This window comes from Drosophila erecta, unplaced genomic scaffold (assembly GCF_003286155.1).
Source record: "Drosophila erecta strain 14021-0224.00,06,07 unplaced genomic scaffold, DereRS2 tig00000305-arrow-arrow-pilon, whole genome shotgun sequence".
In the NCBI taxonomy this organism is placed as follows: Eukaryota; Metazoa; Arthropoda; class Insecta; order Diptera; family Drosophilidae; genus Drosophila; species Drosophila erecta.
The window spans coordinates 107,585-179,673 of NW_020825220.1; the positions used below are offsets into that span (position 1 = coordinate 107,585).

A 72,089-nucleotide genomic window follows, 5' to 3' on the forward strand; every position below is an offset into this window, starting at 1 on the left:
ATCAGCAAGAGTTGTCATTTGCCGAAGGAGCTGCGAGAGCTTCTTGTTCCCAAGGCCAAGCTCCAGTAAAGCGCGCTGCAACTGTCTGTCCGGTGATTCCGTAAATCGCTTGATTTGCTCGTATTTGTTTACTTCCGAGGATTGCGCCAGAACATCAGATACTTCAGTCATTCAGCATCAAAAGCACTGATTAAATGGTAATGCGGCTGCATTAAAATTGCGCTTCGATCTTCACAAACCATAACCGCTCATTTTGCTTCCAAAATGGCGGTAGCCTGATGGCGCCAACCGACTCGACGACAAGGATAACGGAGCCTGCGCTGTTTCCGCGTTGAATTTCACCAGAGTCAGGCGAAGTTGGCGGTGCAGGCGCAGAAACTCCGGTATTCAGCATTTTGTATATTGCGGGGACACCAATATGGTAACTTATGTAGTTAACGCTTTGTTTAATTAAGAGATACAATGGAAAGTTAATTTGATGCCGTAAGCTTGTTGCGCGGCAAGGCTGAAGTCCAGAGTGGCCAGTCTGACGATATCGTCCTCCAGGAAACATCTTGGCGTTAGTACTTGTTTACGCCGTGTTGCCATACTGGGCTTTAGTCTGGGCGCCACAAATTCATCCATTTGGATTGAAAATTTTTAATCCTTACAATGTTATTTCCTGTTATTACAATTTTGTTTGTTAGTGCAATCTTTATTAATGGCTTTTTCTGATAGATTCCATGTACTAAATTCGGTTCTATGTAATTGATTTGAAAATTTTAATCAGTCTTAGTGTATTTACACTGAGTTTCTTCCTGTTTGATTAATCCAGCTATACATTTGTCGAATATTACTAACTCTGTATCCTTATTGTATACTTGATTATTGTAAATATAAAATTTATCAAATATTTGCTCAGTTAGAATGTAACCGTGTTCATCTGGATAAGGAACTACTTGAATGATTGGAACTTTTGTGATTTTTGTAATTAGAAATTTTAAGCCAAGTTGATATTTTCATCTTTATCATTTTTTCTGAGTTTACTTGTTTCAAGTAATCATGTTTTAATAGTTTCGGATTAAAGATTCCTAGCCTAGTTAACTGCATTCCCAATTCGATATCCTCACAGAATATATGAATTGTTGTAAATTGAATATTAATATCTCGATCTGTTGGTTATTTTCTTTCTCTGCTCTGAACTTGTTAATAATGTCAATAACCATTTTTACGTCGTGGTTTTTCACGGAGTTTTCTGAAAGGTTATTCATTTTTTCTTCCAACTCATACCTATCGTTCTGGTCAAAGGTGCCAAATAAATATTTATACGCTGTTCCTACTACATTTAAAAGACCTCTTTTACTACGTTTAATAATTCTTAGTCTATTGATTTTCCGTATTAGTTTCTCAACTAAATATTGAATTTGGGGTACATTTGGGAAAACTTTTGCTTCTTCTACTAGATTCTCAAATGCCAGCAATGTCTTCGTTATATTTATGCTTAAATAATAATATTCGTAGCTTATCGGAATTTCTATTGTTCCTATTTGGAAGCTAAGGTATACATTCTTGGCACTGAGTGGGTTTACTCCTATATATTACTGGATTGGACCATGGTGATAAGGGGTATCATACAGATCGCTTAACTCTCTTCGGGTTATCTGGAATTATCGTATTTACTCTTATTAATTTTCCTCTGCTTTTTAAATGTTGTCTTATAGTGTACGATTTTCCTACCCCGATTTGTCTCTTCAAAATGTTTTTCAGCCCATTGTTCAATTTGTCTTGAATGTCAACTGTCAACTGTTTTGTCAACTGTTTTCTTGAATGGGTTGGTTACCTTGCTTTTTACAAGTGGGGCTTGTCTATATCTCGTGTTAATTGCAAAATCATATCTCTTCTAATTAAGTCTGTTGATTTTGTTGATTTTATTTTCCTGGACATTAAGGTCTGGGCTTTCTGCATTCAAAAATATATCTACCGGAGTTCTTTTGGTAGTGTTATATTTAGTTTTGTGATTGTAGACAAATAGGATTGTCTAAAATTTTAAACATCTATCTTCTATATTTTGTTCGCTGCCAATGATTCTTAATTTCTCGTTTACGGTCTTATGCAACCTCTCTATATCGGGCACTCCGTTTTTACTTGTAGTGACGGATATGTTTACGCCTTCAGATCTTAACCAATTCTGGAGAGCTATTCACATGAATGCTGAGTCTTTGTCCGCTTTCCTCTTTACCCTCTTTACCTCTAACAAATCTCTACTTTTCACCTTAATGATTGATGCAAATTTCGAATAGACGTCTTTGCATGATAGAAATATTTGATTTCCGGTGAGATAGATATATATGACGTATTTTTTTTTTTTTTTTTCTTAAAGCTTTATTGAGGCGTACGGGGAAATCTGGGAACCCCTTTATGTCCTTTTTCTCTATTGATTCAGCCCATTTGGGCGCGCCGGCTAACTATAGTCTAGTTAGCTTTATCAATTTAACAAAATTTTAACAATAACAAAACAATCACAGATAACAAATAATTTATGATAAGGGTCAGCTTCTGCTGGCCCTAGTCAATTGAGATCGGGAAATGAGATCCCTCGGTTGCCTTCTGTTGAGCCTCCTTGGTGAGCGAGATCTTTTAGAGCGCTGGCAATTCGATTTCTGTGGCGCTCCAGCCTGTCATGGTATCGACTCGAGTGCTGGTTTATCTCGTCAAATACCGTCGCGAGTTTGAGGTCTCTGTGCTGGGTGGTGTTTTGCACAAACCACTCGCAGCCGGTGATGAGTCTTGCGACCTTATTTTGGATAGCCTGGATCCTTTTGATTTGGCTGTCACATGCCAAGCCCCAGATTTGGCACCCGTACTTCCAGTTTGGTGCTATGATCTGTTTGCAAATTGTCAGTTTGTTGGAGAGTGACAGTTCACTGCGCGAGCAGAGTAGCCAGTAGTGCTTCGCCACCTTAGCACGTTAGCGTGTTCTGATGGCAGTCACATGCTTGGCAAATGTCAGTCTGCGGTCCAGCAGCACTCCAAGGTACTTTGCTGCGTTCGGCTGTGGTACGGGGGCGCCCTCGATATGGACGGTCGGTGGCGTTCTCCGCTTTAGAGTAAAGCTAGGTTGGTGGATTTACTGCTATTGATGCCGATGTTCCAACGCTTTGCCCATACTGAGAACCGATCTGCAAAGTCTTGGATACCATCGGTTGCGTGTTGCTCGCATCGGGACCTGTAGGTGACGCACACGTCATAGGTAAGTGTGGTCAACATAGATTTCCTATATAGGCTTACATCTGGCTGCGGCATATCGTGGCTATACAGGCAGTAAAGCAGGGGGCCGAGGACACTACCTTGTGGAACTCCAGCTACCACATTATGTTCGGTGGAAAGTGCTGAATGGAAACGATTTCAGCAACCCAAAATATGGAGCAGGTAGCGTCTGTTTGATTTTTAGTTGGAGTCCGATGTGCCACACTCGATCAAACGCTTCTCGAATATCCAAGAAGAGGCTGTTGCAATATTCCTTATTGTCGTAGGCAGTCAACATTTGCTCGACGACCCGATGGAGCTGCTCAGGGTTAATTCCCTGGGCTTCCATGATCGTTACAATCCGGGCAGCAATCAGTCTCTCAAACACCTTCGAAATTGAAGGGAGAAGACTGATAGGCCGATAGGAGGCGGGCTCACTTTCTGGCTTGCCAGGTTTGTGGATCATGGAGATTATCCCGAGCTTCCACTGATGAGGGAAGTATTGCAACCTCACGATAGCATTAAAAATCAACGCTATGTAGAGGATCGCATGACTGGGCAGTGCCTTCAATGTGGCGTTGCAGATAACGTCCTGTCTTGGTGCTCTGTTGTTACTCTGGTTAGCAATGACATCGGCTATCTCGCAAGGTTCAAACGTCGTGATTGGTGCATCCATTTGAAGCGCTTGGTTCAACTGCTCCTGAGTTTCTTCAACCTGTTGCAGGCTGGCAAGATTGAATGCTTGAAATCGCTCGGCGAGGTGCGCAGGGAATACCTCCACTTGTTCCAAGTCGGTCCGACACCATGTCCCGTTATTATAGGCTAATGGCGCCTTCCTCGTGCAACGCCTTTTGATAGCACGCGTGGCCTTCCAGAGTGAATGCGTCGCTTCACTTTCGACTCCAGTGTTGGAAAGCCTTTCGTTGAACCATTCGGATTTGTGCAACACCAACGCGCAACGGAGCCTACTCAGCGCTCGATTCCATTCCATCTTGTCTAGCGGGTGGCGAGACCTCATCCACCTAGTGCGTAAACGCCTCTTCTCAGCTATGACTAGCAGGATCTCCCTGGTTATTGGGATTCGATCTGCCGCGGGCTGCCGAGATATGCTGCGAGTTACCAGTCTAGCTGCTATTTTTATGTTGTTGGTGAACAGAGCAATTGCATCATAAACGTCCTGTTCGGAGCTTAAGGCAGTGTTTAGGGGCAGAGTGGACTCCAGCTGCGATTGGAATACCTCCAGGTTAGTGCGTCTAGTGATTATCCGCTCCATTTTAGGGTAGCATATTGCCCGCGCATCCAGCGTAATTACCAGAGGCAGGTGGTCGGAGCTTAGCTCAACAACCGCACTTATGCTGGCGTGGATGCCCAGCACACCCTTTGTCAGCGCAAAATCAATGTAGCCTGGAGAGCCTCTACTGCCGTATGGGTATCTTGTTGGTCCTCCTGTTGCTAGCGAGTTCACCTCCGAGTTTAGGACGAGATTCGCTAGTACAAAGCCTCTTTGGTTGCTCCTTTCCGCACCCTAGAGCCAGTGGGACGCATTCCAATAGCCCGCATCGATGAATCTAATCCGAAACTCTTCCAGAATGACCTTGAATTCGTCTGTAGTCCATGCAAATCTCGGGGGGCAGTAAACCGCTCCAAAGCTTATAGGGCCAAGTGCTGTTTTGATAGCTGCCGGCGCAAGTTGTACCTTGTTAGTTGCTATAGGTTAGCGGGAAGTGGGCAAGGCTAGATTTGATCATGATGGCTGCCCGCCTTTGGCATTGCCCTCACTCGGATCATTGGCAGTGTAGGCTACATAGCCAAATAACTTGGGTATCTCTGCCCCCTTACAGTGCGTCTCACTGAGCAGTAAAACATCGATTTCGTGACGTCGAACGAAGCACTCAACTTCAGGCAACTTTGTGGGTACGCCGTTGGCGTTCCACACTAGGATGCGCAGCGGCATCATTATGGGGCTTGCTGCACATGGACGGCAGTGAGCAGATTAAGAATCTGCCCCTGCTGCTGTGTCTGTTGTTGCTGCTGCTTTAGCAACATCATCATAATCTCCATCTGTTTTTCTTGGGACGCTCGGAGGGAGTTGATGCTATCACTCAGCAACTTGAGGATGGCTTCGATGTTTTTGTTGGTGTCCATCGGATGCTGTAGTGGCTCTCTCGTCTCTCTCTGCGCTTGCGAAGTGGTTCTATTACCACTCTCATATGGCATAGAGTCTTCACTGCTAGGATCGCTTTGTTATTGGCCGCAGCGGCAATATTGATGAAAAATATATTGACTGTCTTATTTGTGGGAGTGCCAGGCTCGCTGCGCTTTAGGGGCGTATGTACATCAAGCACCTTGTGACCAACTTTTTCAATCTCTTCTTTGATCTGGCTGGACAGTGTACTATGGTGCAGACCTTTTATGCAGACTCTATACGGTCTGTCCTGAAAACAGTGGAACTCGTATTGCTCGTCCTCAAGCCAGCTGACGATACTTCGAAACGTGCTTGCATCCGCAGCGTAAAGTCGCATGACGCCACCCAGAGATGCTCTAGCTTCGACCACTCTTTTAATGCCCAACATCAGCAAATTGACGTTGTTAACGCCTTCAAGCACAATTGGTGGTGGTTTTGGTTGCGCATTGCTAATTGCAGCCGTCTGCTGCGCAGCAATAGCAGCTTGGCAGCTAGTGCTGGGCTGCTCGTTACTTACAAGGTCAGCTTCTAAATTAGCTGGCGTGTCCGCGAGGAGTCCGAAACGATTTGATCGGCCATTGTATATAGTTTCGGAGTTGTCATCCTTCTTGCCAGGGTTATGTTTTTTCCTCTCTGGATTTGGAGAAGCGCCTGGTGTTAGCTTGCGCTTAATGGTTCGGAAACGGGTGTGCATCCCAGCTGGTGATCCATTGGCGCTTGAGACAGAACCAATAGTCGAGGTCAGAGTCGTGTCAGCTTCGGCTGTTCCGTTCATCGTCTCGGGTAGATTGACGGCTTTTTTAAGCGCCTCGCCAAGAATCTCTTTGTACTTTTTTTTATTCATTCGAGCGCCCGCTTGGCCGCTGAGATAGAAATATATCACGTATTTTCCTCTTACGTTAAATATTTCCGGAGGTGTTTCAAATGTCAATTTCGTATTTCTGTGTTCTGTTTTCGCTGTATTCGCACTCGATAATGATGTTCTGGATTAATTGTTGACTATCTGGGAAATAGTTATAATTCTTCTTTAAACCAGTTAGTTGTTTTTTCTATTCCTGGATGCAAAACTTATTTATGCCTTTTCAATATTAAGTCTTTAAATTCGGCGTAGGTTAAGATATCTATTAGCTTTTTGGTACATCGTAGCAATTTGGTGAAACTGCTAGGGCTTATGATTTCAGTGTATGCCCTCTGGAAAATCAGAAAATCTTCGTTATTAGGGAAGTAAATTGCGCTGTTCTTGGTGCACAAATATTCCTTAATGATGTTTTGGGCGACTTCAACTGTCATTTCTTTATAGATTATCTTGTTTTTTAACTTTTGAAAATAATTGCTTACATCGGTTGTATCGCTGTTTCCCTTTTCTAGTTTTAGTTGTCTAGAGAAATAATTAAGTGGTCTTTCAGATATTGATATGTAATTTAAATTATCTTCACTCGCACTGTGGACTGTTGCGTTTGCACTATCTGCTACTTCAACTAGCATCATGGCGTCCAGGGCGTCCGCTACATGGTTAGGAAGATATAGGCCCGGAAGATATTTAATTTTGTAATCGAATTCGGTCAATTTTACGTTCCATCTTTGTAACTTCATGTTTGGCTCTTTAATGTTATTAAGCCATACTAAAGGCTTAAGATCACTTAATATTTTAAATGGTCTACCGAATAAATATGACCTGAAATATTTTGTTGCCCAAACGATAGCTAACAATTCTTTCTCGATTGTAGCGTAATTAATCTCATGCTCATTTAGTGTTCTACTGTTCAACAGATGGGCTTATGATTTTGAGATAGCACAGCACCAATAGCTAAATTACTTGCATCAGTTGTCAGAGAAAATCGCTTTGAGAAATCTGGATATATCAGTTATTATCTGAAGTTATTAAAACTTCTAACCTTTCGAATGATTCAATGTAGTCTTTACTTTTGGTATCGATTACTGCACCTTTCATTATTTTAAGGGTCATAGGTTTAACGACCTTCGCAAAGTTAGGAATGAACTTGCGGTAGAACCCACATAATCCCAAAAATTATTGTATATCGTTTTGTGTCTTAAGTAATTGAAAATTTTTAATTTCATTAGTTTTATTTGGATTGGGTTTGATGCCGCTTGTGGTTACAATGTGTCCTAGGAATTCGGTCCAAAGTCCAAAGACTTTCCTTAGAGATAGAATGTGTTCCTCTAATGAAGTCGAGTAAATTATAATATCATCCAGCTATACTAAGCAGTCTTTGTAAATTAAATCTTCCAGAAGATTGTTCATACATCTCTGAAATGTTGCAGGGGCATTTTTCAGACCAAAAGGCACGCGTGTATATTCGTAATGCCCGTGTTTGGTTGAAAAAGCTTTTTTCGCAATGGAATTTTTATCCATTTGGATTCGGTAAAAACCCTTGGCTAGATCAATCGTTGTAAATATTGTCCGAGTTTATCCCATTCTATGAATGGGGGATTTGTCGTTGACAGTTATTTCATTGATTCCTATAGTCACTACTAACCTAAAATTCTGTTTCCCAGAGGCCGGAGTCTGCCTTCTTAGGGACCACCCAAATAGGAGAACAATAGGGTGACTTCGATTTGCGAATTATACCTTGTTAGTTTAATTAATTTGTTTGTTGACTTCTTGGTCAACGCTTTTGGGGTATTTATAAGGCTTTCGGTATACTGGATCCTCGACGGACATGTGGTTGAGGTGTGTTACATCATTATCCACTGCGTCACTAACAACTTTTGCACTGAGGCATTTTTGAAATGCGGTCTCCTTCTTGAAGTATTGGTTTAAGGTACTTAGGTGCGGTCTTAACCTTTTCCTTTTTTTAATTGATTTCCTCCACTGGAGCAAAATCAATTTTTGGTTTTGAGTCAAGGCATTTCTCAGTTGCGGTCTTGCTATTTTGTTTCTTTGGATCAATTTTCTGCACTGGAGCAGAATTGACCTTTTGTTTTGTGTCGAAGCATTTTGGTGCGGTATCGCCCTTCTTTTCTTCATAAAAAAAACTAAAGGTTCTTGAACCTAATGTTACCAGCTCGTTTTCGTAATCTATTTTTGCTTTAGTATCTTCTAGATGCTTTCGACCTAACAGGAAATCATAATTGTCGGAAAATTTATAGATATAGAATTTTTGAACGGACGGACATACCGAGGAAGGCTTTATCATTATACTTTTCTTTAGTTTTACTGTCAGATCTTCTTCTTCTTTTAAATTTTCAAAATTTTCTCTTATGATGTTGATTGAAAACCCTGTGTCGATCATTCCTTTGTAAATTTCGTTATGGTACCCTATTCGCACATTGGGACTGGTTCGTCCTCCTGTTGCATTTGAGTGTCAATTTTGATGGCAATTTGATCAAAATTTACTTCCGCTCTGACTCTCGCGTTGTCTCTTTGTAGGCCTCTGATTATTTGAAGTCGAAGGTTGGGAATTTAAGAAATTATTAAGAGGATTATTCTGTTGACCTTGTCTTCTATACGTATAATTGTTTCCCTTTGACTACCTGGTATTGGAAGAGTGATATACTGACTTTGATTCGAACTAGGCTGTTTTGGATTAGTGGGTCGTGTATTATTGTGGTGTGTTCCAGAATAATGTGTGCTGAAATTATGATATCTGTTGTTGTGATGTCTTTGGATACTGTTGTTCTAATAACTTTGATTGTTATTTTGGCTATGATTTCCCCTGTTCCTATGTCTGTTTCCTTCTGATTTGTTAGAACGTCGATTTTCTGGACTAGCATCCTAGATTCATTGTAACTTTTTTTTAATTTACGGATAGTATCAATACCCACGGAATTAAAAAATTTTAAATTAAATTTTATTTCCGACCGCACGGGTTTTTATTTTAATACGGATTGTCTCCGACCACACGGGATTTTGTTTTAGAATGCTACTTGCACGTAGATTCTTTTGCGGATCACAAATAGTTTTAGAATCACTGCTTAATTCGCCAGGCTAGGATAGCTAGTCGTATAGCGTATCCTTTCAATTGCCCAGTACCGTATTAAAGGACTATTTTAACTTGTAGATCCTACCGACTGCGGCAATTACACGTTCATAATATCCGTATGTCAAAAAAATATATTTTTATTTGACCAAAATATTACAATTGCTTGTGAAGAACACCGCGATCAATTTGTTTTAGGTCTCAAACTGAACTCGAATTATTGATTATCTTTGATTGACGTTCAAGCCTCGGTTTCGAGCTTTCCCAATATGGACTTTGGACTATTGGTTCTGAAGAGATAAAGAGAGGGCTTTGGAGTTGCTGACTTTAAGTTATCATCGCTTTTCTCTTAGGTTCTGGTACTCTTGAGATTATTTTAATTATGTTTCTTTGAGTCGAAATCTTTTGTTTTGGATTAACGAGTCCGAGCTCTGAACGTGCGAATGTGACAATGGGACGAGGGCTTGTGCAATAGTTTAATTAAAACAATGGATGTTTAGTCTACCAGAAGGGGGCTTGCCTTATCAAGAGTTTTCAATTACATCCTTTGTTCGATTTTGGGGTTTTTCCACTTGACCTCGGTTCTGGGATTTGGGTAACAATTTTATTCTTATCTATTGGCTGAGCACATAAAGGGTAGTATGGGGTATGCTGATTTACAATTGTGAAGTGTAGGGTAGTTTTGGGTATGCTTGTTGTATGTGTACTGCTGTGTTGTAATAAGTAGGCATGTACTTAATTCTAAGGGACTTATGGATATGTCACTCCCCCAACCTTTGTTTTTGGCCTGTCCTCAGGTCACAAAATTTTGATTATTTGGGTATAACATAATATGGTTTGATTGAATTGCGTTGTTTTCGGATTGAATATTATCATTAGTTACTGGGTGCGGATGTTCTTCTTCTGCTTTACAATATTTTACCATTATTTTCATAGGTATATTTTTAAACTTATATTTTAAGTACAAAATCAGGCTTATTTATAATTGTAATTACAAAAGTTGTCACACATTTCATTTGGAATACATTGTAGTATTTTACACGTGAATTTATTATTTCCTTGGTTTGCAAATACTCTATGGGCTCTAATTTTGTAAAATTATTTGTGGTATAAATGGTTTGTGTAAAATCTGTAAAATTATTTGAAATTATAAGTTCGTCAATTTGCATGGTATTTTTAATTTTGACAATGTTATTTCCTTATTTTACAATTTTGTTTTATTACAATCTTGGTTGATTGTTGTTTCAGGAATATTCCATTTTAAAATTATGTTTATCTATGTAATTTGTTTGGAAATTTTTATGTGTTTTAGTGTATTTGTAATGCATTTGTCGTGGATTATTTTTCCTGTGTCTTTGTGATAGACCTGATTGTTGAATACGTAAACCTTATCAAATATATGCTCGGTTATAATATTATTATGTTCGTCTGGGTACGGGACTATCTGGAGTGACGGAACTTTTTTTATATGGCTAGGAACATGGAAAATAATCAAAATTTCTTTTGCATCTGTTCTAAACCATGTGGAAGTTTGATTTTCAAAATTTTCTCCGAATTTATCTGTTCTAGATAGTCATGTTTTAGTAACTTTGGATTGAAGATCCCCAGTCTAGCAAACTGCATTCCCAATTCGATGTCCTCTATGTATTCAGTGAACTGTTGTAAATTGAAAATTAATATGGAAATCTGTTGGTCTCTCTCTTTTTTTTGCTTCCAGCTTATTAATAACGTTTATTCCGCTATTGATTACATTTATAATCATATCTAAATCGTGTTTTTGTATGGAGTTGTCTGACAAGTTACTAATCTTTCCCTCTAACTCGTCTTTGTCGTCTTGGTCTAGGGTGCCAAATAAATATTTGTAAACATTTCCTACTACGTTTGCAAGACCTCTTTTCTTTCTTTAAAAAATTCTTAACCCGTTGATTTCTCTTCTTAATTTTTCTGCTAAGTATCGTACTTGGGGTACACTGGAGAAATTCTTTGCACTTCTAACCGGTCATCCAACATTAGCATGGTATTTGTTGTATAAATTAATTTCCGTTTAATTAAAAACTCAGAAACTTTATTTCGTTGTGGTTTTATTCAACTCCAAATTGTGACTGATCAGAAAATATCTTAAAATACCCTAAGCTAGCTGTGGGTGTTAAGCAGCGACGCGGCAGAGCTCTGCAGATCTGGTTTGAACTGACCATGATCTGCAATGTCAGCAATTTGTCGTTAAGGGCCGAAAGTGCGGACGCAAGACAAACTGCGGACTCTGTTAATGGCATTTGCGACGTTTTGAACGGATGTTTAGTTTATTGAACTGAACAGTGTATTACAATGTTGCAGTTCTTCAGTTGGTTCGGCGGATGTTTAGTTTATTGAACTAAAGCAATGTTGCAATATTTTCTTTAAATAGTGTTTTGTATTATTAGCTGTAATTTTATTATTTATTGATTCGTCGTTGGCTGTTTATATTGTTTTGTATTAACTAAAGTTAAATTTTTTTGGGCTGTGATATTGTATTCATCGGGATTGTATTATTTAATTTTTGGGGAGCTTTTTCTTGTATTTATAGAATAACTTTTTATTTTGGTCGACAAAGGAATTTTGCAGTAGAAATAATGATGATTATGATGCAAATAAGGGTGAGAATGGCTATGCGATTAGCCGTAGAGTGCGTCGCCAATTCGTTTAGATGCTTTGTATTTTTAATATGGAGAGTTTCTAATGCTTTTAAGGATAGGACTAGTAGTCGCTCGGCTAATTTTGGAGTCATTTGTATTAGTGGTATCCCCGGCTTCATAATTGTTGTTTCTTTATTATTAAATTCTTTGCCCTTTATGTAAATTTTGTCATTCCAAAAGTGCACTAAGTATGTGCCCATTAAATGTTGAGTTATATTATTATTGGTTATATTGCCATTTAAATTATTAAGTAGAATTATGCTCTTGTCGATTTCTTCTATTTCTTCGATAACGCGGAACAGTTACTAAAGTCACACAGCGATTCCTTTCCCTGAACTAGCATAAAAATACATTTTGTGTTACTTAGGTTTACAATATTGCCCTTATTACAAATTTTTAGATTATTAGATAATTTACAATTTGTTGGTATTTTTAACATTTGTTCTTTATATTGGAATATTTCGCTAGTTTCTATGATTTTCTAATGATTTTTAATTACAGGCTTGATTAAAAGGTTTTGATATGTTGTTGTTTCTAGTTCTGGGATTTTGACAATATAAATAATTGATGTTTTATTGTGGAGGACCGAGACATCGACAAATTCTAACATTACTTCAACGGACAAGGAAGTTAAGTTGCCTTTATGGAATATATTACGGACTTCTGCAATTTCTATTTCATTTAAAAGTATATTATTTATTATATAAGTTTATATTATTTAGATTTGCCCATTGAATGGCGTATTTGACATTTACTTTTTCTTCTTTCATTAATCTAACCTGATTCTGTAAACTTGTCACTATTTCATTATTAAAAGAATCGTAACGTTTTATTGAATTTGCCAACATATTATATTTGAAACTTTAGTTAAATTGTTTATCCTGTTCTGTAGTTCGTTATTTATAATTATTTGTTTTATTACACAACCAAGTTTTTTGGCGGGTATGGGCCGATCCCTTCATGATCGGATTGATACCCGCAGTCGGACGACAGCTGGTAAATGTGATTGGTCTTTATAGATTTTTTTTATTTTATTTATACTACTTTTTTTTAGACTGAACGGACTTAGGTTTAATTTCTAGGAGTTTTTTTTCTGACCTTTTTTAGTATTATAATGTATAAAAAAAATTATTAGTCGCTTTTGGTATTACTTTTATGAACAACTCTTCCGGCATCGGTGACAATAGTTGTATTTCTGTTTTCTTTCACTATTTCTTTTTTAAATCGGGCGGCTAATTTTGAGCTCAATCTGATATTTTGTTTGACAAATATTACTTGCCCTGGTTTGTAGGTTATTATTTCTTTTCGTTCGTTATTATGGTTTTGTAAATCTGTCATTTGTTTAAGTTTTTCTATGTTATTTTGTCTGCTTTTTTCATATTGTTCAGGGTCAGTGGTCAAGTGTCTGCCAAAAAACACATCAAGTGGTCGTTGTTTTGTTACGGAGTGTATTGAGTAATTATATTCATAAACGGATATGTCTAATAGTTCTTCAAATGTTCGGTGAACTTGTTTTGCTTTTAAACATCTCATGGTTTCGGCAAGAGTGGAATGGAATCTTTCTATTTGTCCGTTAACTGAACTTTTATAGGGAGAAGCTCTGTGTATATTTCGATGCCTAATTGATCTTTTATCATGAAGGTAATGCTAGCTGAGTTAAATGATTTTTCATTATCCATTACTATAAATTTGGGTACGCCGTAGTAAAACAAAATGTCGTGCAAAGGTTTTTTTATGACTTTTGCACAAGCTAATTTGGAAAATTTATCGATTGCTGTAAGGACTAATTTTTTTTCTGTCGAGAATATGTTAATATGAATTGTGTGACCCGGATATTCCGGAATTGGCGTTTCTGCTATTTCTGGATTAGGTGGGTGCCTATCATATTTCACTTCTTTGCATACTTGACATTGTTTTTTGAGAGTAGCTATTTTTTGTTTCATTTTAGGGAAATAATATTATTGGGCTATTTGAATTTTATTCTCCTGAGCGTTTCTGTGAGCTCTATTATGGGTTTGTAGTATTTTTTCGTTTTATCTGGCTTCTGAATGTAGGTAATTTACTTTAGTTTGTGTGAATCTAATTTTAAAGGATTGGAAATGTTGTGGATATAGTTTTTGAATCTGTCCCATTATGTCTTCTGTCGTATAAATTCCATTTATAACTGTTGGGTTTAAGTATTTTTGTAGTATCTTGTAGGTCATCGTCAGAAAATGTTGGTTGTGAAGTTATATGTCTGTGGAATGTGGGGAATGGGAGTATAAATTTGTAGTCAGGTGGATGTTTATGAATGAATATTTTGTTTTTAAATTCGTTAATCGGGACCTCGATACTAGGGATGAGATTTTGGTTTGAGCTTTGAGCGCTATGTTGTGTTGAGGTGATTGAATTTATTTGATTTCTATTAGGGGCCCTGGAGAGGGCATCTGCCACTACTTTTTCCTTTCCTGGTTTATAAAGAAGTTGTTTGTTATATTCGTCAAGGTATGTCTTCTATCTCCTAATTGCTCTACCTCCTTTCCAATTACAGTCGTTCGTAAGTGGTTCATGGTCTGTATAGATTTTCACCTTTGACCCTCCATACAAATAACCTTTGAATGTTTTTACTGTCCAACATATGGCTAACATTTCCTTTTTGGCTGTTTCATAATTTTCTTCTGTTTCGGATAGGGTTCTAGATATGAATGATATTGGTCTATCGTTTTGGGAAAGTTCTTTATTAAAGTCGGGATATTGTAAAATGACATCGTCGGATATTAGGGTACTTTTGATTTTTTCAAACGCCTCCATGGCTTCACTGTTGAGTTGGATTTGTTTTCTAGCTGAAGCTGATTTGGAAATACGACCGTCTTCTCCTCTGAGCAATGTTGTGAGCGGTCTAGCTAGCGATGCGTGACCCATTATAAATCTTCTATAGTAACTCGCTAATCCAAGAAATGCTCTTAGTTCTTTAACTGTTTTTGGTTGGGGATAGTTGGCTATTGCTGCTACTTTTGTTGGATTTGTTTCTACTCCTTTATCGGATATAACAAATCCCAGGAACTCTACTTTATTTTTAAAAAAATTCGCATTTATCTAGTTGACATTTTATATAAGCTTCATTAGCTGCAGTATCAAAAATTAAGTCAAGGTTTTTACAGTGTGTTTCTTCGTCCTGGCTAAAAACTATTATGTCGTCAATGTAAATGTAACAGATTTTACCTATGTTCTCTAAGGATATCGTCGAGGGCGCGTTGGAATATAGAGGGTGCGTTTTTTAGTCCAAAAGGTAGTCTAGTAAATTCGTATTTTCCGTTATTTATGGAAAATGCTGTTTCTTCTATGTCGCTCTCTTTTAACTGTATTTGGTGAAATCCACTCTTGAGGTCAAGAACGGAATACAATTTGTTATTGCCTAGTTGTGCTAATACTGTGTTGATATCTGGTATGGGGTATTTGTCTGCTATTGTAATGCTATTTAATTTTCGGTAGTCAATTAACATTCTGTATTTTTTTATATTTGAGGCGTCTAGTTTTTTTGGTACAATCCACACTGGTGAATTGTAGGGGGAACGGGACGGACGAATTATTTCATTTTCTAAAAGTTCATTGATTTGTTTGTTGACTTCGTCTTTTAAAGCAAATGGGAATGGGTACAATTTCGAATAAGCCGGAGTATCTGTGTCTGTGCGGATTTCTGCTTTGACTCTAGTGGTGTAGGTCAGTTTTTCGTTGGGCTCAGCAAAAAGGTTGGGGTATTTTTTTACAAGTTGGCTTAAGTTTGTTTTTTGAGATTCTGTCAGGTGTTCTGTTCTTGGGATTATTACGTTCACGGATTCAAATTTCTTTTCTTGTATTGGGACACTCATACCATTTTTTAGTAACATTAGTTTGCTTTTGATGTCGATTACAGCACCTAATTCTTTTAGGCTGTCGCTTCCCAGTATAGCGTCAAACGTCTTTAGTGTAGGTAGTAGGAAAAACTTGACTATAGTGTTTGTGTCGTTGCCTGTGCTTGTTTGAATGTTTAAATTTCTTTGCCTTTTGTTAGCGTCGTTTTGTTTTGTATTCAATGTTGGCGGTCTTTTTCCTGCTTCTATCTGAGGGGGCCTATTCATATAATTTATTTGTCTTGTTTGAATACTTCTGTCAATGTCCATAGGTTCTGGTTTTGGTTGTGGCTTGGCAGCCAATGGCCGTGGTAATGGCTGTGGTATTGGTTGGTGCATTAGAAATTGTGGGTTAGTATTTTGTGCGGTCTGGGGGAAGAATGGTCTTGTTGTTGGCTGTTCAAAGTAATTGTTAGATCTGATCGTGGCATAAGGATTTCTTGGTGGAACCATCGGTCTTTGTTGAAAATTTTGGTTTTGATGAAGATGTGGTGGTAGATTTCTATGTGCGATAGGCTGTCCCTTAATCGTCGCGTGATTAGTTCGATATGCTTGATTTTCTAATTTCAAGCACAAATGGAGGGCTGAAGGTAGGTCAGTGGGCTCTTTGATGCCCAGAAGTCGTGGCAAATCTCCACGAAGTCGAACAAAGGTGTCTAGTGCTTTATCCCTATACAGCTTGGTCATAAGTTTTATTTAAAATCAGGGATAAATGTTTATATACTGCTTGGTGGAATTCTTCAACAATTTGATTTGCGGCTTGGGTTATTATAGTCATTTGATATTCAAGTGTACCCAAATCACTCTTGTCGGCGTAGTGTAGTGTAAGACATTTGGAAATAGCATTCCAGTTAAGGGGGACATTGTATGATTCGAGGGCTATGTCTGCGTTACCGGTAATTTTTTACTATGTCAGGAATCTTATCAAGATCAGCTAAATTTGCTCGGAATTGTGGTAAAATTTCTTGGTTTTCTGCACTTGTAAAGTCATGTGTTGGATTCTGGGCTTTAAGTAGTAAAGTTGGAAATTGTTCGGCTAAAACTTGACTAATGATAGTTTGTAATTGTTCTTGCTCCATGTTTCTATTTTGTTGAAATAATTCTTGGCGTGAATTTTCTTCGATTAGCTGCTGTTCTATATTCCCTACTGATGGTATAACTGGCTGCTCTGAGTTGAGAACGGGTGGCCTGATAAGGTTATTTGGATTAGCCATGCGAGTGAAATTTGTCAGGGAGTTTGTCGATGTTAGGGAATTTTTGATATTTGATTTCACTATTACGTTTATCGATAAAAATGAAGTTTGATTTAGTGTTTAAATTTGTTTAAAATTAGAGTGTGTTTTCGGGTCATTGGTTTATATTTGACTTAAAGTTATTATGAAAGTTTAGTGCGAAAAGGAATTTGTTTTAAAAATTTTACCTTTTAAATATTTTGTTCAATGGTAAGGTTTGTTGAAAAATTGTTGCATTTAAGTTATTGAAAAGAATGCAATGAAAACCAACAGTTGGTTTTACCCTTTTACCTTGGAGGGTCCTTTGTTCAGGATTCGCAAGATTGGGTTTTGTTATACCACTCGTTGAAAAGATTTTTTTTATTTATTCAGTTGTAGACTGAGTGGTGGAGTTTATTTAGTTATCCCTTTACGCCTTTTTATTTCGTTAATATATTTTTTAGAAAGATTATTTTTATCTAGTTATTGTTTCCTTGTAGCACTTACTTTCACTTTGTTTTTGCTTAAACTTTATTTTGCTTTGTTTTTCACTTAGAACTTTTCGATTATTGTGTTTGTTTTACTTATTCACTAGCTTACATTATTTGAATGATGCGGCTACTCCTCCTGATGGTCCGGATGTTATCCTGTTCGCTTCCTACTTGGGATCCTGCGACGCACACAAAATGTCCTGCGGGCGTACCTGACAGGACTTGTAGACCACCGATAAATCAGCACAATTTATTTTTGTGTTGGTGCACGGAAAGTGGTTTGTGTGGTGCACGAAAAGTGGTTTCATGTGGTGCGCAGATAAACAATCTAAATCCAGAAAGTAGAAAATCACAGATAAGACTAAATATGTTTGTTGTTTAGGAATTTTAATATATTTTTAAAAGAAGTACGTTTATTTTTTTGTTAAGTGTTTTTGGGCGTATAAAATGTTAATTTGTTAGTAAAATTTATTAGAATTTAAACATTTCCAATCTGTTTCAAATATGCGCATTTGCAGATAATAACCTTAAGCTCTTCATTTACTCCCTATTTTTTTTTAATATTAATGTGAAGAATACAAAATTTAATAAGTAAACTATAGACCAAGTCATGGGTAATTGTAATTAGAAACTGGTGCGCATAGTGTTTAAAAATAATTCCCAACTTGTTATGGCTTATATTTCACTATACGTTCCCTCTAACAGCCTATAAACTAGTGGACAGGAAGTTCCGTGAATTCAGTTAATAAATGTGTTCAATTTTGTGTTGGTGCTCGAAAAGTGGTTTCATATGTTGCGCAGATAAACAATCTACATATAGAATGTAGAAAATCACAGATAAGACTAAATATGTTCGTTGTTTAGGAATTTTATTATACTTTTGAAAGAAGTACGTTTATATTTTTGTTAAGTGTTTTTGGGCGTATAAAATGTTAACTTGTTAGTAAAATTTAATAGAATTTAAACATTTCCAATCTGTTTAAAACATGCGCATTTGCAGCTAATAACCTTAAGCCGCTCATTTAGTCCCTATTTTTTTTTAATATTAATGTGAAGAATACAAAATTTAATAAGTAAACTCTAGACCAAGTCATCAGTTATTGTAATTAGAAACTGGTGCCCATAGTGTTTAAAAATAATTCCCAACTTGTTATGGCTTATATTTCACTATACGTTCCTCTAACAGCCTATAAACTAGTGGACAGGAAGTTCCGTGAATTCAGTTAATAAATGTGTTCATTTTTGTGTTGGTGCTCGAAAAGTGGTTTCATGTGGTGCGCAGATAAACAATCTACATCCAGAAAGTAGAAAATCACAGATAAGACTAAATATGTTTGTTGTTTAGGAATTTTAATATATTTTTGAAAGAAGTACGTTTATATTTTTGTTAAGTGTTTTTTGGCTTATAAAATGTTTATTTGTTAGTAAAATTTAATAGAATTTAAACATTTCCAATCTGTTTAAAATATGCGCATTTGCAGCTAATAACCTTAAGCCGCTCATTTAGTTCCTATTTTTTTTTAATATTAATGTGAAGAATACAAAATTTAATAAGTAAACTCTAGACCAAGTCATGGGTAATTGTAATTAGAAACTGGTGCGCATAGTGTTTAAAAATAATACCCAACTTGTTATGGCTTATATTTCACTATACGTTCCGTCTAACAGCCTATAAACTAGTGGACAGGAAGATCCCTGAATTTAGTTAATAAATGTGTTCATTTTTGTGTTGGTGCTCGAAAAGTGGTTTCATGTGGTGCGCAGATAAACAATCTACATCCAGAAAGTAGAAAATCTAAACTCTAAACTCTAGACCAAGTCATCGGTAATTGTAATTAGAAACTGGTGCCCATAGGGTTTAAAAATAATTCCCAACTTGTAATGGCTAATATATCACCATACGTTCCCTCTAATAGCCTATAAACTAGTGGACAGGAAGTTCCGTGAATTCAGTTAATAAATGTGTTCATTTTTGTGTTGGTGCACGAAAAGTGGTTTGTGTTAATGCACGAAAAGTGGTTTCATGTGGTGCGCAGATAAACAATCTACATCCAGAAAGTAGAAAATCACAGATAAGACTAAATGTGTTTGTTGTTTAAGAATTTTAATATATTTTTGAAAGAAGTACGTTTATATTTTTGTTAATCTATATTTATATATATATATATATATTTTGTAATCTATATATATAATCTATATTTTTGTTAATCTATCACGTATTTTTCCCTCGCGTTCAATATTTCCGGTGTTGTTTCATATGTCAGTTTTGTGTCTCTATGCTCTGTTTTCGCTATGTTACAAACCTCACATTCGTTGATAATATTTTGGATTAGCTTTTGACTATCCGCGTAATAGTATTCTTCTTTAAACCAATTAATGGTTCTATCTATACCGGGATGTAATACTTCTTTATGCTTCTAAAGGATTAAATCTTTTAATTCGGAGTATGTTAATAATATATATCAATTAACTTCCTCAACTTCCTCATCAGTTTCGTAAAATTGTTAGGGCTTATGATTTCAGTGAATGCCCTCTGGAAAATCAGAAAGTCTTCATCATTAGGGAAGCAAATTACGCTTTTCTTTATGCACACACATTCCTTAATGAGAGACTTGGCGAGTTCGAGTGTCATTTCTTTATAGATTATTTTAATCTTTAATTTTTTGAAGTTGTTGTGTCACTGTCGTGATTATTTGGATTAGGTTTAATGCCATCTGTTGTGACGATGTGACCCAGGAATTCAGTTTCTTTTTTCATGAATTCACATTTGTCTAGCTGCAGTTTCAAATTGGCGTCTCTCAACTTCTGAAAGACTTTCTTTAAAAAAATTTAAAATGTGTTCCTCCAATGAACTGGAGTAAATAAATATATAATCCAAAAAAACTAAACAATTCTTGAAGATCAAGTCTTCCAAGAGATTATTCATGCATCTTTGAAATGTTGCTGGAGCATTTTTCAACCCAAAGGGCATACGTGTGTATTTAATATAAACCACCACAAAAAAAAAAAAAAATAAAAAAAAGGCGTGGTCACTGTAGCCCATCTAACATTGGTGTGAGAATTTTTAAAATAAAAAAGAAAAATTAAAAAAATAAAACCCCGGTATCAATCTAACGATTGAGTTAAAGGAAAAATCAACAATCAACAAATTATGATTCTACCGAGGTACATTTGAATCAGGCTTTGGGCCAGATTCGCCACAACCCAACTTTTGACGGCTCCACAAGAGAACTGGTAACATTTGTGAGACGTGTGGATTTCGTGATTTCTATACCCGACAACAGACAAGAGGCAACATAGTGTACTCTACAGTGCCATCGAGATGCAGCTGTCCCGACACGCACAAGAAGTGTCCCAGCTACAACAGTGCAACACTTGGGCTGAACTACGATCAGTCCTCATTGATGAATTCAAAACCCAAATCCCACACGAAGAGCTGCCAAAAAAATTTTTTACAACACGTACTGGAGTGGTAGTATTCGTAAGCTTGTAGGAGAACTAGAAAATAAGATGTTTGAAATTTCAAGTAAATTATCACTATAAGACAAATTTACAAATACAACTCTTTATGCCGCCGCAATGGGTAATACTATAAAAGATGTAATTTATAAAAGAATTCCAGACAGAATGTTCATGACCTTAGCAAGATATGACATTACAACAACATTATTAAGACAAGTAGCGCAAAGGGAAGGTCTTTTCGATACAATTGTATTAAATAAAGAAAAAGCTAAATCAAACAGTCCACCTACATCACAAAGCAGTAGTAAAAATAATGATTCTCAAAAGAATAAAGGAAATAATAATGACCAAGGTACAAAACCTTATCATATTCAAGCAAAGTCAAAATCAAAATAATTATGCAAATAATAATTCAAAAAAAGTTGAAAATAACCAAGCGGCATACAGTGAGTTCAAACAAAAGTTAGACCAAGGTAGAGCGCAAAAATGGACACTACTAAAAATTTTCATCAACTTGCCTCGGGATCGGACAGAAGTAGAAGAACCTATCCATTCATACAAATAACTATGAACGATATAAAACTCAAATGTTTGATTGACACAGGCTCATCAAAAAATTTGATGAGTAAAAATTTTTTCAATTTTCCGATTAACTCAAAAGCTCCATTGGATGTACACACAATAAACGGTCAAATTATTTTAAAATCAAAAATTGCATTAAAACCTAGTAAACTATGTCCGACAAAGCAAACATTTTATTTACATAAATTCTCAGAAAAATACGATATTTTGTTAGGCAGGGAATATTTGGAAGATTCCAAAGCAACTATATGCTATACATCCAATACAGTTACTTTAAATAAATACACATTTAAATTGCGACTTGAAGATATTAATGAAGAAGAAGAAACACCTAAAGAGAGTTTAAAAGAAAACCTATTATATTCTTCAAATATTGAGTATGTCAATTATGTAATTGACAACGAACTCAATGAAACAAATGAATTTCGACTTGATCATCTAAACGATGAAGAGAGGAAAGCCCTCACCAGTGTCTTATACGAGTATAGTGACATACAGTACAAAGAAGGTGAAAATTTGACCTTCACAAGTACAACTAAACATTTCATAACAACTAAACGCGAAGACCCAATTTACAGACGTCCATACAAATACCTACAAAGCTTCGACGAAGAAGTCGAAAACCAAATGAAAGACATGATGCAAAAAGGCATCATAAGAAAGTCGAATTCTCCGTATTGCTTTCCGGTTTGGCTAGTACCCAAAAAGCCAGATGCATCGGGAAAATCGAAATTTCGCATAGTCATTGACTATCGCAACCTCAACGAAATAACCGTTGATGGCAAATACCCAATACCGGAAATGGATGAAATATTTGACAAGCTTGGAAATTGCCAATACTTTACAACCATTGACCTCGCAAAAGGTTTTCATCAAATACAAATGAATGAAAATTCCATAGCGAAGACAGCTTTTTCCACCAAAAATGGTCATTTTGAATTTACTCGAATGCCATTTGGTTTAAAAAATGCACCCGCTACTTTTCAACGTTGCATGAATAATCTCTTAGCAGATTTAATATACAAAAACTGTCTCGTATATATGGATAACATAATTGTGTATTCCACTTCATTGGAAGAGCACATAGTGTCTTTGCGAAAGGTATTTTTAAAACTCAGAGAAGCAAATTTAAAATTACAGCTAGAGAAATGCGAATTCCTTAAAAAAGAAACTGAATTCCAAGGGCACATAATTACAACAGATGGTATTAAACCAAATCCCACAAAAATTAAAGCCGTAGTGAATTTCCCCATTCCAAAGACCACTAAAGAAATAAAATCATTTCTTGGTCTTTGCGGTTTTTACCGCAAATTTATTCCAAACTTCGCTAAAATAGCAAAACAATTACGACTTTACGACTAAAAAAGGCTCAATAATAAATATCAAAGACTCAGACTATTACTTAGCTTTTGAAAAATTAAGTGTTAATAACGTCCGATTCCATATTAATACACCCAGACTTTAAAAAGTCTTTCACTAACTACTGATGCCAGTAATTTTGCTATAGGCGCGGTATTATCGCAAGAGCATAAACCTATATGCTATGCGAGCAGAACTCTGAACGAACATGAAATTAATTATTCCACAATAGAAAAGGAACTCCTTGCTATTGTTTGGGCCACTAAATATTTCAGGTCCTCTTTATTTGGCAGAAAATTCAAGATCTATAGTGATCACAGGCCATTGGTTTGGCTTGATTCAATTAAAGAGCCAAACATTAAAACTTCAGAGATGGAAAATCAAATTAAATGAATTTGATTACCAAATGACACATGTCCATGCCAAAGAATTAATTAAAGAATATTTATTTACCAAAAGAAGCGTAATTTTCTTTCATAACGAAATTGATTTCCTTACATTTCAAAACGCTTACATAGAAATTGTCAGTCCGAATAACATAACTAAGGTTATGAAATCAAACATTAATTTAAAAGATATTGAAACATATTGAGAATTTAAAGAAATATTTATAAAAAGCCACAGAAAACTTTTACACCCAGGAATAGAGAAACAAACTAACCTTTTCAAAGAAAAATATTATTACCCAGACCATTATTACCAAGATACCAGAACATTATTAATGAATGCGAAGTATGTAACATATCCAAAACAGAACAGAGAAAAACATCAATAATAAAACATTCCTGTCATGCATTGACATTTATTCCAAATATGCCGCCTTGATTGAAGTCAGCAGTAGAGACTGGCTTGAAGCAATGAAATGGGAAATCCGTCCGAAATAAAAGCCGATAAAGATTCAGCTTTTATATGTTCCGCGTTACACTTATGGCTTAGGTCCGAAAATGTGAATATAAATATCACAACAAGTAAAAATGGAATTTCTGACATTGAAAGATTCCATAATGCAGTCAATGAAAAGTTAAGAATCATTAATAGTCAGTCCGACCCAGAAAATAAGATAACACAATTTGAAACTATTCTCTATGTAATATATATAATCATAAAACCAAACACAACACAACTGGTAGGATACCATCTGATATTTTCATTTATGCAGGAACACCTGTATATGACACCCAAAAGGAGAAACAATCAAAAATAGATAAGTTGAATAATGATAAACATAGCCATGAAGTAGACACTTGATATAAACAAGCACCATTGGTAATAGGTAAAACCACTAACACAATTAAGAAAACAAGACGTATAGAACAAACAGATGATAAACAAATAGATAAACGAAGAAACAAATAGAGGAAGAAAAATTGAACATTATAAATCTAAATTTAAAAAACAAAAGAAAATTAATAACAGTAAATACAATTCCAGCTCAACTGCCGAAAATCAAGTGGGGTCCGATTAAACAGTTATTCATAATAACACTTATAATATGTTTCGTCCGTGCCGTCCGTGCCGTCCGTGGTCAAAACCTAGAGGTGAACCCAAACAAGCTTAAAATGGATATACATTTAAAAAGAGGATCAATTATTAATATACCTATAAACTACGAATATCACTATTTGTCCGTAAACTTAACAAAAACCGAACAAACTTTTGCAAATTAGTTAAACAAGCTGAAGAATATGGTAATATAGCCCAAATTCAATATTTAACTGAAAAGTTAAACAGAGAGATGAATGGAATAGGAATAATAAACCGCAATAAACGTGGTTTAATTAATATTATAGGTACCGCATATAAATACCTTTTTGGCACTTTAGATCAAAATGATAAAGAAGAATTAGAACAAAAAATAAACGATCTTTCTCAACAGTATTCAAATTAATGAATTGAATGAAGTAATAGAAGTAGTCAATAAAAGCAATCAAACATTTAAGCGCAATAAGTGAATGTGACAGAAGACTAGAACTTTTAATATTTAATTTACAACACTTTACCGAATACATTGAAGATATAGAACTTGGTATGCAATTAACAAGACTTGGTATTTTGAATCCCAAATTATTAAAACATGATCCATTATCACATGTAAATTCCAAAAAATTGTTAAATATAAAAAATCAGAGGAAAATTAAATACTTATTATTTCCCATATTCCTAGAGACATTATAAAAACTGCACTTTTTAACATTGTACCAAATCCGGACAAAGATAATAATATACTTATAGAAAATGTAAATGATAAATATTATATTCAATATAATCAAGTTTATAAACAAAACTCAAGAAAACCAATAATAACCAAATGTATTACAGGAATATTAAATCAAATACCAACAGAATGTAGATATTCAATAACACATAGCAATATTGGAAATTATGTAGAGCCAAACATAATTTTAACTTGGAAATGATCAAAAATTGCATTAAATCAAAACTGTATAACAGAGAAATTATAATAGAAGGAGATAATATAATAAAAGCTTTTAATTGTTCTGTTCAAATAGAAAACATATTAATTACAAACACAACAATAGACTACACACAAACGGTTTATATCAATAACAATGTAACAAAATTAGAACCATTATCATATCTACATGCTAAAGAAATATAAAAAGATCACTGATACATACAACAGATTAAAAGACACGACATATGTAATGCTCAACCACATAACATATATCTACACAACATATACCAGCCACTTTATATATTCTCTTACTTAGCAACAATAGAACATAGAACCAAGACAATAACGAACTTGGTGACAATAACGAATTCGGCCGATGTAAACAATTTAATATAAATATCCGCAGTCTTATTCGTTATTCCCACTAGAAGGGTGAAAACTGCTTACACAGCTTAAAGGGTCAAAACTTTCCACGTAGCTCAAACTCGGCTGATCTGTATCTATGCGCAATCCCCTCAAGAGAGCGCTTAATTAACGTAAACATAAATGAGAGGAGTAATGAAGGAGTAAATAAGCTCAGCCAAGGGTTTGCTCAGCGTCCGCTTTGCAAATTAGATTTAGATTTTATTCATACTTCAATTGTGTAAGACGTGAATTTGTCTCCGACGTTCGCTTAAGTTTTTGATTAATAAAAATATTCTTTTTATAAACCAACAAACCGAAGTTATAATTATATATATATATGTATAACAAGATATATAGTTGAGTTCTAGTGGAAGTACGAACGAGAAATTTCAACATATTCTGGAATATCGGTATAAATTGTAAAACAAATAATAACATGAAAAAAAATTTATTTCTCCAAAAGTTCGGGCGAGATCGAGGGGTTTATACGGAGAGACGGACGGACATGGCCAGTTTGACTCTGCTATTGATCCTGATCAAGAATATATATACTTTATATGGTCGGAAATGCATCCTTCTGCCTGTTACATAATTTTCAACGTATCAGCTTCCAGAGACATAGGCGCAGTGCAGGCTTGTTCCCAAATGTTGCCACGACCACTGTAATGGCGAAAAACTGTCACGCCAAACTTTTGAAGAATTAATATTGGTTATGTAAGTTTCTTGTGCTATACTGTTATACTGTAACTGCTACGCCCACACATTTTAAAAATGTGATATTTTTAATTTTTTTTTTTTCCATTTTTTAGATTTTCTAAACAACTTTTTGTCACGCCCACTCTAACGTCCACAAACTACCCCAAACTGTCACCCCCGAACTTGTGGAAAACTATATTATTTTTCCACTAGCTGAGTAACGGGTATCTGATAGCCGGGGAGCTCGACTACAGCATTCTCATGCGATCAAAGGCTCTTTACAGACGAGATTTTTGGTCGACAGGGCGTTCGACGCGAAGTGTTAAATGCGCAGCAACGAGTTCAAAGTGCTCTTTTTTTTAATGCAACTTGGTTATGCGAAATTAAAGCGTGGCGGTTACAAAACCAGATAAGTCTTGGACAATTATTTTTTCTGATGTTTTCCCCAGACATGATAATAGGGAGATAGGTCGGTAGCTGTTAATTTTAGAAGTGGGCTTTTGATATTGGCATAATTGTGGCTAATCCCATGGCATTCCAGGGTTAAAGAAAAATGTCACTAAAATTTAAATTAAATCTAAAAAGGAGCGGACGTAAAGCTTTGGTTAGGTGGGATGTAAACATTAATAGTGAAACTGCAGAATGAAGCAAAGCAATCTAGATTTTATTTTATGGTAAGTGTATAGATTGTTTCTCTTTATAAACACACCAATACCTTGTTTGGCTGTGTTGTTTTGTGGGAGATTGTGGAAATACCTGGTATATTCTGTGTGGCAGATAAAATTTGTAAAATTATATGGGAGGGTGGGTCTCCTCCAAATATACAAAATCTGGTGCGTGGTTTTTTAGAAACAGAGTCAGTTGCCATGATTTACCATAAATTGGTTTTATTGTTATATATATTTTAATGTGTATAAGTTTATATAAATGTAAGAATAGAGAGGATTGCGACTAAGAGTCCGGAATCATCGTTGCAGTTTGCACAAAAAAGTCTTGTACAAGGAACGGGAATGTGTGGAACGTGACTGCACGATACACAGGCGGCTGGTTTCTTGCAATGCTTTGATGTGCGTCTAGTAAAAAATTGCTGGGGTGTGCTGTGCCATCGATCTTTTTGTTAAACTTGAAACGATGTGAACATATTGAGATTTTATTTATTCAACAATTTTATTTTCTGGGATGTTTATTAAGTATGGAGTATTTGGAGTTTGTATTTGATGTTGCAATTACCGTGTACGGAGGTAACTTTGGTGAATTTATCGCCAACTTCTCAGATATGATATCATTGCTTATGTACTTAAGAGCTCTGTTGGCAGCAAAGTACGAAAACTCTGATATAGTTTTGATGGTCTTTTGATGAGGCTACTAAAATTCTCAGGTGTTTAGGTTGCGTTTCTGGAAGTTAGGGATTTTTAACTGGCAGTTTTTGACTAGGTCTCTTTATCCCCTAAATTGGCAAAATTCCAGACAAAATGAAAAATTGTGTTGCCGTAATGCGGAAAATTATTGCACGTCGTCCTCTTAAATTGGCTCATTATTTTTTAAAAATGTTTGTAAAGAACTCCCAAACGATACGCCGTATGTTTAGAAATTACAGTGTGAACACCTGTGGATATCGATATCGATAAGAAACTTTAAAACAAACTATGTAAAACAAACGCGATCAGCTTGCTGCAACCGATGTGTAGTTTGAAACATTAATTTATCTTTAATTGTCACATAGGCGCTTTATTTGTATTAACGAGAAACAACAAAATGTGATTTACTTTAATTCTGTATGGCAACTAATCAAAAAAGTCAGATAAAAACCATTTGCAGCCATCATCCATTTAATTTATTTAAATCATTGTGATTTGTGATCATAAGTAATGCCCAGCGCCATCGATAGCGACCAAAAACCATCGTAGGTGGCTATGAATTATTTATTAATTAGGAAAAATTCTCTTGAGTGTATTCTAACTAAAGTAGAGGAAGTGTTCCAAAAGAGTATACCACAGTCCCGGTTCAATGAGTATTTAATTGTTTATTTTATTTAACTACAATAGGTCTATAAATTCCAGTATCAGTAGACTTTTTGATTTATCCTGGTAGAGAAAAGGCAAACATGTGCAATATATGTATGTACATATACATACATACACACATTGCAGATAATGGAGAAAAAAGTAAATGGAAAAGAATAGAAAACAAAGCGAAATAATAATAATAATTAATTAATAATACGAAATAATTTAACGCATAATTTTATTAAAATTAAATTTTAACGAAACGCTGACAATCTTGACGATTCAAAATTGAAAGCAACTGAACAGAAACGCAATAGAACAACAGAAATGCTATGTACTTCTTTGTCTTTTCGTCATTTGCTATTCATATGTAAGTACCGCTTGTTTAAAATGTAATTGCCTTTTTACTATGGTGATCAAAACTATAATGTCAGGCAATGTAAGAAAACATACATATTGTATGTAAGCATACACACTTTTAGAGGAAATATTTCATGTATAGAAAAAGTATACATCAAATATGCCTTATATGTTATACATTTATATATATATATACTATGTATGTGTATGTATTTTGTAGTAGTATTATTTATATATAATCCTTACATTATTAATATATTATATATTATAATCATATTTATATTCAGAATTAATTATTATTCTTAATTATACTAATAAGAGGACATTGTGAAATTAAAATACATATATGCATTTGAGAAAGATGTTAGTTCGGCCTTTACCAGAATATGCATGATTGTAAAAATATGAGCAATCGGCAAATTTTGAGTTTCTTATTTTCCCTAACATATCCAAAAGAGTACCTATGTACTACATCTAATTGCATTATAGAAGTCTACTATACGAAGACTTCAATGCAATGCCTATATCAAGTTTCTCTATTGTGGAAGAAAGAAATTGTTTCGTTATTCTATGGAAAAATAAGCACTCTATAATACTTACATATTTTCCCTGACACGTTCCCGAATTTGCGACTGGGAATTATAGCGTATACATACATTGTATATGTTTTCTCATACATATGTATGTAAAAAAGACGTTTGGCTCTCACGGTATAAATGGGAAAGCATCACAGAGAAAACTAATTAAACAAACATGAAATCGACATTTATACGTTATTCCTAGCAAACTATGTTTGTTAAAAAGTATGTACGTAACAGTTAGAGAGGGAGCTATCGATTCTAAAAAAAATGTATAATTTAAATTTAAAAAATGGCAACTTTTTTAAGCGCCTTATCATAAATCTTTATTTCAATTCCTTCATTAATTTGTACTATTTCTGTATAGAAATTAAAACAAAACAAGATAAAAAGCTATAGTCGAGTTCCCCGACTATCAGATTCCCGTTACTCAGCTAGTGGAAGTGCTTTTCGGAAGAAAAAATCGGTAAAAAAAAATTTTAATTTTTTTAAGTGTGTAGCGTGACAGTTTTGTGCGGTAGAGTGGGCGTGGCAAAACGATTTTTGTCAAATCGATACAAATTTACAAAACTAATACAAAAATGAATAAATATCAAAACATTTTTCAAAAGTGTAGGCGTGACAGGTTTGGGCGGTTTGTGGGCGTTAGAGTAGGCGTGGAAACATCATTTAACAAACTTGCGCTTCGTCATCGACTCTTGATCCTGATCAAGAAAATACATACATTATATGGTCGGAAACGCTTCCTTCTGCTTGTTACATACTATTCAACGAATCTAGTATACCTTTTTACTCTACGAGTAACGGGTATAAATAGACGTATTTGTTCGTAAATACGTCTTTGTGTTTTTATTGAGGTGTATTGGTTATTTGCTCAGCCGTAAACTGGGTTTTTGCATCTCTGATCTAAAACCTGTTTGTCAATTTATTCATCAATTTGGATGACTGAAGTAGTGACGAAGCGCATCGGGCGCATAATATATATACATGAATATATTAATATCGGCTGCAGTTGTCTAATAATACCAAGTTAAAGTGTAAAAAAATAATTTAAAAAAGGGATGATGGTAGGGTTAACATTTATTAAGAGATTATTGTTCAAAATTAGCGTTGATGATCATTTACTAAAATCCGATGCTCCGTTAAAAAGATGTCTTAAAAAAAAGATTTTGGGTATTATTTTAAAAATAAATATTTATGTGTGTTGTTTGTGTCTGTAACAACAAATTTTTTTTTTTTGTTTTAATCCAATCTATCTTGGTATTTAAGGTATCTATCTCAGGTATCTAAATTTTTCCATTTAAAACTTCTGATATCAAATAAAAACACCTGTTAACGAGGTAAAAAATTAATGCCGATCGCAGTTTCAAGTCTTGATATCAACTTTTGTGAGGATTATATAGATAAATTAAAATACAATATCTAAAATTTAATTATTCGCCTCTCGTTATAAAAATATTTATTTGCCTACTTAATTATTTTCTTTCAACGCTTTAAGAAGCATTTTTTTTTGAAACCGTTTTTGTTATGAACCGTTCGAAGTAAACGAATTAAAAAAAGATTACTCTGAGCGTAGATTTCAGTTCTTATCAGTAAACTTTGCTAGTGACGTTCGTGTTGCTCTGAGGTAATTTATATATACGCATGTATACACACATACTAATATACTTTCAGAAAACTTACATATCTCATTTGGGTTAGGCTCTCGACACCAGTAGTCAAGACGTTTTTCCCGCGATCAGAGCAACTAAGTAAAGCGATCTTCTTTTATAAAGTAATACACATATTTTTACCGTATATAAATATACAAAAAGTATACACTTAATAATATTTTAAAAAAGTTAAGAAATTATAGTTCTAATTTTTGAATTAACAATTGTATAAAGTAACCAACAACAATTAAAGCTTAACTAAAATAATGTGTGACTTCACTTCCAAAGGTCTTTTCCTATTATTTAACATTTAGGTGAAACGTGTTGAATAAAATTATATTATATTATATTATATTATAATTACTTAGCCCAGATTTAATAATATTTTTTTGTACCCGTTACTTAGAGCAATAGGGTACAGCAGATGCCTTGAAAAGTATGTAAATGGCAGAAGGAAACGTTTCCGACCATATAAAGTATATTATTCTTGATCAGGATCAAAAACCGAATCGATCTGGTCTGTATAAACGCCTCGAACTCAGGAACTATAAAGGCTAAAATGTTGAGACTAAGCATGCAGCTTCCAGAGACATAGACGCAGCGCAAGTTTGTTTCCAAATGTTTCCACACCCACGAACCGCTCAAACTGCCACGCCCACACTTTTGAAAAATTTGATATTTTTTTATATATTGTGTAAATTTTGTATATTTTCGTTCTATGTGTATAGATTTGACAAAAAGTTTTTACGACGCCCACTGCTACGCCCACAAACCGCGAAAAACAGTCACACCCACACTTTTCAAAAATGTTTTGAAATTTTTTCATTATACCCGTTACTCGTAGAGTAAAAGGGTTAAGTTATATTCGTTGAAAAGTATGTAACAGGCAGAAGTAAGCGTTTCCGACCATATAAAGTATTTAAATTCTTGATCAGGATCAGTAGCCGAGTCTGTCCGTCTGTCCGTTCGTATGAGGAACCATAAAATTTGGAAAATTGAGATAAGGTAAGTAGATTCCAGAGACATAGTAAGATGCAGAGCAAGTTTGTCAAATGATGCTTTTAAAAAATGTTTTATATTTTTTATTAGTCTTGTAAATTTCTATCGATTTTGCAAAAAACAAATTTTTGCCACGCTCAAAATTTTTACCGCCCAAAAACTGTCAATTTTTTAAAAAATGTTCATGTATTTTATATTTTTTCCAATCTCTACCGATATTCCACGAAATTGTGAAATTTTGCGTTCGCACTTCCTTTAGCTGAGTAACGGCTATCTGATAGTCGTGGAACTCGACTATAGCATTCTCTCTGGTTTTTATTGTAAGTTTCGTTCTATTTTTTATGGTTCTAAGCCATTTTGATTTTCATTTTATCCATTGAGACAAATAACAGTGAACAATTTTTTGATCTAAGCTTACTTTATGAAATAATTTCTTATTTTACATTACAGATGACTGGCAATAAAAATAATTTTATATCAATATGTTCAATTATATTATTAGGCCTATCTTCACCTGCTCTTCAGCAAAACATTAACGCACAAAAAAACATTGAGGATATATTTAATACTAATAGTAATCGTCCAGCGCAACTACAGAGCGGAATCGGATTATTGGTTACACCCGATCCTATAGAAACCATAAGTCAACAGTCAAATTTTAGTTCAACTAGTGGCAAAACCGCAACTTGTCATTGCGTACCTTATTATAAATGTGATCCGTCAACGAATAGTGTCACTGAAGATGGCTCTTTTGACGGATTTGGTGTTATAGATATTCGTTTTAACGCCGATGATCCGATATGCCCGGCATCTGTAGACGTATGTTGTGATGATAATAGGACGGTTAATAGAACGTTGAATCCGACGCCCTTGGATCAAAGACCAAACCAACCAAAGGGCTGCGGTGTTCGCAACACAGGTGGACTAGATTTTATTCTTTCCGGGGCATCGCAAAATGAAGCGGGCTTTGGCGAGTTTCCATGGACGGTAGCACTATTGCATTCTGGAAATTTAAGCTATTTCTGTGCTGGATCACTTATACATAAACAAGTGGTTTTGACTGCTGTGCACTGTGTTGAGACGGTTAATACAGGATCATTTACTGTCCGAGCTGGAGAGTGGGACACACAAACAACGAAAGAGCGTCTACCGTATCAAGAAAGATCGGTACAAACTGTTATATGGCATCCTAAATATAGAAGCAGAAACATAGCTTATGATTTCGCACTTATAATTCTAACTCAACCGTTTGCTTTGGATGATCATATTAATGTTATATGCTTACCACAACAAAATGATATCCCGGAACCCGGTAACACATGTTTTTCCACCGGCTGGGGAAAAGATGATTTTGGTTCTTTGGGCAAATATAGCGCCTTCATGAAGCGTGTTCCGTTACCCATTGTCGAGTTTAACAATTGTCAAACGCGACTTAGAGGCACTCGACTTGGACCAAAGTTTGCATTGGATAGGTCATTCATATGCGCGGGTGGACAGCGTGGCATTGATACCTGTCAAGGGGATGGCGGAGCTCCACTGGCTTGTCCTATTGGAAGTACAAGGGAGTCCCGATATCAGCAGGCTGGTATAGTTGCTTGGGGAATAGGATGTAATGATGAAGTTCCAGCAGCTTATGCCAACGTAGCCTTGGCCCGAAGTTGGATTGACCAGCAAATGTTAGCTAATGGCTTCGGAACGGATGTGTACACCGCTTAACTTGTATCTTACAGTTACAGAATAATACAACTCATAGTGTATTTAAATGCAATTATAATAAAAGATTAAATAAATTTAACTATCTAACATTTATATTTGATTAAAAGTTTAATGACCATAACTGCTTATAGGAAAATGTAACACTTTTTAATGGGGAAGATAAGGGAAGAATATGGGCCTAAAATAGTCGTTCCCGGTTGGACTCTATTTTAAATACTTACGGTGTCAAGAAGAGGACGACTTTCTTGTAAAGATTTGTTGTTGGGTATAACCAACATGGCTTAGAAGAATATGACCTACAGTGTTTTGCTACAGAAGGGGATACTTATTTTTTTAAAGGCTGCGACTTCAAGCTAAGAATTTTATTTCGGAACAACAAAAATAGAAATAGAGGAGCTTTGTTGGGACGAATCAAAAATATAAATTGTTGAGGTATTTGTCGGCTCCGAGGTCTGGGTGGTAATTTAACGTTTTTATCTTTCCGAAATATTACGACACCACAAAGGCGCAATCGTCTTTAGAGCAATTTTTGATCATTTTTCTTGGGGGCTTTATGATATAGTTTTCGACTATACTTGGATTAATTTCATAATTCTTAAATCATAAAAATGTTCGATACATCAAAGTACGACAAAACAAAACAACTGAATGATAATTTTTGCTTTGTGTTATTATAATTATAATATAATTACATATAATTATTATGTCATGTAGCTGACCAATAGTGGTCAGGTTTTATTATGACGACAAATAAGTGCTACAAGTTAAGTTTAACTTATTATTATGTCTAAAATCACAGTAAAAGAAGAATCAGTAACAATTTAAGAGTACAAATTAATAGAAGTCCATACATAGAGACTTGGTTTTATTCGTAACAAGAATAAATTTGAAACTTAAGAAGCAATTTGTGTTGCCAAAGAAAAAAAAACGAATGTTATATAAAAAATGGGCGGTAATTTGATCCCATGATTTTCATAACATTTATTGAAATAAGTGAAATAATTTATTTAATGAGTCAAATAACAAGCTACGTATTTGCAGGAGAAAAACAACGAAGACAGTATTCTTAAGCCCTTTATACACGTTCTCGACACTATAAAATGCATATTAGGAGTATACATATAATTGGGTATTTATTCACTTTTGAGTCTATTAAATGGACCGTTGCAGTAACTAAGACAAATGCTGTAACGGAAGTTTTGTCAAATAAAAGAAATTACAAATCGGGTTGGATTGTGATCTTTATTGTTCAGTATTCAGCTTAAGACTAAAAATCAAATGCAAGTGAGATTGAGGAGAAGCCTCAGTATTTTAGGAATATTGTATTTTGGGACAGCGTTGCTCTTGGATACTTAAGTTTGGGAGAAGCTTCATTGAGAGCAGGCAAAGCTGCTTGGGTCAGGCTTTAGGATTTGTTTACAAGAACGGCTAAGTGCCGTTGCCAAACAATTGTTTATTAAAACGCATACTGCGCAGATGGCATACAGTATGGGAATCAATTAAGTGCTTTATTGTTTATAGTTCTTTGAAGTAATTAAATTGGCCGGTTTGGGTAACGCAAATACGTCACTACCCTCCCCTTAAAGGGAAGCCTATACTTGGGCTGGGATTGATGGGTATAGTAGGGGTAATGGACCTTCTTCCATTTCTATTTGTTGTGGTGTGTTTTGATTTTGATTTCTTATTTTGAATTTTGCATACAGCATCATGAATGGGTTAAATGATACAAATCTTAAATATAAATACAATAAAATAAGTGCATTTATGACAATGGTCATTAGTATGTAAAGTGTAATGTTGTTTTCTGAAATCATTTTAACGATGTCGTTATGTTTTACAATTTTTATTTTTGTTATATTAAGTGAAGTGTACAGTGGTGTCAAGTCTATTTCTGGTTTTAAAAGATTTTCACTTAAAATTATGCCATCGATTTCTATTTTGCATTGGGTTACTCTTATCATTTTGTTTCCTTTTATTTTTATATTATTAATTGGGTTTTGGCAATTTTGTTTAAGAATGGTTTGCGTTAAGTTCCAAGTTACAATTGTGTTAGGTGCTATGTATTTTATTATTTCTTTCGTGTGCACTGGCTTAAAATTACAAATTGGTTTTAAGTGTTTAATAATATTAGTGACACATTCATTGTTTATTTCTTTATTTTCAGCATTGTAAATTTTATTTGCTCTTTCAAAATATGATTGTGTGTCTGTGTAATCTAGCTGATAGCCGTTGGAATCTGGGTAAGGGATTATTTTAATTGTGTTTATTAATGAAAAGTTAATGGGTATATGGGATATGATTAATAATTGGTTATCATTGTAGTTAATCGAAGTGGATGTTTTGATGTTTAAAATATTCTGGTTATTCACATTCTCAAGTTTGTCATAGTTTAGTAATTTGGGGTTAAACAGTCCGAGTCTGGAAAGCTGCATGGCCATTTCCAAATCTTCTACGTATTCTGTGAACTGCATTAGTTCGAATAAAAGAGTGTTAATGATGTTGTTGTTATTTTCATGATTCTGTATCTTTTGCATTCCGTCATTTATTAATCGTATAGCGTCGTTGAGTTCATGTAGTTTTACTGAGTTATGGGCGTTCATGTCAAGTTTCTTCTGTATTTCTACTCGATCATTTTCATCGAGTGTGCCAAACAAGTATTTGAAAACTGAGCCCACAATGTTAATAAGTCCCCGTTTGTTTCTGTGTTGCAGGGTTATTCCGGCTAGTTCTCTTTTCATTTTATTGTATACAAATTTGACTTGGGGTGCATGGTAATTGGTTTGTAGCCTTTGCTCAAAATAGTCGTAAGTTGGATTGTAAAAACTGTCATAAGGAACATATTGCTGATAAGCAGCGCTCTCTTGATATATCGATTCGTCAATACTCATCCCAGTCTGTCCACTGTTAGCTGGTCTTGGTCGCTTCATTGGTTGGTTGGCCACCTGGGGGCCATAATTATGTGCTGATTGTTGGTTTTGATATTGGGGTTGTTGTCCAAACCTATTCTGATCGAATGCATTGTTTCGATTGGTGTTAGGAATTGGTCGAGGTGCAAAGTTTGCATGTTGGCTTGGTTGAAAAATGTTGTTTGTATAAGGGTGATAGATAGGGTGTTGGATGACGATATGGTGGGTTATTAATTGGTGGTATTTGATAAATTTGTGGGGCTGGATATGGCATTGGTGAATAATGTAGGAAAGGTGTTGGATATCTTCTGGTGTTGTTATTAGTCTGATTAGTATTGTGATTAAAGGGCTTTTGTGGCTTATCAGAAAGATTTTGTTTTTGGATAGGTGTATTTGTGTGATTTATTTGTTCGTACATGCCTTTCTCTTGTAAAAGGTTTATAAGTGATCGCAAGTCTGGTATGTTATGATTATTTATTCTTAAATAAATGTGTGTAGGTAATTTTTTAATAAGGGATTCTATACTGGATTTAATTAATCTTAAATAAAGGGTTTTTTCTTCAAGGTTTTTTTCTAATTCTGTTCTGTTCTTTTGTTCTAATTTCTGCTTCTTCCAGGAATGCTCGTACACTGCCTCGGAACGGGGTCTTCCGAAACTCCTCCAAAAGAACGTGGTTAGGGGTCTGGGGTTTATAGTTGAGTACTAGTTGTCGCTGATGCTGCGCTCGATATGCCCAAATAGGATCTGCTGTTGGCGTTCATCTCCGGTAACATAAAGGGCCAGTAAGTAGTCACTCCGGCGGACAAAGGTGTATAGTGTGCTTGGATCACCGTTGAATTTCTCCACATTGCCAATCTGGTAGGCAACCTGGGACATGACAGGGGTGGTACGGTTGTCATTTTGATGTATTTTTTTTTTTTTTTTTTTTTGTTATTTGAAAACAAGTTTATTTATTTGTTGTTATTGTTATTTGGTTTTATTTTTTATTTAGTTGACCTTTGACTTCGGTCTGTCTTTATGGATCTTAGTTTGTATCTTATTTATTTATCTTACTCAATATATATATATTTTTTTTGTTTTGTTTTTCACTTATTTCGCGTTATTGTCGAGGTTTTTATTAAAACTTAACACGATATTGACCGCCGCACGGGTGTCTAAAAGCGAGGTGTTTTTCGATAGATTTTTGACTACTAGATTTTTAACACTATCACGACCGACTGCGCCAATTGTGTATTTATTCACTTTTGAGTCTATTAAATGGACCGTTGCAGTAACTAAGACCAACGCTGTAATCGAAGTTTTGTCAAATAAAAGAAATTACAAATCGGGTTGGATTGTGATCTTTATTGTTCAGTATTCAGCTTAAGAATAAAAATCAAATGCAAGTGAGATTGAGGAGAAGCCTCAGTATTTTAGGAATATTGTATTTTGGGAGAGCGTTGCTCTTGGATACTTAAGTTTGGGAGAAGCTTCATTGAGAGCAGGCAAAGCTGCTTTGGTCAGGCTTTAGGATTTGTTTACAAGAACGGCTAAGTGCCGTTGCCAAAGAATTGTTTATTAAAACGCATACTGCGCAGATGGCATACTGTATGGGAATCAATTAAGTGCTTTATTGTTTACAGTTCTTTGAAATAATTAAATTGGCCGGTTTGGGTGGCGCAAATACGTCACTATATATCTACAATGTATATTTATACATTTTTTATACATTTTTATGTATATTTATACGAATATTTTTGATCGTAATCCTAAATTACTTCCCAGTCGCCATGTCCGTCTAGATTAACTTAGATAACTCGGAAGCTATAACGTGGACTCTAAGCATAACAAAAAAGGATTATTTTTATTAAAAAAAAGTTCTGTTTATGTATCTGTGCACTTTTCCAAGAGTTTTAGTTTTTCTTTTATAACGGGTCATCCAAACCTATTATTGGCTTTAAGATTTTTTTAAAGATCAGCAGCATCAAGGCCACGGTTTCTTATCTGACACCAAAGACGCTTTCAATGTTATACCCGTTACTTTTAGAGTATAAGTGAATACTAGATTCATTAAAACGTATTCAGGAGGTAGATGGAAGCGCTACCGGCTGTATAAAGTATATATATTATATTCTTGATCAGGATCACTACCGAGTAAATCTGGCCACGTCATTCCGTCTGTCCGTATGACCGCCTCGATCTCAGGAACTATAAACGCCCTTACTTTGGAAAGCAAATGTTTCATGTTTTGTTAATTTCTATGTATATGAATATGTTGAAATTTCTCGTTCGCACTCCCACTAGCTAAGTAACGGGTATCTGATAGTCGGGGATTATAAAAACGCCTACGCTGTGCAAGTTTGTTTCAAAACGTTGCCGCGACCACTACAACACCCACAAGCTATGACTATTCATTTTATTATTTGCCTTGCAATTTGCTATCGATATGCTAAAAATCCCCACCCTAACATCTACTAACCGCCGAATACCGTCTCGCCAAACACTTTTGAAAAATATTTTGGGTATATTGTAGAGTTGTTATTAATTTTAGTCAGAAGTTTGCAGCGCAGTAAAGGTGATACTCTATTTACATATATTCTTAATCAGAATGACAATCGAATTAAATTATTAATATTAGGTTGTCGTTTCCTTTAGTTGTAGGTGGGTTTTCTTAGCTCCGCCCTGTAAGTCGTCTGTCAAGGTGGAGGCCAAGGTTGACTTTTGAAAGTGTTGTATTATTTAGGTCTATCGGGGACATGTTCGTCCGTAGGCGGTTGTGGATGTTTTCGGTCAGAATAGTTCTGATTTTACGTATCAGACAGTGCAACGGCAAGAAACATCGCACTAAAATATTCCTGATTTTTCGCTGTTTCACCTGACCCGCGTTTTGGTAAGCTACCACCAGGGAATGCTTGGTGCTGTTGAGTGATGTACTGGCGTTGTGACTTTTCTTCTTCGTTGCTAGAGAGCTGGTGAGTCTGCGACCTGCCCCTTTTAGAAATTGTTTTGAGGATGGCGAGCTGCTGGTTTGTCAAGCACGTCTCAAACGTCTTCCTTCAAAAACAAGCTGTTGAAGATTAGTGGTGTAACTAGCGCATGATTTTCAATTTGAGCTTTAAAGAAAGGTTATCAGCACTGGTAAGTAGTTTGCTATTAGCTTGCGAGAGATATTTTTAGTCACAGCAAGTAGTTTCAATCCGAGGATCTAGAAGCCAGTATGTAGGACAATTTGTTGTATATTATATTTTGGCATTTTTTAAGGTTTTGTATTCTGGTGCCAGCTCGACCCTCAAAAAAAGTTGATGAATTTGGTTATTTTGTTATGTTGGAGATAAAAAACATTTATCTTTAAAGTGTTTGTGAGTTTAAAGGGGATTACAACAGGTTATATAGTAACGTAATTATGCCTAATTCATAATTCACTTATACAAAGACCGACCGCGGTGGTCCGTCGATTACTCGTTAAATAAACAAACATTTCTCGATATAAAAAAACAAAAGAACCGCGAGTGGAAAATAAATTAACTTTTATAATCCGGTACTCTTGAACAATTACGCTTGTGATTTTCGTTACCTCAACTTAGAAATTAAATCCATTTCGGTTTTCCTAAAAAGGAGGAAGAAAAACAAAGAAAATCCCAAAGAAAAAATTACTCCCATAAGTCCAATGGCAGGAGAAAGAAACATTACAAATAATAAAATTATAGAAGAGTAGACATTTTTTCAACAAAGCTACCAAATAAGCAAACAAAAAAAAAATAATACATCTAAATCACCTTATAAGCGTAGCAGCAAAAATCAAGACAATAACAAACTCCAGAAGACAAAATCGTGAAGACATAAAACTAAAACAAAATACAAAATGGAACTACCTAATATTGCTGCACCACAACTCGTAACCCTAAACGAAAACAACCTAAGTGAAGCGCGAAAACAACTCAAAGACATTTTCCCATTTAAAGAAGATCCCTCAGCGCTTTATACGTTCATTAGTAGAGTGGATTACATCCTAAAACTCAACTAACGACCTGCGACAACAACGCGTTCTACTCGGAGTTGTGGAACGAAACATAGATGGACAAGTAATAAGATCATTGGGACTACCAAACATCGAGGACTGGCACACCTTGAGGTCAAGGTTAATTGGCGAATACAAGCCCCAAACGCCAAATTACAAACTTCTGGAAAATTTCCGAGAGACGCCATACAAAGGAAATTCACGAACATTCTGCGAGGAAGCTGAAAGTAGGCGTCAACTCCTAATATCTAAGCTACATCTAGAAGGTAATAATACCGACCTCATCATTTATTTGCAAGCAATTAGGGACTCTATTAAGATACTTATTCGAAAATTCCCAACTAATTTGTTCTGTATTTTGGTTCATCATAAAATTCCTGATTTAAGAACCCTAATTAACATAGCACAAAATGAGGGTATTTATGAAGAACACGCTAATGCTTATACGAAGCAAAATTTCGAAAAAAATATTTGAACTAAAATTGAAAATAATACTCCCCATGCAAGTACAAGCAAAATGAATCCAACCTTTCAAACTCACTATCAATCTAGATAATTGTTGAGAAACTAAAAGTCTTGATAATAAGCGAACCAATTCTACAACTCCCCGATTTTGAAAAAATTGTCCTTACCACAGATCCTTGGTGCCGTTTTTTCTCAGAACGGTCATCCAATATCTTTCATTAGCAGTACACTAAATGCACTCGAATTAAATTACAGTGCGATCAAAAAGGAATTACTCGCCATAGTGTGGGCAACTAAAACCTTTCGCCACTACATACTTGGACGACAATTCGAAATAGCTAGCGACCATCAACCTCTTAGGTGGATACATATGTACATTAAAGGAACCAAATGTTAAACTCCAAAGTTGGAGAACAAAATTACAAGAATTTCAGTTTACTATCGACTATATTAAGGGCAAACAGAACGTATTTGCTGATGCATTATCACGAATCAAAATTGAAGAGAATCATTATAGCAAAGTCACCCAACATAGTGCAGAGGAAGACAAAAAAAAACAAATCATTTTCGTTAAAACAGATCATAATAAAGTAGAAAAGTCAACCAATTCAATTCGGCAATTCAATTACTACAATCTTCTACGATAAAATGACAAGAGAAAAAGCAAAACAATTTTTGCTTGATCATTTCATTTACAAATACATCACCATGTACATTATGAGTGATACAGATTGCAAATTTATACAAGCAGCACATAAAACTCTTGCACCCAGGTATCCAAAATATGACAAAGTTATTTAAAGAAAGCCATTATTTTCCAAATTGTCAACCTCTAGTTCAAAACATAATAAATGAATGCAACTTGTGTAACTTGACCAAGACAGAACATAGACATACGAAAATTTAAACTTACACCGAATCCTGAACACTGTCGAGATAAATTTGTAATAGACATCTATTCATCTGAAGGCAAACACTACATTAGTTGTATCGACTTGAACAAATCAAAACAAAGGATTGGATAGAGTGTAGAAATGCACTAATGCGAATTTTTAATCAGTTAGGCAAGCCCATATTGTTAAAAGCAGATATAGTCGGCGCATTCTCCAGCTTGGCTCTTAAGCGATGGCTTGAAGGTGAGGAGATTGAGTTACGACTCAACACAGCAAGGAACTGAGTAGCAGATATAGAAAGGTTACATAAAACAATAAATGAAAAAATTCGAATAATTAATTCATCTAACGATGAGGAAGCTAAACTACGCAAAATTGAAACCATTCTTTACATATATAATACAATTACAAAACTGAGCATGACACTACTGGACAGACCCCTGCTCACATTTTTCTTTACTATGGTCGACCAATTTTAGACACTCAAAAAATAGAAAAAATAAATAATGACAGACAAGAATTTGATATAGACACTCGATATAGAAAAGGTCCTCTACAGAAAGGAAAATTGGAAGACCCATTTAAAGCAAACAAAAATGTAGATCAAATAGACTCCGATCATTATAAAATCACAAATCGAAATAGAGTCACTCATTATTATAAAACACAGTTTAAGAAAAAGGATACGGTTAGTAAAGTCCCAAATTCCCCAGGAATCTGGCGTAGAATGAAGATGTTACTTCTATTATTTGGGACGGCCCACACCTAACAAATTCAAATAAACAACATTGACTTCAATCACGACAATCTCCTTTTTTCAAGTAAACCAATTCAAATACAATCGCCATTTGAACATCATTGCCTAAAAATTAATTTAACTGAAATTAACACTTTGACTACTTATTTTGGCAATACAATACAAAACGACACAGACACACCCCGCATGAAATATCTGTATAATAAATTACTTAAAGAATTAAACGGAATAACTATTCACCAAAAAATGGACAGAAGCGTGGACTATTAAACCGTAAAAGGTTCATCTTTTAAATTCCTATTTGGTACACTTGATGAAAATGATCGAGTGCATTTTTAGGAAAAATTAGATTCAATCGCTGAAAATTCAATACAACTAACTTTATGAAATTAACAATGTTATACAATGTATGAACGACGGACTACAACAACTTAAAAAGTATGAGAATAGTCGCAGTAGCATCGACACTCTTTTATACGAACTTATGCAGTTCATTGAGTACATAGAGGACTTAGGGCATGCAACTTTCACGCTTAGGACTTTTCAACCCAAACCTACTTGCTTACGACCAATTAAATAACGTTAACAGAGAAGACATACTATTGATTAAAATGATGAAATGGATGAATCACAAAGACAACGAATTTCTAGTCTTATCAAACATACCACCCATTAACCAAACACTGATCAACACAATTAAAATTAAAATTATCCCTTATCCTAATCAGAACGGATACCAGTTGACATACTCTGACCATGAGTCTTACTTAAAAAAATGAAGAAATAAACAATGATTGCGTCACAAACATAATTAAACGTAAAAATCCAATTTGCAATTTCATTTAAATCCTCACAAAAGAAATGATTAAATATGATGAGCCAAATATAATATAATTTTAACATGGAATTTAACTAAAACTAACGTAGTAGAAAACTGTCAAAAACTGAACAAAAATTTCAAAATAAAGGGAAACAAAATTATTACAGTAAAACAATGCAGAATCGAAACCGAAAACATTATCTTAAGTAAAAATAATTTTACCCCGGAAATAGACCCAACACCGTTATACGCACCATTGGATATAATTAAGATAAAGATGATAAAACACAATGATGTTGTGAAACTAATATCAAAAAATAGTACCATATTTTATATTACCATAATACTTATTATTATTGTACTTATTATACTATACATTAGTTATATTAGTTAATTAGTTATTATAGTAGTTCATACCTGACCTCTGGTGAAACTTATCCAATAAAGATTATAAGAAGAAAAATATATTTTTTGTAATTAAATCTATCTCCTAAAAAGTTCATTGGCGCAGTCGGTAGGATACTGAAAAAAAGTCCTAGTAAACTCGTTATCCTTTGACAATCTAGTGAAAAGAGGAAACTTGTACGACCAAGTAACCTTTTCTGATTGTACCCGCGAATTGGCCCCAACAAAGGGATTTCGGTTCGTTTAAAGTGACTAAAATCGGTATCCGCACAAGAACCTGTGCGATTTGAGTTAATTTAAAGACCTAATTCTGCGGCCTGCTGCGTGAAGTGAGACCGCCACTAAGGTGTAATACAATTAAAAGGTGCACAGTGCAGTTCACTTAGACATAAGTCTCGACATTCTGTAGCAGTTTGTGAACAAAAACAGTATCCCACTAAAATCAAAAGTGCGACCGCTACTATTGTATAAAACAACAAAAAGTTAAAGCAGTGCAGTTCACTTAAGGCATAAGTCTCGACATACTGTAGCAGTCTGTGAACAACAACAGAAACTAACTTATAAATAATACTAAAAGGGCGTTAACTGCGGAAAATCTTTCTCAATTACTTCGGCAAATACGCCAAGTACCCCAATTCTCTGGAGATCCATCAAATCTCAGCTCGTTCATCAGACGTATCGAATACCAGTTGAACCTATACCCTTCGAACGACATTCGACAGAAGGCAATCATATTTGGAGCCATCGAACTTCAAATTGTCGGAGATGCGGTAAAGGTTTCCCAATTTGGAATGCACAACGAATGGACAACTTTAAAAGACGCCCTAATCACGGAATTCAAGACACAGATGCCCCTGGAGGAACTAATGGACAACTTTAAAAGACGCCCTAATCACGGAATTCAAGACACAGATGCCCCTGGAGGAACTACTAGGAAGGTTGTATCGCACACCCTTTAGAGGTAACTTACGTCTATTATGCGAACAATTAGAAGATAAGTCAACTGTAATTATAAATCAGTTAACATTAGAAAATGATCGAAAGCGGTTTATACACAAGCAATGGCAACTACTATAAAAAATACAATTCAATGCTCATTCCCCGATAGGCTGTTCATGACCTTAGCGAGGAATGACATTTCAACCGTTCAAAAATTAAAACAAACCGCCCAACAAGAAGGTCTATACAAAGACCCAATTTCAAAAAAAACCGATAGTCAGCCTAGACTTTAAATACACTTAACACCTATAAACCTACAAGCATTAATCAAATCAAAAACACTCACTTCAACCAACGATTCCTTCGCCCCTTTTTCCCATTAACAAATCCCACACAGACCCAAAACCCTTTCGTAAACAATCAAACCTCTTTTAAACCAACTCCTCCCACCAGACAACAGCAATTTGATCAGAACAGAAATTTAACTACTATCAACCGCCCTACAACCAAGAGTGCCGAATAAGCGTTTTAAAAAAGGCAGCGGACAATCACGTATGCAGACAGATGAAATTCATCACCAGTACGAATTAGATTACGATAACGAAACTAACGACAAACACTTTCAATTACAACACGATCAATTACAGAATACAGAGACAGAAATGTTCACAGATCAGCAATATCAAGCTGAAAATTTTCCAATATCAGCCTGGGATCACACCATTCATTCACAAAGAACTAGATCCATGTGATGGGAACTCTTAAAAAAAAAAACAACTTTACATCAGAAATAAACTATCCATGGACAACAACATAGACTCAGAACACACATACAGACTAGAACATTTAAATAGTGAGGAAAAATACAGACTTTCAAATTTATTAAAAAAGTTCAGTGACATTCAATATTGCAAAAATGAAAACCTTACATTCACAAGTATAATATGTCATGATATAAAAACCGTTCACGAAAACCCAGCTTACAAAAGACCAGACGTTTGCCTACGAAGCAGAAGTAAATAAGCAAATTGAGTAAATGTTAAAACAAGGTATTATACGCGAAAGTGACTCCCCTTACTGCAGTCCATTATGGATTGTACCCAAAAAGATAGATGCCTCTGGCAAACCGAAATTCAGGTTTGTCGTGGACTATCGAAATCTAAATAAAATAACAATAAATGATAAATTTCCGATTCCTAATATGGACGGAATACTAGGCAAATTAGGAAAATGCCAGTATTTTACTACGATTGACTTAGCAAAAGCCTTTCACCAAATCGAAATGGACCCCAAATCTATACCAAAAACGGCGTTTTCGACCAAACCTGGTTACTATGAGTAACTCGTATGCCATTTGGCTTAAAAAATGCTCCTGCAACCTTCCAACGGTGCATGAATTACGTCGTATAAGACCCCATTAACAAGAATTGCCTTGTTTATTTAGATGATGTGATCATCTATTCAACATCTCTGAACGAACACCTAGACTCCCTGAGAAAGTTTTTTGAGAAACTTAAAGAGGCCAATCCTAAACTCCAATTTGACAAATGCGAATTTAAAAAAAAAAAAAACAAAAGAATTTCTTAGGTCATATTATAAGTCCAGAAGGCATACGACTTAATAAAGAGAAAGTTAAAGCAATCGAAAAATTTCCTCTCCCAAAGACACAAAAAGAAATCAAATCTTTCTTAGCTTATGCGTTTATTACCGTAAGTTCATTCCAGATTTTGCAAAGATTGTCTGACAATATTTCTAAAAAAAGGAGCTAAAATAGATATAAGAAACGAAGAATACTATAAGTCATTTGAAAAATTGAAAACACTCATAATGAACGACCCAATTTTGATTTGCCCTGATTTCACAAAAACATTTCAAGTCACTACTGAAGCTAGCAATTTCGCCATAGGAGCCGTATTATCGCAAGACAAGCCAGTAAGCTTTGCAAGCAGAACATTAAATGATCATTAACAAAATTATAGTACTATTGAAAAGGAACTTCTAGCAATCGTTTGGGCAACCAAATATTTTCGACCATATCTATATGGATTCCCCTTTGAGATTTTGAGCGATTACAAACCCTTTGTTTGGCTAAATAATATTAAAGAACCTAACATGAAACTACAACGTTGGCGAATCAGACTTAGTGAATATAATTTCAAATTCAAATATTTAGAAGGTAAACTTAATCATGTAGCAGACGCTTTATCTCGCGTCAAAATTGAAGAAAACATGGTTGGCGAAGAAGAAAATATTTCAACAGCAGCAACAATACACAGTTCATCAGAAAGCAACGAATCCTACATTGAAATTACAGAAAAACAAATAAACTATTTTGCAAGACAAATTGAATTTATTAAAGATACCGTAGAGCAAGTAGAGACAACGAAATACTTTTCCAAAACAAAACTGACCATTTAGTTTTCAAAAAGCATATCGAGAAACCATTAACCCACATAGTAACGTGAAAATTCTGAAAAGTATCATAAAGTTAAGAGACATAAAATCTTATCCAAAATCTATACAGAAGCAAACGAAAGAAGAAGTGGAAAAAATAACTGTTCATGCGCTAAAAATAGAAGCATTGAACTGATGCTTGGCTGTTGTCAGAAGTACTTACACACAATTTTTACACGTCAAAATTATTTACACACAGCTTTTTTAATTGATTTTTGCGTTTTTTATTGAATTTTAACGAAATATTTTATATTATTTTAATATGTGATTATGTTAAGCCAACTAATATCTAGTTACTCCGCCTTTGGCATCAATGACTGCTTGGAGCCTTGCTGGTATTGACCGGACCAAGTTGTGCGCAAACTCAAGAGGTAACTTTGACCAAATTTCCGTAATTTCGGCTATAGTTTCATCGCGCTGGCGATCTCTTTCAAATGTCCTCTGACTCTTAACATAAGCCCAGACATTTTCGATAATGTTCAGATCGGGGCTTTGTGCGGGCCATGGAAGTACCGCCTGATATATGTCTTTCAAGAACTTGGTTGGTACTCGGCCCTTGTGGCATGGAGCATTGTCCTGCTGCAAGATCCAGTCATTCGTGGAGAACAGTCTATTTCCTGAGGTTAATGCGTGCTCATTTAAGATATGGAGGTATCCTGTTTGATTTAGTGTACCCTCTATCGGTACCATATCTCCAAATCCACCGTGCCACCACCAAACCGATTGATTGGCTGGACGGCATTACCCTTTAGTTGTTTTAGGAGATGCATAAATTGCTTGCTAAATGATCCCTGAAACTGAAACGCAACTTCATCAGTCCATAAAACATCAAAGCAGAACTCGAGAGGCTTCTCTTTATACTCCAAGGCAAATACGAGACGTTTTTCCTTGTTTCTTGGGGTAATATCAACTACTGCAGGAACAACATAGGTGTTGATGTACTATCGCTAATATGTTTTCCAATTAAATTTTTCGAAGCTGCAACAATTTTAACGGTACTTATGGTGGGATTACTTAGTACAACTCCTATAATGTGTCTGCAGTCTCTTGGGTTCAATGCAACTTTTCGGGCAGTTAACTTTTTATTTTAAAAATTTCCAAGTGTGTCCTTTTTTTAAACTAAATTGTACTCAGTTTTACGTGATATTTTGTACAACTCAGCTAATTTGGATGCAGAAGTACCAGTCTTAAATTTAGTGACAATCTCGGCTCGATGCTCAACTGATAGCTCCTTTGTTTTTGCCATTTTACAAATTAAATGCTTAGTTTAATCTATTATTTTAACTGTTAACAGTTAGTTTAAGTTCCAATTAAGCGATCAACGTCAACTAGAACTTCACTTACTCAATGCAAATCAAACACTAATCTTCAATTTGCACTGTGTAAATAATTTTGACGTGTAAAAATTGTGTGTAAATACTTCTGACAACAGACAAGCATCAGTTCAATGCTTCTATTTTTAGCCCATGAACAGTTATTTTTTCCACTTCTTCTTTCGTTTGCTTCTGTATAGATGTAGAAGCACGACAAATACCGTTATGTTCGTTTATGAGTACAAAAGCAGCAGCAATAAGCGATCAAAGTTGACAATTGAAAAAAAAGCACGTTGTGTAAATACTTTTGACCCCCTCTGTAAATTTCTCGTGGGTTATTTGTCTCTGGAGTTGTTTTGAAAACTAGTTTTGTTGGTTTATGTTCTGTCCTTGCAAGGTTACAGATTTTGCAATCATTGATAATGTTTTGAATTAGTTTATTATAGTTTATTATAAACTCACTATTTTGAGTTTCTTTAAATAATCGTATAATTTTTTCAATACCATTCAATGCTATTCAATGAATGAATATAGAATTTTTGTGTTTGTTGAAAAAGACCGCTGGCTAAAAGGTATACATATTTATTTAATTTAGAATAGCCTGTAATACTTCGGACAAGTTTTTGTTTATCGTTAACTAAAAGGTTGAAAAAGTTTGGGATCATCATGTTTATTGAAGAGCCAGTATCAACTATGCATCTATATCTGTGGTTATTAAGCATGATCTCTATGTATTGGTGGGATCCCAGGCTGGTATTGGAAAATTTTCAGCTTGATATTGCTGATCTGTAAACATTTCTGTCTGAGTTTTCTGTAATTGATCTTCGTGGAACTGTTGTTAGGGGTGTCGTTTTTACGGTCCTGAAGTAAGTCTGTTCTGAATTCGTTGTATAAATTTCTGTTCTGATCAAATGGCTGTTGTCTGGTGGAGGAGTTTGTTTAAAAGGGGTTTGATTGTGTACTTTAGTGTTTTGGGTCTGTGCGGGATTTATTAATGGAATAAAGGGGTGAATGAATCTTTGGTTGCTGTGAATGGTTTTAATTTGATTAATGCTTGTATGTTTATAGGTGTTAAGTGAATTTGAGTTAAGTCTTGGCTGACTATCCGATTTTTTTTAAATTGGGTCTTTGTATAGACCTTTTTGTTGGGTGGTTTGTCTTAATTTTTGAACGGTTGAAATGTCATGCCTCGCTAAGGTCATGAACAACCTATCGTGGAGTGAGCGTTGAATTGTATTTTTTATAGTAGTTGCCATTGCTTGTGTATAAACCGCTATATTATTTCGGTCATCTTCTAATGCTAACTTATTTATAATTACAGTTGACTTATCTTCTAATTTTTCACAGAATAATTTCACAAATGTGCGATACAACCTTCCTAGTAGTTCCTCCAGGGGCATCTGAGTCTTGAATTCCGTGATTAGGGCGTCTTTTAAAGTTGTCCATTCATTGTGCATTCCAAATTGGGATGCGGAAAACATCTCCGACAATTTGAAGTTCGATGGCTCCAAATAGGATTGCCTTCTGTCGAATGTCGTTCGAAGGGTATAAGTTCAACAGGTTTCGATACGTCTGATGAACGAGCTGAGACTTGATGGATCTCCAGAAAATTGCGGTACTTGGCGTATTTGCCGAAGTAACTGAGAAAGATTTTCCGCAGTTAACGCCATTTGATTTTTATTAATAAATTAGTTTCTGTTCTTGTTCACAGACTGCTACAGTATGTCGAGACTTATGCCTTAAGTGAACTGCACTGTTTTAACTTTTTGTTGTTTTATACAAAAGTATCGGTCGCACATTTGATTTTAGTGGGCTACTGTTTTTGTTTACAGACTACTACAGAATGTCGAGACTTACACGTATGTCTTAGTGAACTGCACTGTGCACCTTTTAATTGTATTACACCTTAGTGGCGGTCTCACTTCACGAAGCAGACCACACAATTAGGTCTTTAAATGACCTCCGATCGCGTAGGTTCTTGTACGGATACCGATTTTAGTCACTTTAAACGAACCGAAATCCCTTTGTTGCGGCCAATTCGCGGGTACAATCAGAAAAGGTTACTTGGTCGAACAAGTTTCCTCTTTTCACTAGATTGTCAAAGGATAACGAGTTTACTAGGACTTTTTCAGTATCCTACCGACTGCGCCAATGAACTTTTTTGGGGATTGATTTAATTAAAAAAATATATTTTTCTTTTTATAGTCTTTATTTGATAAGTTTTCACCAGAGGTCAGTTATAAACTATTTTACAAATGTATTCTTTCGGACCAGCAAACCTTTTACAGAGGATTAACATAAGACTCTTAAGATATACTAAGCTTTACATTTCAAGCTTATCGGATCATTAAGCTTGTTGCCGGTGAGGTGTTGGTGTCTTCGGAGAATGTTATTTATGAAGCTTTTGAAGAGTGAATCTTTCCCAAAGATCGGCTTTAGCGTTTTATATGAAGAGTGAATATGTCACTATATATTCTTGATCTGGAGCAATAGCCGCGTCGATCTGGCCCGTCTGTCCGTCCGTTTTTCCGTCCGTTTGTCCGTCCGTATGAACGTCGAGATCTCAGGAACTTATAGTTAACGTAGAAATTTGAGATTAGGCGTGCAGATTCCAGAGACATAGTAAGACGCAGTGCAAGTATGTAAAATGATGTTGCCACACCCACACACCTCCCAAAACTGCCCACTCACACTTTTGAAAATTGTTTTGATATTTTTTCTTTTTTTTTTAGTCCTATACATTACTAAAAATATTTTTGCCACGCTCAGTCTACCGCCCAAAACTGGAGCACCCACACAAAAAATGTTAATTTATTTTAAAATTAAAAAATGTTTTGTTTGCAATCTCTACCGATATTTCAGGAAATAATGAATTGTCACGTTCGCATACTTCGCATATGCCCGAACCATATGCAACATAATATTACAACAACGCAAAAGGTTTTCATCAAATACAAATGGAAACATTCAAAAACATTTGGTTTAAAAAATGCACCCGCTACTTTTCAACGTTGCATGAATAATCCTCTTAGCAGATTTAATATACAAAAACTGTCTCGTATATATGGATGACATAATTGTGTATTCCATTTCATTGGAAGAGCACATAGTGTCTTTGCGAAAGGTATTTTTAAAACTCAGAGAAGCAAATTTAAAATTACAGCTAGACAAATGCGAATTCCTTAAAAAAGAAACTGAATTCCTAGGGCACATAATTACAACAGATGGTATTAAACCAAATCCCACAAAAATTAAAGCCGTAGTGAATTTCCCCATTCCAAAGTCCACTAAAGAAATAAAATCATTTCTTGGTCTTTGCGGTTTTTACCGCAAATTTATTCCAAACTTCGCTAAAATAGCAAAACAATTACGACTTTACGACTAAAAAAAGGCTCAATAATAAATATCAAAGACTCAGACTATTACTTAGCTTTTGAAAAATTAAAAGTGTTAATAACGTCCGATTCCATATTAATACACCCAGACTTTAAAGTCTTTCACTAACTACTGATGCCAGTAATTTTGCTATAGGCGCGGTATTATCGCAAGAGCATAAACATGAAATTAATTATTCCACAATAGAAAAGGAACTCCAAGCTATTGTTTGGGCCACTAAATATTTCTGGTCCTATTTATTTGGAAGAAAATTCAAGATCTATAGTGATCACAGGCCATTGGTTTGGCTTGATTCAATTAAAGAGCCAAACATTAAAACTTCAGAGATGGAAAATCAAATTAAATGAATTTGATTACCAAATGACACATGTCCATGCCAAAGAATTAATTAAAGAATATTTATTTACCAAAAGAAGCGTAATTTTCTTTCATAACGAAATTGATTTCCTTACATTTCAAAACGCTTACATAGAAATTGTCAGTCCGAATAACATAACTAAGGTTATGAAATCAAACATTAATTTAAAAGATATTGAAACATATTCAGAATTTAAAGAAATATTTATAAAAAGCCACAGAAAACTTTTACACCCAGGAATAGAGAAACAAACTAACCTTTTCAAAGAAAAATATTATTACCCAGACCATTATTACCAAGATACCAGAACATTATTAATGAATGCGAAGTATGTAACATATCCAAAACAGAACAGGGAAAAACATCAATAATAAAACATTCCTGTCATGCATTGACATTTATTCCAAATATGCCGCCTTGATTGAAGTCAGCAGTAGAGACTGGCTTGAAGCAATGAAATGGGAAATCCGTCCGAAATAAAAGCCGATAAGGATTCAGCTTTTATATGTTCCTCGTTACACTTATTTCAACCTCACCGGAAAGCAAATATTTCTATCATGCAAAGACGTCTATTCGAAATATGCATCACTCATTGAGCTGAAAAGTAGAGATTTGTTAGAGGTAATGAGGGCTATAACGAAAATATTTAATGACATGGAAAACCACAGGAGATGAAAGCGGACAAAGACTTAGCATTCATGTGAATAGCTCTCCAGAAATGGCTAAGATCTGAAGGCGTAAACATATCCTTCACTAGAATCAAAAACGGAGTGTCCGATATAGAGAGGTTCCATAAGAGAAATTAAGAATCATTGGCAGCGAACCAAATATAGAAGACAGATGTACGAAATTCGAAACAATCCTATTTATCTACAATCACAAAACTAAACATAACACTACCAAAAAACTCCGACAGACATCTTTCTATACGCAGGCCGCCCAGACTTCAATGAACAACAAAACAAAAATTGACAAAATCGAACAACTTAATAAGAAAAGACATGACTTCAAAGTTGACACAAATTATAGGCAGACTCCACTCGTGAAAAGTAAAATAACCAATCCATTTAGGAAGACAGGAAGGATTGAACAGGTGGATGATAAACATTTTGGGGAAACTAACCGCGGCAGGAAAATCGTGCATTATAAATCTAAGTTCAAGAAACAAAAGAAGATTAATAAGAGCAAATACGATAATTCCAGAGCACGAGAGAGTTAAGCGATGCCCCATACTTCCCATATTAATTATCTGTATGATACCCCTTATCACCATGGTCCAATCCAGTAATATAGAAGTAAACCCACTCAGTGCCAAGAATGTATACCTTATCTTCCAAACAGGAACAATAGAAATTCCGAAAAGCTACGAATATTATTATTTAAGCATAAATATAACGAAGACAATGCTGACATTTGAGAACCTATTAGAAGAATCAAAAGTTTTCCCAAATGTACCCGAAATTCAATATTTAGTTGAGAAACTAATACGGAAAATCAATGGACTAAGAATTATTAAACGAAGTAAATGAGGTCTTTTAAATTAGTAGGAACAGCGTATAAATATTTATAATATTATATATATATATATATATATATATATATATATATATATATATATATATATATATATATATTCTGGCTTGTTAACCTTTCGGCCAGACAAACAGGCAGTTGGCCATGGCAAATATATATATATATATATATATATATGGTGATTTTATTTTAAATTTTAATTTATTTTAATTCATATATATATATATATATATATATATATATATATATATATATATATATATATATCAAATAAAAGAAGCCACGCATAATAAATTGGTAAATTCGAAGCAGTCAAAAGGATGGCTGGCCTGCTAGAAAAAAAGGACACACACTTGCCCCTTTTTTGATGGGCATCCGCTCGTCCTTATTCTGATTGTGCCATCCGCTGATTTTTCTAGCAATTTCATTTTATGACAAACTTGGCCGACTTCAATTTGCCCAATTTTCCATTACAGCTGCGAGGCGTTGATTGCGTTCTTGTATCATTTTACGATTTTTCGTAAGTATTTGGCTCACAATTCCGCCATGGCCAATACTCTATTCAAAACTCATTACCAAGCCCCATTGAAAGCTGGAAAGCTGAGTAAGTGGCGCGGGCACTTGCCATGCAAGAGCTGTTGCGGCCATTATTCACTTGATTTCTGCCCGTTTAATCGACTCACATCCCAACTTTTATCTCACTGAACTTTTGGCCCCGTTTGGTCTAGCCCAGTAATAATGATAAATGAAAAGAGAATAATAATAATAATTTATAATATTTATAAGCATGGTTATAGACATTATTAACAAGCTCAGAGCAGAGAAAGAAAAGAACCAACAGATCGCGATATTAATATTCAATTTACAACAATTCACAGAATATATAGAGGATATCGAATTGGGAATGCAGTTAAAGATATAAACTTCAACTTGGCTTAAAACAGATACAAAGGAATTTCTAATTACAAAAATCACAAAAGTTTCAATCATTCAAGTAGTTCCTTACCCAGATGAACACGGTTACATTCTAACTGAGCAAATATTTGATAAATTTTATATTTCCAATAATCAAGTATACCATAAGGATACAGAGTTAGTAATATTCGATAAATGTATAGTTCGATTAATCAAAAAGGAAGAAACTCAGTGTAAATACACTAAGACTCATAAAAATTTTCAAATCAATTACATAGAACCGAATATACTAATTACATGGAATCTATCAGAAAAAGCCATTAATCAATATTGCACTAACAACAAAATTGTAATATCAGGAAATAACATTGTAAGGATTTAAAATTTTACAATCCAAATGAATGAATTTGTGGCGCCCAGACTAAAGCCGATAAAGACGATATCTTCTGATATCGTCAGACTGGCCACTCTGGACTTCAGCCTTGCCGCGTAACAAGCTTACGGCATCAAATTAACTTTCCATTGTGTCTCTTAATTAAATAAAGCTGTAACTACATTATTGGTGTCCCCGCAATAAACAAAATGCTCAATACCGGAGTTTCTGCGCCTGCACCGCCAACTTCGCCTGACTCTGGTGAAATTCAACGCGGAAACAGCGCAGGCACCGTTATCCCTGTCGTCGAGTCGGTTGGCGCCATCAATGCCATCAATTCCATTTTGGAAGCAAAATGAGCGGTTATGGTTTGTGAAGATCGAATATGGCTGCGATTTCAATGCAGCCGCATTTCTTCAGATAACACGTGCTACTACCATTTAATCAGTGCTTTGGATGCTGATATAATGACTGAAGTATCTCATGTTCTGGCGCAATCCTCGGAAGCTACCGCAGCACGTACAACGGGAAGCTCCTACGCTCAGCAACTTTGGAAGCGCAAATTGCACTCGCTGACGATCTCATGGAAGAGGAATCGGGTTCTTTTGTCATGGCTGCTGGGTCCTCCTCGGCACAATTCAGAGGCACGAATACGCGCCGGCAGCTGGCATAAGTGTCGTGGACGACTTGAAATGCGACATCGCTGCCATCAAGGCCTCTTTAACTCTTCTGCAGAACATGCTGCCTCCCAGCCATTCTCGCCCAGCCGATCGCAACGAGCAGCAACTCCGAGCAAAACGTGTCTGCTTTTATCATGCCAAATTCGGACTTAATGCACGAAAATGCTCCTCGCCCTGTGCCTGGGTGCCACAGCAGGGAAACTAAAGAAGCTGTCATCTGTTCAGGCGACTGGTGACTGCAGATCTCCAAGCACTCGCCCCTCAAAGAGGTACCGACTTCACATAATCGATCGTAATACCAACGTAAAATTCCTTATCGATTCCTGATCAGTCATCTCACTCATACTCTCACTCATACGAACGTTAAATCAGCAATCATCGGAGCAGATTTCCTCACGCACCACGTCCTCATCCTCGACCTGAAGGGTAAACGCCTTATGGATCCCTCAAAAGCTGTTTCGGCCAAAGGAGAAGTTGGAGAAGTAAAACTCTACAACGTTTCTACAATCAGAGTGCAAAGTTCCAGTGGAATAGATCGCCCGTACTCCAATCTTCTTAGTCGCTTTGTGCAGATCACACGGTCTAATATGCCTTTAGCAACCCGCATTCATAATGAGGTTGCGCCTTACATTAAAACAACTGGCCCATTTGTTTTCGACAAGCCAAGACGGCTAACAGGCGAAAAATTAAAAGCGGGATTTCGATCTCTTACTCTTACATTTGGTCCCCAAGAACTATCATAGAATTCCGCCGGTTTTTGGGAATGGTCAACTATTACCGACACCTCATACAACACGCAGCTCAGGCTCAAAGCCCTCTTACAGACTACCTAAAAGGCGCAACCAAAAATGACAAGCGCGAAATAGTCTGAACCGGCCCTGCGGAGAATGCATTCCAGGTCTGCAAGCAAGGAATTTTACGTACCGTGTGCTCTTCGTTCCTTTCCCCATCGGCTCACCTCGCCCTTAAAACAGACGCCTCCATCGATCGGTTCTGCTCTCGAAGAACTAGTCGGCAATGTTTGGCGTCCCATCGGGTTTTTCTCACGGAAACTATCTCCGGTAGAGCAAGGCTACAGCTCCTGGCTATTTTCGGTGGTATCATCCATTTCAAGCACATTCTAGAGGGTCGTCGATTCATCATCCAAACCGACCATAAACCACTACAATACGCTTTCAGGCAGAAAGCAAGCAAAGCATCGACTCGACAACTCCGCAAATTGGATTTTATCTCCCAATTCTCAACGGAGATAGTGTACAATTCCGGGGAAAACAACGCAGTGGCAGACGACTTTTCACGCATCAACACCATAAGCCTGCCGTCTAGCTTCAGTGCTCAAGCGATATTCGAAGCCCAACAAACCGACGATGAAATGGCTGAGCTTCCTCGAACAACATCCCTTGTTGTTAGGAACATCGACAGCCTAGACATCTGGTGTGACATCTCGGATGGACGCGAGCGGTCATATTTACCCAAAAGTCTGAGACGCCAAGCTTTTGATGCAGTACATGGATGGGCGCATCCCAGCGGCCGTAGAACTGCAAAGTTACTTAAGCAGCGGTTTGTCTGGCCAGGAATTAACCGTGATGTCATCCCCTGGTCCTGACAGTGCGTTCCTTGCCAGCGGGCCAAAATCCATCGCAGCCCGGTGGAAAAGATCGATGTTCCTGACAATCGTTTCGAGCACATTCACGTCGATCTGATTGAGCTTCCCACTATCCGTAACTTACGTTACTGTCTTACCATCATCGACCGCTTCAGCAGATGGCATGCAGCTATTCCACCTATTCCAGCTATTCCAACATCACTGCGGAGACTGTCGCGAGAGCTCTGTATATACAGTGGATCTGCATGTTTGGCTGCTCACTCACTATAACAACGGAGCAGGGAACTCAATTCGAATCCTCATTGTTTGCTGAGCTGGCTAAACTAATTAGAGCCGAAAGGATAACCGCATATCACCCTCAGTCAAACGGCATCGTGGAGAGATGGCACCGCACCCTCAAGGCCGCCCTGATGTGTAAGTCTCACATAGCATGGCCGGATCTCCTGCCTACAGTTCTGTTGGGGCTGAGCTCGGCGTTTAAGGCGGACTCTTAATTAAATAAAGCGGTAACTACATAAGTTACCATACATTCATAATTTCAAACAATCTAGCAGATTTAACGCAAACGATTTATATTACTAATAATTTTACAAGATTAGAACCAATATCCCATTTACAAACAAAGGAATTATTAAACGCTCATGTAAAGCACTACAACATATTCCATATTATATTCGTTACAACTTTCGTTATGATAATAAGCTTAATCTTGTACCTAGCATTTAAGTTCAAGAATATGCCCAATCAATACCAGATAAGAACCAGACTGTAATATGAATACAGGATGTTATTGAGACAAATCACCCACTGGTAGACTAAACATTATTTGCCTAAACCCTCAAATAATTGTAATAATCCCACGTTCAAAGTTCGGAATCGCAAGCTCGAAAACAAAAGTTTTAAATTTCATATAAACAAAATCTTAAGAATCTAAGAGCACTTGTATCCAAGAGCGAATGCACTTGAATCCAGAGAAATGCAGATAACTCCAAAGCTCTCTCTAAATCCTAAAATCGAAAGTCCATATTTGAAAAGCTCGAACCCGAGGTTTGAACGTCAACCAATCTAGATCAATAAGATGAGTGCAATATGAGACCTAAATTAAGAAGGTCGGTGTTATTCAAAAATAAAGTGTTGTAACTATTCAGTTAATAAAAATTATATTTTTTTTTACATATGGATATTACCAACATATAATTATATATACACGATGTGTCCTAAAAATAACCGAACTTTATATTTAAATCATACAACATACAGCGCCATCTATTGAAAATTTGCAACAATTAAAAGATACGCTCATCCTCTTTCAAAAGCATGTAAGTCGGATGACAGATGTAAAAGTGACAGCCATTTCAATAAAACCAAAAGTGTGCCATTGGTTCAAAACTAAAATAGAACAATCAAGTGATGATTGCATGAGTCGTACGCAAGTTTATACGTGGTTTACACGATTTTAAAATGCTCGTGAGGATTTAAATGACGACCCTAGAGCAGGACGTCCAGAAACTAGTAATCATGCTGAACTTGTGAAAAAAGTCCGTGAAATCATTGGTGTCGATGCAAATTTTACTACGAGAATGTTGGCTGAGGAATTGAATATTATTTGGAGAATTTTAACTGAAGATTTGGGAAAAGAAAGGTATATGCGGGATTTGTTCCACATGAATTAAATTAGATCAAAAAATCGTTCGCTTGGAGCATTTCAAAGACATTATTGAAACTGGTGAAAACGATCCTGACTTCCTTGATTCCATCATAAATGGTGATGAGACATGGTGCTTTAAATATGACCCTGAAACTAAGCGTCAATCTGCTGAATGGAAGTCCAAAGGCGAGCAAAAACAAGACAATGTCTTGTCTCGAATCAAGACAATGCTGATTACTTTTTATGATTCGAAGGGTATTGTCCACAAGGAACTTGTTCCAGGAGGTCAAACTGTTAATGGAGAATACTATTTAAGCGTTTTACATCGTTTGTGAAAAAGAATCGGTCGTGTTAGACCAGAATATCCAGCAGGAAAACAGCTGTTTTTATTGCACGATAATGCAACACCTCACAAGACCAAAAAAGTGAACCAATTTTTAATGAAAAAAGGGATTTCTCTTATCGACCATCCTCCGTATTCGCCTGATGTGACCATGTGTCTATTTTTTATTTTTAAAACTGAAAACCAAGATGAAGTGAGCATTTTATGATGATATCCCAGCCATTCAAGCAGCCGTAACCGAGGTACTGAAGCTATAAATGACATAACAAAATCTATGCATGCGCTGGTTGATCGTTCCTAACGTTGTGTTGGGTCAAATGGAACCTATTTTGAATAAATAATAAATTTCAAAGACAATATAATGGATATTTTATTTTATATCCAAAAAGTTCGGTTATTTTTGGGATTATATTATTATGGGATTATTATATTATTATATTTCGGTTATAACACCAGCTAAACGCTTCCCTTGGCCCCTCACACCGTACAGCTGGTGTTACGGCTAAACTGGACATCGATCTGCTAGTGAGGCGTTTCCTGCCTCACCGCCGCTGCTGCCCCCGTATCAGCATCAGCACAGTTCTGGTATTCCGCGGTGTCAGCCGAATATCGACTTTGTGTGGAGGTACTGGGCCGGCACTTTCAGCATTACAATACTCGAGCGTGACAGCGAGAGTCAAGTTGCTTGGTCAGCACTTATGCTGGCTGGCTGAGGGCTCAACGACTCGTGGTTGACTAGTCAAGCGGCACTCTTGGGAGAGAATCAGACTCGAGCAGACTTCAAATTATTGTATTCAAACTCGTATTACGAAACTCGTCACAATGAAGAACTAAATTCGTATTTGATCGTTATTCTTCCACATGGAATTAATAATTGGGTAATATCGAGCCGAGTGCTGACCAGGAGGCATTTTTCCTGATCATGGCAATTTCCTGGTTGGTAATTTCCATAAGTCAAAAAAATATAATTTTTATTAACTGAATAATTACAACACTTAATACAACACATAATAACACCGACCTTCTTAATTTAGGCCTTAAACTGAACTATTCCTATTGATCTAGATTGATTAACGTTCAAGCCTCGGGTTCGATCTTTTCAAATATGGACTTTGGATTTTAGGATTAGGGAGAGAGCTTTGTTATCTGTTATCTGCTTTTCTCTTGGATTCAAGAGCGTTCGCTCTTGGATACAAGTGGTCTTAGATGCTTAGGATTTTGTTTATATGAAATTTAAAACTTTTGTTTTCGAGTTTGCGAGTCCGAACTTTGAACGTGAGAACTTGACAATTAGGCAAAGAATGTTTAGTCTACCAATGGGTGATTTGTTTAAATAACATCCTGTATTCGTATTACTTGGGGTTTTACCGCTTGGCTTTGGTTCTGGGATTCTGCTGACGAGTTTATTCTTATCTAGGGGCTGAGTGCATAAAGGGTAATATGGGGTATGCTGATTTACAATTGTGAGGTATAGGGTAGTATTGGGTATGCTTGTTGTGTGTGTAAATAAGTAGGCATGTGCTTAAGTCTAAGGGACTTATGGATATGTCACTATATATATGTCGGAGCGGTCTCCTGGAATTTTGGGAATCGTTTCCATGATTTCATAATCTGATGAAATTGTAGCATTGTGGTGAAATTCTTTGAAGCACTGCAGCAGAGGCGCAGACGGCCTCTGCAGCTGAGTGAGGTTCGATCTGGTTGTCATAAATAGTGTGTTAGAGAGGGATGACAATATAATGAACGCCAGTGTTGTGTATAGCCCGAATAGAATATGAGGAAGATTGGTAAAAAGGAGAAAATCACCTCAGTGAAGTTTGACTGGTGGAATAGATCGGAACTTGCTGTGCTGCTGCACCAAAATTATAAAACTTACAAATAAAATGGATAAGATCCCCCTTGTGGGATCGCCTTCGCCACAAGAGCCCAGCGCTGATCAGTATATGGCTGCGTTAGAAACACAAAACGGTAACCTCATGGAAATAATAAAAACCATGCACGCCACGAGAGCACCAGCGTCAGATGCAAAGTCTTTGCACGTCACACTGCCAAAATTCTGCGCTGACAGTGCTGTAGCGGATCCATCTGCATGGTGCACCACGGTGGACTTAATCTTTGCAGATAATGCGCTGGTAGGCAGTGCGCTGGTAATAGCGTTGAGTAAAGCGCTAGAAGGCAGTGCGTCGCAATGGCTGTCGCAGATATGCTTCGCTGGAATCACATGGCCGCAGTTTAAAGAACGGTTCATACAGCGATTCGTAGGGATTGAGACGACGGCTGCCATTCTCATAACTGTTTTGAATGGACGTCCAAAACCTGGAGAGAGCTTTGCCCAGTATGGAACCAGTATGTCACCTTGTTGCTGTCTAAGTGGAAGGTCAAGAATTTGGAGGAGATTGCGGTATCGGTAGCGTTGGCTCACATGGCACAAATCGATAATAATTTGTTGCGTTGAGTGTTTACGACAAATGTGGCTACGCGTAATGAGCTTCAACAACAGCTGCAAGTTTACGCCCCCAAGAAACGTAACAACGAAGATGATTCTGCCCCAGAAAAGAAGAAGTCAAGAATGCAGTCGCAGACTAAGTGCCATTTTTGTGCGAAAGTTGGCCACAAATACGCCGAATGCCGCGCTCGAAAGGAAGGTACATCAAACATAAAAAGAAGAAGAAGAATGGATTATTCCTTCCATTCTTTTTCGATTCGGGAGCCGAATGTTCTTTGGTAAAAGAAAAATTAAGCAACAAATTAGCTGGCAATAGAAGTAATAATCTAGTTATTTTAAGAGGAATTGATGATAATATATTTAAGAGCCACTTGCAAATACTATCAACAGTCCAAATGTCTCAATTTAATTTAGATTTTTTGTTTCATGTTGTAATTGATAACTATTTAAGGCACGACATAATGATTGGTCAAGACATATTAAAGCTTGGTTTCGGTGTATTGATTCAATCTGATAAATTTAGTATTTACAAATCCAAAATCATTAATGCCGTTCAAAATAGTGCACCTGAGAACACTTTGGAAATACTTTTTGACACCAATACATAATTAAGTGATAATGATAAATGTAAATTAAGAAATGTATTGGAAAGGTATGCCGATAGTCTCGTAATTGGGATACCAAATAAGTGTGTAACCACAGGTGCATTGGAAATTCGTTTAATTGATAAGAATAAAACTGTTCAAAGGCCATATCGACTCAGTACAGATGAGAAACTGTTGGTTAGATAAAAGATAGAACAAATGCTTGAATCTAATGTAATTCGTCCCAGCAGTTCTCCATTTGCAAGTCCAATGTTATTAGTTAAAAAGAAGGACGGCAGTGACAGGTTGTGTATCGATTTTCATGAGCTAAACTTAAATACGATTTCTGATAAGTTTCCATTGCCACTGATTGGTAAATACTTTTCCATTTTAGACATGGCCAGCGGATTTTATCAAATACCGATTCATCCAGATTCTATAGAAAAAACAGCATTTGTGACTACAGAGTTTCAGTACGAGTTTCTGGCCATGCCATTTGGTCTAAAACATGCGTCGTCTATTTTTCAACGTGCCATTGTTCAAGCTTTGGGAGACTTAGCCTATTCCTATGCATTTGTTTACATAGACGATGTGCTAGTAGTTGCGAATACAAAGGAGGAAGCATATGAGAGGTTGAATACAGTGTTAAAAGCGTTGTCAGAGGCAGGGTTCTCGTTCAATATAAAAAAATGAAATTTTCTTTGTACAGGAATAGAATACCTAGGATTCTACATCAAGGATGGAGAAATTAAACCAAATCCTCGTAAGATAGAAGCCCTTTCTGTTTTATCTCAGCCAACCTCGGCAACGCAGTTAAGGCAGTTTATAGGTCTGGCATCGTACTTCAGACAATTCGTTCCACGATTCTCAGAGAAGATGAAGCCACTGTATCAGTTAACCTCTAAGCTGAATGCTTTTGTTTGGAAGGAGGAACACGAGAAGATACTGCAGGATATTATCAAAGTGTTTACATGTGACCCTGTACTGACCATATTCGGCCCTGAGCTTCCAATTGAATTGCATACTGATGCCAGTGCAGATGGCTATGGCGCTATGCTCAAGCATAAAATAGAAGGGAAAGTCGAATACTATAGCAAATGCACGTTAATATCAGAAGCCAAATATCACTCGTATGAATTAGAGACGCTAGCTGTCTATAATGCAGTAAGACATTTTAGACATTATTTGCACGGTAGAAAATTTGTTTTGTATACTGATTGCGCTTCATTTTAAGGTAGTCGTACAAAGACCGAGTTGACACCAAGAGTACACCGCTGGTGGGCGTACTTACAGGCATTTGACTTTAGTGTAGAATATCGCAAGGGCAGCCAAAAGGCTGCCTCAAAAGAGGCTTGTGAAAAGTGGCTGTCCGAGTTCTTCGCAAATAAGGAGGGTGGCTTCTACGAGGGAGGTATTATGAAGTTGCCGTCTAGATGGAAACAGATGATCGAACAAAACGGCGCATATTTGAACTAAATCCGATCACTGTAACACTTTTTAACAAAGCATTGAATAAAGAGCAAAAAAAGATAGATGCGTTCACTAAGTTTGTTCACTTGTATCATACTCTAAATCTTGACTCGGAAATTTGTATTAATGCTATAAAGTCAAGTATGTCTTTCTTTGAAGTTCCCAGTCGTATTATAGCGGAACAAGGCAGAAGTTTTGCCAGCAACAAGTTCCGTGAGTTTTGTTCAACAAACAGGATTGAGTTGCACTTAATAGCTACAGGTGCCAGTAGAGCAAATGGGCAGGTTGAAAGGGTGATGATCACTCTTAAGACTATGCTTACTGCTGTGGAAACGAGTCAGCGATCATGGCAAGATGCGTTGGCAGAAATCCAACTAGCCATGAATTGCACCACAAATCGAGTCACTAAGGCAAGTGCTTTGGAACTGCTGATAGGAAGAGAAGCTAGGCCTTTTGGGTTGATGCCAGTCGATGTGGAAGACACTTTCGATACAGAACAGATGAGGGCACAAGCCAAAAAAAACATGCAAAAGAATGCACAGTACGATAAACAAAGGTTTGATAAAAACAAAGCAAAAGTAATTCGGTATAAGGTAGGCGATCATGTGTTACTGATAAGCGAGGAGCGGCATCAAACGAAGCTTGGCCCCAAATTTAAGGGCCCATTTCAGGTAATTAATGTACTAGATGGTGATCGAAATGAGTTGAAGTCGTTAGTTAATAAGCGAACATACCAGACAGACGATTGACAGCAGAATGTAATGGTGACTCCCAAGAGGTAGAAGAGTTGAAAGATGTCACTAGGACTAGGACGTCACTAGGAAGATGTCGCAGGGACGAGAAGTTTTATGGCGGGGGTCAAAAGATGTGAGAAAGGGTGTGAGAGAAGACACGCCAATGTTGATATGCGAAATTAAAGTTATGGAAAAAATGAATAGTTTGAAGTTTTGATGCGTAGATTGGAGATGTCTCTATAATTAAGTTTGTAAAAGGAAAATCAATCATGAGATGAATTGTCAATTAATGTTTGTGTAAGCGGCTCTATAAGTTAATAAATGTAAGAGAAAAATACATTGAAGTTTGTTAAAAAAAATATGGGAATTAAGTTGATGAAATTGTGTGAATTGGACTTGAATGGTAGATAAGACACACGAGGACGTGTGATAGGTCAGGAAGGCTGTGTCGGAGCGCGTCTCTAGGAATTTTGGGAATCTGATGAAATTGTAGCATTGTGGTGAAATTCTGAGAGGCACTGCAGCAGAGGTGCAGACGGCCTCTGCAGCTGAGTGAGGTCCGATCTGGTTGTCATAAATAGTGTGTTAGAGAGGGATGACAATATAGTGAACGCCAGTGTTGTGTATAGACCGAATAGAATATGAGGAAGATTGGTAAAAAGGAGAAAATCACCTCAGTGAAGTTTGACTGGTGGAATAGATCGGAACCAAAATTATAAAACTTACATATAAAACGGATAAGACTCCCCTAATGCGGACATATATATATGAGAAATATCTACAATGTGCAAAACAGAACATAAAGACACTAAACTTAGTTATGAATTAATTAATTAATTTAATCCGAGAGAAAAATATGTCATCGACTTTTATTTAATCGATAATAAAACATTTGTGTCATGCATTGACATTTATTATAAATACGCTGCCTTAATTGAAGTCAGCTCTAGAGACTGGCTTGAAGCAAAAAGAGCTTTACTCAGAATCTTTAATGACATGGGAAAACCGTCCGAAATAAAGCCGATAAAGATTCTGCATTCATGTGTGCTGCATTACATGTATGGCTAAAGTCCGAAATCGTGAACATAAATGTCACAACAAGCAAAAATGGAATTTCTGACATTGAAAGGTTCCATAAAACTACCAACGAAAAGCTAAGAATCATAAATCATCTTCATTTATGCAGGAACACCCGCATATGACATCCAGCTAGAAACAAAAATAAATAGAATAGATAAGCTGAATGAAAACAGACATAGTTACGAAGTAGATACCAAATATAGACAAACACCGTTAGATAAAAGTAAAGCTACTAACCCTTTTAGGAAAACAGGTCAAATAAAACAAACAGATGACAAACATTACGAAGAAACTAATAGAAGATGAAAAATTGATCATTACAAATCTAATAAAAGTAAATACATTTCCAGCTCAACACTCAAATGGAACCTAATTAAACAACTAATCACAATAACCTTCATGTACCCTTTATGGGTACCGCATATAAATATCTTATTGGCACGTTAAATGAGAATGATAAAGAAGAACTTGAACAAAAAATCAATCATTTTTCCCAAAACTTAGTTCAAACTAATGAATTAAACGAAACAATAAAAGCAGTCAATGGAGGTATTGAAGTAATAAATCAGTTAGGCGCAATTTATGAAGGTGATCAAGGACTAGAACATTTAATATTCAATTTGCAACATTTCATGATAAATTTTACATTCAAAATAATCAAATTTAAAAACAATAATAATCCAGAGAACCACTATTAATTAAGTGTATTAAAGGTATACATCAATCACCAGCAGAGTGTAGATATTCTATAATCCATAATACTCTTGGAGTAATTTATATAGAGCCAAATATTATTTTATCTGGGAAATTATCAAAAACGGTTTTAAATCAAAATTGCATAAGTAATAGTATTAATATAATATAATAAACGCTTTTAATTGTTCTGTTCAAATATATAATATCTTAATAACAAGCACAACATTAGATTATACTCAAACTCAGGCAAGGGTTTGCTAAGCGATCAACTCGCACTCCAACTTCAAATCTAATTGTCTCCGATTCGAAGTTGTAATTTTTGTCTTGTAATATAAATATAAAATTTTTTCAAAACTTTTTGTATTTTTTTTTGTAATTATTTTAAACTATTACTGTAAATTATTGCAAATATTTGTCTGTATTTTTTTTTTTTTGGCACGACGCAATATTCGGTTGAATTATGAAAAATCTCGTCGATTTGTCGCTAAAAGCGCAGACGTAATAACCGGAGGTCCTTTCATATAAATTTGTATGGGGACCAACGAAGCCATCGAGTTTCCGTCGCAATAACCGGACTGACGCTATAAGCTATAAGATTCTACTGTATGTATATAGTGACATTTCCATAAGTCCCTTAGTCCCTACTTATTACAACACAGCAGTACACACACAACAAGCATACCCAATACTACCCTACACTTCGCAATTGTACTCAACCAATAGATAAGATAAAAACTGTTACCCAAATCCCAGAACCAAGGTCAAGTGGAAAAACCCCAAAATCGAACAAAGTCCAACGGACTCCGCCTTTCCCAATGCACTTATTAAGGCTCCGAAATGCTGGACACAATCTTTTTCAATGTATGGTTACCGGCACTACGCCGCTGCACTGACCGCTCCTAGGCCTTTACTAGTCTGAAGAAGCACCTGCAACACCGCGACCGTCAAGATCTCATCTTTGTAGTCGATCACCTCCACGGCAGCATTGTGGGAGGCCTTGGACTCCGTGCCGCCCATCTTGAAATTTCTTGTGTGTTGCTTTGAACTGGCGGTCTTCCTTCGCAAGGCGCCCGCTTGACTTCCTGTCAGTTGGCTCGAAAGTGACTTTTCCTTGATGAGTTGTTCTTTGGCCCGCCACTTGTCCTTCCCGTCCAGGACCTTGGAATCTGCAGGATTGAAGCGAAGATCAAGACCTTTCACCTTGGACAGCAATCTTTGCCTTGCCTTCAGACAGTCTTCTCCCGAGTATGACACCTTCCAGAAGAAGAAAGAACTTAACTGTCTCGATTGGCTGAAGTCTTCTTATATCGGCTCAGAGCTTTTTCGTAGCTACTCTGGTAATCTGGTCATGAGTCATATTTCATATTTCATATTTCCCCTGTTTTGGGTGTCAATACCCTGTTTCTAAACTATGCCCGTTACTGGAGTAAAATTTCCGTGGGGTCGATTGCGGCTGTTGGACTTTATGCCACCCGTTTTTTGCAGAACGGCATTTTCTGGGTTGCATTCCGTATAGTTAAGCGAAATGTTTGTAGACCTTCCTCTGCCTTAGATTCTGGATGGTTTTATGTGCGAATCTGCAAAGTCTTATAAATATACAAATAGGGCGTACGTAACATGCCCCACCATAAGTACAAGGTGGGCTCTCTATCTGCGAAGTTTTTAATAGTTTTTTGATAAAGTTGTGCTAACAAATGTGCTCCAAAAAGTTCTAATTTTGGCAGAGATAGCTTTAAGGTGGGAGCCACTCTGGACTTCGATGTGATTAGCTGTGATTAGAAGCCATGTATCTGAAGAGTGTGTATCGCGACGCAGCTGGGACATTCAAGCTGTTTGAATGCCTCGGGGTACTGACTTGTCCCAGCGTAGTTTTAGTAGCTGCAAAAATTGGATTGTAGCATCATGGACAAACTTGCAGTGATTTGAATCCTTGGCGATCCTTATGCCTTTTGCATAGACTGCGTTCGAGAGAGAGAGAGAGAGGATTCTCCTTCTGGCGATGTTGAATGAGGCTCCTCCATGGTCAAATGGTAGTCTACATCCAACCGCCCATCTGAGTTACGTCGTACCGTTTTTACATAGAACTCCTCAAAGTTTCGCTGCTCTGGCGTAAGTGTACTCTCGGGAATCTCCACATAATCGATGCGCCATAGCCGTTAAATTTATTCCTAAATTTTGTCTGGTGTGATAGATGAGCACTGATGAAGAACTCGACATCGACCAGACATAATCCATCCAAGTAACGTTTTCTGAAGTACTGGCAGATCCTTTCCTAATATAACTTGGCCGACAGCTAAGATATCGACGAAGGTTTGCGTGCCTAGAAGCAAATCGATGCGGCGAGACTTGTTGAAGCTATGAAATTTACCTGAGAACATGAATCCAGAAGCGCTCTTCCAATTCTGTAGCTTCCAGATATATCCTTGACCAAAATCAGTGCAGCGGCCAGGATGACACAATCGGAATGAGATTCCGTGTGAGTATGTGTGACTGCGTCCGAAACTTGTATAGACTCCGCTTGAGGTAGTGACAAGGGAGCTGCAGCCTATCCTGGTGACGGCCGATGAAGCAGCGAGTGATGCGGTAATGCACATGAGTGGCATCTCCGCGTCGACGGGCAGTTGGCTACAAGATGACCCTTGAAAATCAAATTAAATGAATTTGATTACCAAATGACACATGTCCATGCCAAAGAATTAATTAAAGAATATTTATTTACCAAAAGAAGCGTAATTTTCTTTCATAACGAAATTGATTTCCTTACATTTCAAAACACTTACATAGAAATTGTCAGTCCGAATAACATAACTAAGGTTATGAAATCAAACATTAATTTAAAAGATATTGAAACATATTCAGAATTTAAAGAAATATTTATAAAAAGCCACAGAAAACTTTTACACCCAGGAATAGAGAAACAAACTAACCTTTTCAAAGAAAAATATTATTACCCAGACCATTATTACCAAGATACCAGAACATTATTAATGAATGCGAAGTATGTAACATATCCAAAACAGAACAGGGAAAAACATCAATAATAAAACATTCCTGTCATGCATTGACATTTATTCCAAATATGCCGCCTTGATTGAAGTCAGCAGTAGAGACTGGCTTGAAGCAATGAAATGGGAAATCCGTCCGAAATAAAAGCCGATAAGGATTCAGCTTTTATATGTTCCTCGTTACACTTATTTCAACCTCACCGGAAAGCAAATATTTCTATCATGCAAAGACGTCTATTCGAAATATGCATCACTCATTGAGCTGAAAAGTAGAGATTTGTTAGAGGTAATGAGGGCTATAACGAAAATATTTAATGACATGGAAAACCACAGGAGATGAAAGCGGACAAAGACTTAGCATTCATGTGAATAGCTCTCCAGAAATGGCTAAGATCTGAAGGCGTAAACATATCCTTCACTAGAATCAAAAACGGAGTGTCCGATATAGAGAGGTTCCATAAGAGAAATTAAGAATCATTGGCAGCGAACCAAATATAGAAGACAGATGTACGAAATTCGAAACAATCCTATTTATCTACAATCACAAAACTAAACATAACACTACCAAAAAACTCCGACAGACATCTTTCTATACGCAGGCCGCCCAGACTTCAATGAACAACAAAACAAAAATTGACAAAATCGAACAACTTAATAAGAAAAGACATGACTTCAAAGTTGACACAAATTATAGGCAGACTCCACTCGTGAAAAGTAAAATAACCAATCCATTTAGGAAGACAGGAAGGATTGAACAGGTGGATGATAAACATTTTGGGGAAACTAACCGCGGCAGGAAAATCGTGCATTATAAATCTAAGTTCAAGAAACAAAAGAAGATTAATAAGAGCAAATACGATAATTCCAGAGCACGAGAGAGTTAAGCGATGCCCCATACTTCCCATATTAATTATCTGTATGATACCCCTTATCACCATGGTCCAATCCAGTAATATAGAAGTAAACCCACTCAGTGCCAAGAATGTATACCTTATCTTCCAAACAGGAACAATAGAAATTCCGAAAAGCTACGAATATTATTATTTAAGCATAAATATAACGAAGACAATGCTGACATTTGAGAACCTATTAGAAGAATCAAAAGTTTTCCCAAATGTACCCGAAATTCAATATTTAGTTGAGAAACTAATACGGAAAATCAATGGACTAAGAATTATTAAACGAAGTAAATGAGGTCTTTTAAATTAGTAGGAACAGCGTATAAATATTTATAATATTATATATTATATATATATATATATATATATTATATATATATATATATATATATATATATATATATATATATATATATATATATATATATGGTGATTTTATTTTAAATTTTAATTTATTTTAATTCATATATATATATATATATATATATATATATATATATATATATATATCAAATAAAAGAAGCCACGCATAATAAATTGGTAAATTCGAAGCAGTCAAAAGGATGGCTGGCCTGCTAGAAAAAAAGGACACACACTTGCCCCTTTTTTGATGGGCATCCGCTCGTCCTTATTCTGATTGTGCCATCCGCTGATTTTTCTAGCAATTTCATTTTATGACAAACTTGGCCGACTTCAATTTGCCCAATTTTCCATTACAGCTGCGAGGCGTTGATTGCGTTCTTGTATCATTTTACGATTTTTCGTAAGTATTTGGCTCACAATTCCGCCATGGCCAATACTCTATTCAAAACTCATTACCAAGCCCCATTGAAAGCTGGAAAGCTGAGTAAGTGGCGCGGGCACTTGCCATGCAAGAGCTGTTGCGGCCATTATTCACTTGATTTCTGCCCGTTTAATCGACTCACATCCCAACTTTTATCTCACTGAACTTTTGGCCCCGTTTGGTCTAGCCCAGTAATAATGATAAATGAAAAGAGAATAATAATAATAATTTATAATATTTATAAGCATGGTTATAGACATTATTAACAAGCTCAGAGCAGAGAAAGAAAAGAACCAACAGATCGCGATATTAATATTCAATTTACAACAATTCACAGAATATATAGAGGATATCGAATTGGGAATGCAGTTAAAGATATAAACATCAACTTGGCTTAAAACAGATACAAAGGAATTTCTAATTACAAAAATCACAAAAGTTTCAATCATTCAAGTAGTTCCTTACCCAGATGAACACGGTTACATTCTAACTGAGCAAATATTTGATAAATTTTATATTTCCAATAATCAAGTATACCATAAGGATACAGAGTTAGTAATATTCGATAAATGTATAGTTCGATTAATCAAAAAGGAAGAAACTCAGTGTAAATACACTAAGACTCATAAAAATTTTCAAATCAATTACATAGAACCGAATATACTAATTACATGGAATCTATCAGAAAAAGCCATTAATCAATATTGCACTAACAACAAAATTGTAATATCAGGAAATAACATTGTAAGGATTTAAAATTTTAC

At 35.9% G+C, this 72,089-nt stretch overlaps 2 protein-coding genes and 2 long non-coding RNA genes across 11 annotated transcripts; 1 reads left to right on the top strand and 3 right to left on the bottom strand.

The window, feature by feature from the left end:
- Window positions 1–27,170: 27,170 nt before the first annotated feature.
- On the top strand, window positions 27,171–33,904 carry LOC26526295 (phenoloxidase-activating factor 2). 8 transcript variants are annotated; one of them, XM_026983513.1, is made up of 3 exons: window positions 28,209–28,417; window positions 28,560–28,890; window positions 32,560–33,904. In XM_026983513.1, the coding sequence occupies exon 3, from the start codon at window positions 32,560–32,562 to the stop codon at window positions 33,823–33,825; it is 1,266 nt and encodes a 421-aa protein (XP_026839314.1). In that variant the 5' UTR covers window positions 28,209–28,417; window positions 28,560–28,890; the 3' UTR covers window positions 33,826–33,904. The 8 variants fall into 8 exon arrangements, 6 of the variants coding, with proteins under 6 accessions (XP_026839310.1, XP_026839314.1, XP_015015482.1 ...); XR_003408229.1 differs by lacking the exons at window positions 28,209–28,417; window positions 28,560–28,890; window positions 32,560–33,904 and adding exons at window positions 31,105–31,232; window positions 31,517–31,546; window positions 31,606–31,776; XM_026983509.1 differs by lacking the exons at window positions 28,209–28,417; window positions 28,560–28,890 and adding an exon at window positions 27,171–27,188.
- LOC113564674 lies at window positions 27,374–27,939 on the bottom strand. The gene is made up of 2 exons (XR_003408231.1): window positions 27,745–27,939; window positions 27,374–27,636 (listed from the first exon to the last, which is right to left on the bottom strand). It is a non-coding gene; the product is annotated as an uncharacterized LOC113564674 (long non-coding RNA).
- LOC113564673 lies at window positions 29,247–29,884 on the bottom strand. The gene is made up of 2 exons (XR_003408230.1): window positions 29,481–29,884; window positions 29,247–29,416 (listed from the first exon to the last, which is right to left on the bottom strand). It is a non-coding gene; the product is annotated as an uncharacterized LOC113564673 (long non-coding RNA).
- A 33,167-nt stretch (window positions 33,905–67,071) lies between the features above and the next one.
- Window positions 67,072–68,461, bottom strand: LOC113564678. Its single transcript, XM_026983518.1, has 3 exons — window positions 68,386–68,461; window positions 67,862–67,948; window positions 67,072–67,803 (listed from the first exon to the last, which is right to left on the bottom strand). The coding sequence occupies exons 1-3, from the start codon at window positions 68,459–68,461 to the stop codon at window positions 67,514–67,516; spliced, it is 453 nt and encodes a 150-aa protein (XP_026839319.1). The 3' UTR covers window positions 67,072–67,513.
- Window positions 68,462–72,089: the final 3,628 nt, after the last annotated feature.

What these genes read in the sequence shown, in the direction of transcription:
- LOC113564678 (XM_026983518.1), bottom strand. Translation starts at nt 68,461, where the DNA reads ATGTCCCAGCTGCGTCGCGATACACACTCTTCAGATACATGGCTTCTA. An exon ending in TAATCACATCGAAGTCCAGA is followed by an intron (nt 67,949 to 68,385) that starts GTGGCTCCCACC and finishes AAAAGCTCTGAG; the next exon opens with CCGATATAAGAAGACTTCAG. An exon ending in CGGGAGAAGACTGTCTGAAG is followed by an intron (nt 67,804 to 67,861) that starts GCAAGGCAAAGA and finishes TCAATCCTGCAG; the next exon opens with ATTCCAAGGTCCTGGACGGG.